This window comes from Nicotiana sylvestris, chromosome 3 (assembly GCF_000393655.2).
Source record: "Nicotiana sylvestris chromosome 3, ASM39365v2, whole genome shotgun sequence".
Classification (NCBI taxonomy): Eukaryota; Viridiplantae; Streptophyta; class Magnoliopsida; order Solanales; family Solanaceae; genus Nicotiana; species Nicotiana sylvestris.
In genome coordinates, this window is record NC_091059.1 from 91,286,452 (window position 1) to 91,358,540 (window position 72,089).

At 38.5% G+C, this 72,089-nt stretch overlaps 4 protein-coding genes across 4 annotated transcripts; 1 reads left to right on the forward strand and 3 right to left on the reverse strand.

Annotated features, from left to right (window-relative positions):
- Positions 1 to 14,048: 14,048 nt before the first annotated feature.
- LOC138887667 (uncharacterized) lies at positions 14,049 to 30,979 on the reverse strand. The gene is made up of 3 exons (XM_070169443.1): positions 30,822 to 30,979; positions 14,657 to 14,774; positions 14,049 to 14,384 (listed from the first exon to the last, which is right to left on the reverse strand). The coding sequence occupies exons 1-3, from the start codon at positions 30,977 to 30,979 to the stop codon at positions 14,049 to 14,051; spliced, it is 612 nt and encodes a 203-aa protein (XP_070025544.1).
- A 9,360-nt stretch (positions 30,980 to 40,339) lies between these two features.
- Positions 40,340 to 41,763, reverse strand: LOC104242796 (BOI-related E3 ubiquitin-protein ligase 1-like). The gene is made up of 2 exons (XM_009797877.2): positions 41,180 to 41,763; positions 40,340 to 41,062 (listed from the first exon to the last, which is right to left on the reverse strand). The coding sequence occupies exons 1-2, from the start codon at positions 41,486 to 41,488 to the stop codon at positions 40,553 to 40,555; spliced, it is 819 nt and encodes a 272-aa protein (XP_009796179.1). The 5' UTR covers positions 41,489 to 41,763; the 3' UTR covers positions 40,340 to 40,552.
- Positions 41,764 to 43,495: 1,732 nt separating this feature from the next.
- LOC104246223 (uncharacterized) lies at positions 43,496 to 46,352 on the forward strand. The gene is made up of 5 exons (XM_009801986.2): positions 43,496 to 43,841; positions 44,014 to 44,218; positions 44,368 to 44,918; positions 45,094 to 45,704; positions 45,909 to 46,352. The coding sequence occupies exons 1-5, from the start codon at positions 43,496 to 43,498 to the stop codon at positions 46,350 to 46,352; spliced, it is 2,157 nt and encodes a 718-aa protein (XP_009800288.2).
- A 687-nt stretch (positions 46,353 to 47,039) lies between these two features.
- On the reverse strand, positions 47,040 to 52,702 carry LOC138887668 (uncharacterized). The gene is made up of 10 exons (XM_070169444.1): positions 52,385 to 52,702; positions 50,466 to 51,293; positions 50,158 to 50,361; positions 49,837 to 49,968; positions 49,649 to 49,754; positions 49,480 to 49,560; positions 48,813 to 49,209; positions 48,579 to 48,705; positions 47,372 to 47,910; positions 47,040 to 47,286 (listed from the first exon to the last, which is right to left on the reverse strand). Exons 1-10 carry the CDS (start codon positions 52,700 to 52,702, stop codon positions 47,040 to 47,042), a joined length of 2,979 nt encoding a protein of 992 aa, XP_070025545.1.
- Positions 52,703 to 72,089: the final 19,387 nt, after the last annotated feature.

Here is a 72,089-nt window from a genome sequence, read left to right on the forward strand (position 1 = left end):
ATCGGTGACCCTTCTCATTTATGTCTCCTTAATTGTTGTTTAATATTATGAAAATCACCATCCTCTTCTTATATAATTGGATTCAATCAGTGTTATAGTTAAATCTTATGTGTGCTATGCTTGCTTACTCTTATCTTCTTTCTTAGATCTAGGGTAAATTATCTTTGTCTAAGATATACCTAAAATCTTCTTATTAATTAATTAGTTTAACAAAAAGCTTAACACTTTTTTTGTCAAGTAGTAATGTCATTTAAGACTTGCACGCAAAATTTGGTATCAATCCGAGTAGTCTAAGTACGTTTTGGCGCATTTTGAGCGAATAGAAGAACTTGAAGTTCATAAGTTTGAACCAATTAGTTTTGCGGTGTGATTCTTAATTTTAATGTTGTTTCGAGAATTTCGATAGTTTGAGCGTGTCTGGTTTACGATTTCAAACTTCCGGGTATGTTCAGGTGGGTCCCTGGGGCCCTGAGTGTCGATCGGACGCGGATCGGATTAAGTTAGAAGTTGGGAGTAGCTGCTGAAGCTTCAGTTCTATCATAACAGTACCAACTCTTGGCCAACCGCAGGTGCGAGCCATGAGCCGCAGAAGCAGAAATGCGAAGGAAGCCCAGGACCTTCAAGTGCAGAGGAAATTACGAACTTGCGAGACCACATGTGCGAGCACAGTGGTTGCAGGAGGGGAAAGGGCTCGCAGATGCAGCTCCTTGTGTCCGCAGATGCGGAGCCCAGCCAGGTGAGGAAAAGGCGCAGCTGCAAAGGTCTTGCTGCAGGTGCAGGACAACAGATGCGGCCAATGCACTGCAGCTGCGAAAGTCGCTGGGCAGTGGAGGTTCATTTAATACGAACTTAGGCCATTTTTATCACATTTTCTTCCACACTTGGGTGTTGGAGAGCTTTTAAGGAGGGGCTTTCGACCTAGCTTTGTGAGGTAGGTAATTTCTACTTAATGTGAGTTTAATAAATAGATTATGGGTAGATTTTAACATGAAAATTGGTAAAAATCATGGGTTTAGATAAATAAAACCTAGTGTTTAATAAAAATGGAATTTCACCACGAAAATGGTTATGGAACTTTGTAAAAATCATATATTTATGTTCCTTAGGGTATGGGTAACAACTTTGTTTGAAAATTTTCGGAATCCGGGCACGTGGGCCTGGGATGAATTTTAGTAATCTTGCAATTTGGGTTGGGTAATCACTTTAATAGTGGAGATATGAAGTTTTGAGCATAGATTGATTGATTTATGTAAGGTTTGACTAGTTTCGAGTCGTTGCATCAAATTTGGAGGTTTGAGCACATTCTTGAATTGGAAAGTAGGCTATGGGACGAGGTAAGTCTCTTTTCTAACATTGAAAGAGGGAATTTACCCCTTATGTGAACTTAATTAATATGTGTTGTTATTTGTGGGGGGCTACGTGCGCATGAGGTGATGAGAGCCCATACATAGCTACTATTCCTGTTTATGTCAGGGTAATTTTAGGTTTACACCATGCTTTGTGGACACCGTTACTTGATTATATTTGTTAATTATATCAAATGGAACTACGTTGAGGATTTTTCAAGGATTTAAAAGTTTCAAGTTGAATTGTCTTTATTGTGAAAAGAATCAAGAAAAGGGTTATGATTTATTGATAAATTTATATTTGACCGCGTCACAAGTATGATCCGGGAGCAGGGTAATTCCTTCTACTACTCTTGTAGGAGCGGGCCGATCACCTCGGCAGGATAAGAGATGTATCTATGGTTTGAGTCGTTCGACCCTCGGCAGTGCACAATTTACGTTTATGTTGGATCGGGCCGAACATCCTCGCTGGAGTTTTGTATGTGATAATAGAACTGAAAGCCCTTTTTTATAATTGGTATAGCATCATTGTTTGAGTGATCATTTGTTTTAAATGAGGAAAATAATTTGGGTTCTTAAATGTGGTGAAGCATTGTTCAGTTATTTCCTATTATGAGTTTTATTGTTATCTCAACATATCATGTTTAATTAGAACCTCATACTATTATATTATTGGCCCTAGTAAGTGTCAGAGTCGATCCATCGTCACTACTTCTTCGAGGTTAGACTAGATACTTACTGGGTACATATTATTTATGTATCTACGCTACACTTCTATACTTAATCGTACAAGATCTGAGGCAGGTGCATCTGGTTACCAGTCTGGTGCGCAGATCTGATCCCTATCTCGAGACTTCACGGTGAGCTGCCCTTCCAAGCCATTCTGTAGCAGCTGGAGTCTCTCTTATGCCTTATTATTTTTCTGTCTATTTCCTTTCAGATAATATGCTAGCATTCTTTTGTATATTCTACTAGATTGCCCACATAATTGTGACACCAGGTCTTGGCACATATATTAGTAGACTTATGATTTTTGATTTGTTTATATGATTACGATTCGTACTCATCTGCTTCCATTTACTTATGTTCCATTAGCAAATTTCTAAATATTTTTAATAAATGAGAAAGTAATATCCACTTAGTAATTTATTTAAATGGAAAACCACTAGTTTGATCAGTGTTGGCTTTCCTAACAACGGTATTGGGCTTCACCACGGCCTGTAATGGAATTTGGGTCGTGATATCAAGTATGCGTGCCGGACTGATATCCAGATGCACCTGCCTCAGATCCTGCATATTCAAGTGTAGAAGTGTAGCGTGAGTATATAACAATATGTACCCAGTAAGCATCTAGTCTAACCACGAAGAAGTAGTGATGAGGGGTCGACTCCGACACTTACTAAGGGCCAACAATATAATAATATGAAATTCCAATTAAACATAATATATGGAGATGACAATAAAACTCAGAATAAGAAATAACCAAACAATCATGTCATCATCTTTAAGAAACGAATCATTTCCTTCATTATGAACAAATAGTCCCTCAAACAAAAGAATTAATACTAAATATGAAAGGGGCTTCCAGTTCTATTATCACACACGAATTCTGCTAAGGACGTACGACCCGATCAAAATATACATATACATAACTGTGTGCATTGCCGAGGGTCGAATGGAGTAAACCATAGATGCATCTATTAACTTGTTGAGGCGAACGGCCCGCTCCCATATGAGTAGTGGAAAAGTCACCCCGCTCGCGGAATATACTTGCGATGCGGTTAAATATAATTTATCAAGTTAATCATAACATCCCTCAATTCTTTTCAAAATAAAGAAATTTAACTTGAAACCTTTGAAATCTCAAATTCCTTAACTTAGCCTCATTCGATACAATTAACAAATAAAATCATATAACGATGTCCACAAAATATGGTGTAACCCTAAAACTACCGTACATAAACATGAATAGTAGCTACGTACGGACTCTCATCACTTCGTGTGTACGTATCCCCTACAATTAACAACACATATTAATTAAGTTCACCTATGGGATAAATCCCCTCTTACAAGATTAGAAAAGAGACTTACCTCGTCTCAAGGCCTACTTTTCGGTCCAAGATTATGCTCAAACCCTCGAATCGGTGTCGAACAATCAAAAAATATCTAAATAGTGTAAAAACTAATCATTATATGTTCAAAAGTTCATATTCTAACTATTTAAGTGATTATCCAACCCTAAATGTAAGGTTCCTAAAATTCACCCTCAGGCCCACGTACCCCGATTCCAAAAATTTTCAAAGAAAGTTGTTATCCATAACCTAATGAACTCAAATATATGATTTTTACCAAATTTCATAACACATTTTGTGGTTAGATCTCATTTTCATCAAAACCCTAGGTTTTCCATCTAACCCATAAATTTCACAAATTTACATGTTAAAATCTACCCTAATCTATGTATTAAACTCACATTAGGTAGAAATTACTTACCCTCAATAGCTAGGTTGAAATCTCCCTTTTTGAAGCTCTAAAGTCTCCCAAGTGTGTGAAAAATGTGAGAAAAATGCCTAAGTTCCGTATTAAATGAACATTACTGCCTCCAGCAATTTCGTATCTGCGGTCACAGGGCCGTACCTGCGCCCTCGCTTTTGCGGACAAATGTCCGCTTCTGCGGAAGTTCCCTGGGCAGCTGGCTTCGCTTCTGCGGATGGGGTCCCGCTTCTGCGGAGGTTGGGCCGCACCTGCGGATCCTGGGCTGCCCTTCCTTGGACGCTTTTGCGAGCTCACACTTGTGGCTTGCCAAGCGCAGGTGTGATTATGATGGCAGTTGGAGCTTCAGCTGTTGCTCCAAGTTTTCAACTTGGTCCGAGCCTCGTCCGATTGGCCTTCGGGGCGCCCGGGGCCCCACCCAAACATACCAACAAGTTTGGAATCATAAAACGGACTCGCTCGAACTCTTGGAATGCCCGAAACAACATTAAAACTAAGAATCACACCCAAAAACCAATTGAATCAAACTTATGAACTTCAAGTTCTTCAATTTACTTCCAATTCACCGAAACGTACTTAAAATACTCAGAATGACGCCAAATTTTTTGTGCAAGTCTTAAGTGACATTTTGAAATTACTCCTGGTCTCGAAATTTTGTTAGGACCTCAATATTAGAAAAACCTGCTCCAAACCAAATTTAAAGAACTTTTAAACCTTCAAAGAACCAACTTTTACAATTAGGCGCCAAAATGCTCCCAGGTCATTCAAAATCCGATCCGAACATATGCCCAAGTCCGAAATTACCATACAAACCTTCGAAACCGTCAAATCCCGATTCCGAGGTCATTTACTGTAAGGCCCCAAAATATTTCGCTAAGTAATTTAGGATTTCGTGGTGTAGGGTAGGCTAATTATAATATTTTACGTGCTATTAACATGATGGACATCAATTGGATTTGGTAAATAAGTGTATAAGTCTTATAATAAGTAATTTGGGGTCCAAGGAAAGTCCTAAGTCTAAGTCAAATTGGAAAATTCCATAATAGGCTGAAATTCCAAATGAGTTCACACAAGTCCACACTTTAGACGAGCATATCTAAATATATATGAGGTTTTATGTAATGAACAAGCTATCAAATGAAAGGTCTTCAGGTCTAGTTTCTAACTCTTCAAATTGTTCATCATTTGGACATTGCTACACAAAGTTATGATCAAATTACCAAAGGCTAGAAAAATGTGATCCTATGGCAGTTCTACGATCGCAAAAACCATTATGCGGTCCGCATAATTGATATGCGACCGCAAATATGGTCACAAATGGACCAGTGTAGCCCAATTTTGGGCACCAGTTCCACGATGCATTTTGCGACCCACATTCCTATTTTGCGGTCCATTATGCTACCGCAGACCCGATTTCGGAGGCTTATTTTTCCTATTTCTATAACCCGACCCCATTTTGATAAATAGGCTTAAGGGCTTCATTTGGGGTCATTTTTCTACTAATTTTAGAGAGATTTGAAATAATATAGAGAGAGCAAGAAGGAGCCCAGCTTCATAATCACCCAAATCTTGCTCAAGTTTTCAAGAATCAAGGAAGATAACCACTTGATTGTCCTCCATCTGGGTAAGTCCTTCTTCCAAGATTTCATGTAAGAGGTTAAGGGTTCAAATATGTTGTGGGAATTAGAAATAGGCCATGTATGTGGGACTAAGTTGTAGTATGTGATATTAAAGAACTAATTTGGGTAGTTCCTATTAAAATTGGTTGGGGGAAGAAGGAATTTCCATTTTCAGACCGTGTAGACTACTTCACATGTTAGGTGTTTGATGAAATCCCTAAGAAAGTTACACCATGGGTAATATTCCTAATTATTAATTGATTTCTGCTATCTCCTTATAGATTGTTATTGCTAGAGGTGTTGGTGGATTGTAGAAACTTAAGGAAAAGCTCTTTGAGGTATGTATGGCTAAAAATCCCTCTTCTTAGAAATTGAGCTCCTATGGTATCCATGCAAATATTGTAAGTCTGAAATTTGATTTATGTAGTACTTGTTATTACAAAGGTGTATCTCAATATATTCAATATGCTATTCTTGGTAAATTAAGGATATGTGAAGGATGTGAACTATGTGCTAAAATGCCTAGATTTCAAGTCAAGTTTAAATTGAGATTGTTATGCCAAACTATGTGAAATCCTCTATGTATAAAGATGTTTGAAATAAATCAAATGAATTTGGGAACTAGAATGTGGCCAACGTGTCGAGAACTTAAGTTATAATTGTGCCTCGTGATGCCTATGACATGAGAAAATATGAAACAGATTATGAAATGAGCCTTGACTCTACTTTCCATCAATGACTTCAATAATAAAGTGCCCTAAAGGTTTTGTACACAATTTATGCCCATAAGTGGTTGTTCGAGATAATGTTTTACCTTATAAGTACATCCAATGTGATTCGAGTTGTTACATACTTTGATGTTGAAATTGTATATTGTCGTGATTAGAAAAGAGTAATTCAAGAATAATTTGTGTAATTGCTTGTTTATGACTTTGATGTGTGTTTCTATTGTGATTTGGTGTGTCCCCTCCTTTTTGGAAGAATCCTTTGTGTTAAAGTTCCATTGCTAATGAACTTGAGGTGTACGATTTCTAAAATATTATATATGCTCATGATTCATGATTTTCTCTCATGTGTACTTGACATCTTGGATTGAATGGCTCGTTGTTGAAATTGATATTGATGTGAAATGTGGGGGAAAAGAGCTCGAATTATGAAATGTGGCCTAGTGCCAAGTATGATGTGATAATTGTGGCCTCGAGTGCCGATTAATTGATATGTGTGATATAAACTTGAAGGGAGATGATTGATGGAAAAATGGAAACATCTTGGTAAGACGACTTAGCCGATCGGGCCGTGATCGGATGCCATGCCGCACACATGGTGGTATTGTGCTGATATTGAAACCGGAAAGTGAAAATGAAATTGTGATTGAGGTATACGTCTCAAATGAGACGGCTTAGCCGATCGGACCGAGATCGGACTCCGCGCAAGAAGGCGGTGGTATTGTGAATGATGGTGCAACAATATGAAATGTCCCAACCTAAAGCTATGGAAATTATGTGAAAGCTATGTGATTCCTTTTATTTGATAATGTGGTGATTGTTTAAAGCTTTTATTGAATCCTTATGATTTCTTTGTTCTTGTATGGTTGTTCTTTCTAATGAGATGGTGTTTAACTGTACATACTAGTGTTGTTCGATGGCACTAGCGTCTCTTTTGCCGGGGTCGCTACGTCTTTAAATGGATGTAGGTGGTTCCATAGCAGGCAATGTTGGTCGCAGCTAGTGATGCATCTTCCTTTCAACTGACTTGGTGAGCCCCACTTTATTTCGAGGTCATGTACCATTGTTTATCATGTACTTTGTATTTTGAGGTATAGCCGGAGCTTTGTTGTCGGCATTTTCATATTACTCTTCAGTTGTATTTTGAAGCTCCATAGACAGGTTGTGGGTGGTGTTTGGTATTGGAAATTAAATTAGAAATATTGGTATTTGGCAAATATGTTTTCCTTCATATCTGTAATAATTTTCATATTTTGGATATTATGGTTGAAATGGCTAATGAAAATAAAATGGAAGTTGTTAATGAAATATTTACAAAGTATGATTAATGGAGTTCATCTCCTCTTTATTCATGAATTAGTTCGGGTAGAATGAAACCTAACAGGCTTGCTCAGTCGGGTTTACTCGGTTGAGCGCTGGTCTCGCTCTTCGATTTTTGGGGCGTGACATTTACTCAAAATGTTGACCGAAGTCAAACTTAGCCTTTCAAGCCAACTTTAAGGAGCCAAGTGTTCTGATTTCAACCTGAACCCTTCCAAATCCCGAACTAATCATCCCCGCAAGTCATAAAATAATAAAAGCACTTACGGGAAGTCCTAATTAGCGAAACAAGATTCTAGAAAGCAAAACGACTGGTTGGATCGTTACAGAAATATTTTTCAAAACTCTTTTTCAACCTACCAAAACTAACTATATAACAGTCATTCACTATAAAAGTAAATTTTCTTAAAATAAAAGAAAATACTTTTTCTACGACAAGAAAGAAAATATTCTTTTGTTGAAATAAAAGAAAATACTTTTTCTACAATAGGAAAAGAAAGTACTCATTTTGTGAAAAAGGAAATATTTTTTCTACAGCATGAAAAGAAAATACTCTTTTTGGTGAAACAAAAGAAAATACGTTTTCTACAACATGAAAAGAGAGTACTTATGGTGTGAAAAGAATTTTTCTACATCATGAAAAGAAAGTACTTATTTTATTAAAATGAAAGAAAATACTCTTTCTATATCACAAAAAAAAATATTCATTTTGTTAAAAATATTCGGCAAAATACTATATTTACAAAATAAAAAGAAAATACTTTTTTTACAACAGGAAAAGAACGTATGCATTTTGTGAGAAAAAAACTATTTCTACATCATGAAAAGAAAGTACTCTTTTTGTTGAAAAAAATAAAGAAAATACTTTTTCCACAACATGAAAAGAAAGAATTCAATTTGTGAAAAAAAATATTTGTTCTATATCATGAAAAGAAAGTACTTATTTTATTGAAACGAAAGAAAATATTTTTTTCTATACCATAAAAAAATATTCATTTCGTTAAACTAAAAAAGAAAATAATCTATCTACAACATTAAAAGAAAGTACTCCAAATAATATTTCTATTAAGGGGTGGGATGGGGTTCGGGGATAGGGTGGGGGTTAAAGTGATGTGAGGTGGGTTGGGGTGGCTGAGAAGTTCAATTTTACTACTTTTCAATTATTTTCACCCTTGTTAGTATTATAAGATGAAGATCTATCAAATAAAATTCTAAATCCAAATTGAGGAAAGAAATCATTTGGCATGAATTGATATTTATTCTAAAATATAAGATATTTCTTAGTATGCTTGTTTAAAAGTTGAGAATATTGTAAAGATTTGGGTCAATTTGGATGGGTTACGTTGGGTTACAACCCATTGTTCAGTTCATCTTGACTCAGCCCATCTTAATCCAAGTAAACTTTGGGCAGGGTTGGGCAATGACCCATTTAACGAGTCAACCCATCTTGACAAGTCCAAATATAGCCCAAACAGCCCATTTGTTACCCCTACATGATACTTAAGCAACTTAATATGTAAGAGATTGCAATGCATCCCAACCCATACTTTGAATAATATCAGGATATGACACATTTTTTAAAATTTTTGCAAGCATAAAAAATATGTATGATTTATATTGGTACTTTCTTCATCGTTAGAATCCTTTGTTTATTACAAATAGTAGGTTGTTTTATGGAAACATTGACCTTGAATTAGAACTCCGATATTACGACTCCTCTAGAATGTAAATTTTAGATTGAACACTTAGATGTTGACAATGAACATAACCCTATTGGATCACATCATCCATGGTTACAGATTCACCTCTGGCTTTTTAGAAAATGACTAGAGTGCCTAATTAAACAAGTAAGCGAATCAGAAGAACTTGGTAAGGACGTTGTTGGACAGGTTTTACAGTATTTGAATTACCAACAAGTTAAGTATGAACATAAAAACCCAGGTGGTTTGATTCAAAAGATGGTTATATTGGAGTAAAAATGAGAACGTATTACTATGTACTTTGTGGTAGGATTACCACGTGTCTTGAGGAAGTTTAATGCTATTTGTGTTATTGTGGATAGGTTGACCAAGTGTGTACATTTTACACCAGTGTTGACACTTATACTTCAGAGAAGTTGGCCTAGATATACAACCGGGAGATAGTTCATCTGCATGGCATGCATGTTTCTATCATTCCAGATCGTGACTCTCAATTCACATCTCACTTTTCGAGAGTTGATCAGCGAGAGTTGGATATGGAAGTTGATCTAGCACGACTTTTCACTCACAGACAGATGGTTAGCCCGAGCGAACTATTGAGATTCTTGAGGACATGTTAAGAGTTTCTGTGATTGACTTTGGAGGTCATTGGGATTAGTTTTTACCTTTGGCAGAGTTTTCTTACAACAATTATCAGTCATGCATTCAGATGATTACTTATGAGGCTTTGTATTTTAGACATTGTTGTTCTCCTATTGGTTGGTTTGAGCGTGATGAGGCTAAGTTGTTGGGAACATATTTGGTACGTGATGCTTTGGAGAAGGTGAAATTGATTAAAAAATGACTTCGAATAACGCAGAGTAGATAGAAGCACTATGCGGACAAGAAGGTTCTTATGTGGCATTTATGGTGGGTGAGAAGGTATTTTTGAAAGTTTCTCCCATGAAGGATGTGATAAGATTTGAAAGGAAGTACAAGTTGAGTCCGAGGTTTAGTGGATCATTTGAGGTGCTTCAAACATTTGGTAAGGTTGCTTATAAGCTTGTTTTGCCTCCTATCTTATTGGTGGTACATTCGGTATTTTCGTGTTTCTATGCTCCGAAAGTATAATAAAGATAAGTTCTATGTTTTGGACTTCGGGGCAGTGCATCTAAATGAGAATTTGGCCTATGAAGAAGGTAGTAGCTATTATTTATAGGCAAGTTTGGAAGTTGATGTCACACGAAATCATTTTGGTGAGGGTTATTTGGAAAACGCAATCAAACGAGGACGCTACTTGGAAGGCCGAGTCAGACATGCATAGCAGATATCCACACTTTTTCATCAGTTCAAGTACACTTCTAAATACAAACTTTTGTTTAAAAAAGTGGAGAATATAATGATTCGACCGGTTGATTTGAGTTCTAGAATCCTATTTTCATGTTTGACGATTTCCGTAGACTGCTTCGATTTCTTATGACTTGCGAGAATGAATAGTTTGGTTCCCGAGGTGTTCGAGAGTGATTTAGAACACTTAATTCCTAACTAGAAGCTTAAGATTGGAAGAGTTTACCAAAGTCAATATTGTGGGTAAACGATCCCCTATTGGTGATTTGAAAGTTTCGTATGATGATTTTTGACTTGTACATATGTTCGGTTCGGGTCTCGCCGGGAGTTGATTCGACACATCTAGTTGAAAGTTAGAATTTGAACTTAAGAAAATTTCAGATTTTTGTTTCATGTTTGGTTCTTAGTTTTGATGTTATTTTTATCATTTTGATCCTTTTGGCAAATTTGTATAGGGTATACGGATTCGTTAGGATAATTGGACAGGTCTCAAGAGGGCTCAGGTGAGTTTCGGGATGGTTTCAGAGCATTTTGGAATATGTTGGAATTATTGGTTTACTAGTGCATTTTTGTGTAGTAATTACGGAGTCGTGCCTCGCGATCACATTGAAGGATTTGGCCAACGGAGATTTTCTGCTTCGCGATCATGTGGAGGGGTTCAAGATCATGTAAGGTTGTCGGGCAATGCATTGCGATCACGTGAGGGAACATCGCAATCGCATAGGAGCCAGGCTAGTTGGCCTACACGATTGCGTGGGCCAGTCACGATCGCATAGAAGAAATTGGCTCCAAGGGTATATTTTGTCTAGATTTCTGGACTTGGCTCAATTTTACCATTTTAGTTTTAGAGAATAGAAAGAGGAGATTTCAAAGAGGAATTTCACCCCAATCTTGAGGATGAGTAGTTCTTACTTGGATTTGATCATATATATTGATTCTCCATAAATTTCTACACCTAAAATGTGGAATCAAAGAGTGAAATTTGAGATTTTGACTAAAACATAAAAGAGTGTATTTTGAGCTTTTAAATACCGACGTAGATTCAAACTTCAAATCTAATCAAATGTTTGGACTCGTGGGTTTATGAGTAAATGAGATCCGATCTTAGACTCGGGCTTCAACCACGTGGATTCGGATTGACTTTTTATTGAATTTTGATATTTGATTTCAAGATTGAAGCTTTATTATTTGGAATTGATTTATATAACTTCATTCGATCTTTTTAAGTATAGTTTAGCTAGATTAGGAGCGTTCAAAGGTCACATATAGAGGGAAAGGCATTTTGGAAGGTTGAACCTTGTTCCAGGTAAGGTAAGTAGCTTGGCTAACCTTGATTTCAAAGAATTATTTTGTAAAATGAATTTATTTCAATGTGCTACATGTTTGAGGGTGTTGTTAATGCAAGGTGACGAGCGTACATATGGACGCTAAGATTATACCATGCTTGGGGTAGAACTTAGGCTTATTTATATTTTGTTTACGATATATTTCTTCTTGTCTATTTGAGCAACCTTAGCCATGCTAGATATTATCTTTAGGCTTTTGGTGCTATATTTTGACATAAAGGGCTATTCAGTAGTTTGGATTATACGTTGTAGTCGTAGTCATACTTGTACACATGTATACGTCTATGCATGATGATATTCTCTGTTCTTATGTATTTTATATGCTTATTTCTTGTTCATACACATACATCCCGACATATGTAGTCTACTATAGATTGAGGTTGGCATGATGTGACATTCTGTGTGGCCATTATGATTGGGCGCGATGGTACATTTCGTGAGGTTTGATGACTGATTTATGAGATATTGATATATTATGGATCTATGACACTCGGTGTATGGATTTGGATCCATTCCTCCGGAGTCTCGTAATCGCCTATTTACCGTTGTCCATGTGTGCTCAGTTGACACTAGGGCTGTCAAGCAAAGTTGCTATAATGTTTGAGTCTTTATCATGCATTGATAATGTAGACTCATTTAGAGACATGCATATACGTGCTACTTGATGCATATCATCCATATATGCTGATACGGTGCCTTGTGTTCTAGATCAACTTACTTAAAAAGCGTGCTTAATAGCTAATTCTTCGCTGCGTACCTTACTACTAAATCTATAATGTTTTGGTTGTTACTTCATTTATTGTACACTGTTATGAACTTATCAGGTTTTAGAATTGTATCACCTTTGTCTAAACCTAGACACTATTTCATCGGGGTTAGACTTGATACTTAATGGGTGCACATTGTATTTGTACTCATACTATACTTTTACAATTTGTTGTGAATATCTTGATATTGGATCTAGCGACATTCAGGAGGGTGCTTAGCAGCTGATTGAAGACTTTGTGGTGAGCTGTTTTACTTAATTCACAACTTATGAAGTCTCGTTCTTATCCATTCTACCGTTATTTGATTAAGACAATGTTTTTATGTTTAAAACTTAGTTGTACTCTATTTTGTTGCTCGTGACTTTGTACTATCGAGTTTTGGGAGATTGTTGTCACATTTCCATATTTGGTAAACGGTTTGAGACTTATTTATATTTTATCTACATAATAACAAAAATAACAACAACAACAACAACAACAATAACAAACCCAGCTTAGTCTCTACGTGGGGTCTGGGGAGGGTAATGTGTATGCAGCCTTATCCCTATCCTATTAAGGTAGAGAGGTTGTTTTCAATAAACCCTCGGCTTAAGGATTGGTAAAAATAAAGCAACAAGTAATAACATCAGTAATGTAATAACTAATGGAAGTGAGTGACATAAAGAGTAATAAAGAACTAAGAATAAAAGAATACAAGAATAGTACTAGTATTACTGGTAAACCCAGGAGAAACTAAGAACTACCTGTCACCCCACCACCTTAATCCTTGACCTTTACACCTTCCTATCGCTAGTCATGTCCTCGGTTAGGTGAAGCAATGACATGTCCTGTCTAATCACCTATACCCAATACTTCTTTGGCCTACCCCTGCCCTTTCTCAAGCCCGCCATGGTCAACCTCTCAAACCTCTTGACCAAGGCATTGATGTCCCTCCTTTTCACATGCCCAAACCATCGCAGCCTTGATTTCCGCAACTTGTCTTCTACAGATGTCACTCCCACCTTGTCCCTATTAACTTCATTCCTAATCTTGTTTTTTCTGATATGCACACACATCCATCTCAACATCCTCATTTCAGCTACTTTCATCTTCTGGACATAGGACTTCTTGATGGGCCAATACTTAGCTCTATACAACATAGCCTGTCTAACCACCACCCTATAGAATTTTCCGTTAAGTCTAGGTGGCACATTCTTATCACAAAAAACCCCCGAATCTAGCCTCCATATCATCCACTACGCTCTAATGCGGTAAGTAACATCCTCGTCAATCTCCCTGTTGCCTTTTATTATAGACCCAAGATACTTGAAACTATCCTCCTCCTGTGATCCTCAACGAGTCTTAGCACCTTCGTACATGTCCTTAATCATCCTAATGTACGTTTCCTGGACTCCGATAACCTCCAATTATCTCCATAACACCTCCCTCGGGACTTTGTCATAAGCATTCTTAAGGTCAATGAACACCATGTGCGAGTCCTTTTTCTTCTCCCTATACTGCTCCACCAATCGTCTCACCAGGTGAATGGCTTCTATAGTTGACCGTCCCAACATAAATCCGAACTGGTTCTCAAAGATAGATACACTTGTCCTCACTCTCCTCTCCACCACCCTCTCCCAAACTTTTATAGTGTGACTCAACAGCTTGATACCCCTATAGTTGTTGCAATTCTGGATATCACCTTTGTTTTTGTACAATGGAATCATCAACTCCACCACCAATCTTTGGGTATCTTCTTCGTCCTGAAAATGGAGTTAAACAAGTTAGTAAGCTACTCCAAGTCTACATTGCTCCAAGCTTCTTCCAAAATTCCACTGGGATCTCGTCAGGCCTAGTTGCTTTACCCCTGCTCATCTTCCTTATTGCCACATCAACCTCCTCACACTTAATACACCTACAAAACACAAAATCTCTCCGACTCTCTGAGTTCCCCAACTCACCCAGCACAACGTTCCTATCCTCTTCCTCGTTCAAGAGTCTGTGGAAGTACTCCTGCCTTATGCCTGATACACACCTCTTCCACCAATTTTTTACCATTTTCATCTTTGATGCACCTCACTTGATCCAAGTCCCTAGCCTTCCTCTCCCTAATCTTGGCTAACTTGTACAACTTCCTATCCCCTTCTTTACCCCTAAGATCCCCATATAATCATTCAAAAGCTGCAGTCTTTGCCGCTATGGCCGCGATCTTCACCTCTCTCCTTGCCTTCTTATAACGCTGCCTACACGTCTTCTACTCTTACTCGTATGTTCTCCCCACTAGCTTCATGTATGCCGCTTTCTTAGCTTCCACATTTTCGACCACCCCATTCTATCACTAGTCTCCTTTGTGTTAACCCGATTAACTCTTCGAGACCTCTAACACCTCCCAGTAGCTTCCCTAATGCATTTTGCTGTCGTGGTCCACATACTATTCGCATCCCCACTACTCCTCTAGGCCTCAATAGCAAGCAGTTTGTCCCTCAACCCCTGAGCCTTTCCCTTAGTCAAGGCTCCCTACTTGATCTTAGGTTGGCCGTACCCCGCTCTCTTCTTCCTTGCTCCCTTGACCTACAAGTCCATGACCAAGAGCATATGCTGCATAAACAGACACTCACTCGGAATAACCTCGCAGTCAGTGCAAAGACCCTTATCACCTCTCTTGAGGAGAAGATAATCAATCTGAGTCTTGGCAACCCTACTCCAAAAAGTGATCAAATGGTCCTCCCTCTTATGAATACCCGTGTTAGCTAGTACTAAGTCAAAAACTTTAGCAAAATCCAAAAACAAAGTACCGCCCTCATTCCTAACCCCGATATTGTACCCGCCATACACCTCATCATAACCTCTCACCGTCTCCTCAACATGGCCGTTAAAATCACCTCTATGAAAATCTTCTCGAACTGCGGGATAGAATGCATAACCTCATCCAAATCTTCCCAAAAGCGCCTTTTGAACTCCTCGCTCAGTCACGGTTGAGACGCGTAAGCACTAATCACGTTAAAAGTGAATCCATTAACAAGTAGGTTAATAATCAATAGCCTATCATTCACACTCAAAACATCTACCACTAACTCCTTGAGATTCCTATCAACCAAAATACCTACCCCGATCTTGCCCCCAACACCCCTCAAATACCATAATTTATACCCATTAACATATCGAGCCTTCATACCTCCCATCTGGTTTCCTGGACACATGCTATATTAATCTTCCTCTTTTGAAGAATCTTCCCCAACTCTATCGACTTACCCGTCAATGTCCCTATGTAACAGGATGCAACTCTCAACCTTGTGCATGCCTTACCCCCTTGCCACACTCGCTCCCCGCCCCCTAACTCACCCGAGGACATAACCTTACACTACCATCGCTCAGAATAGCCACTACACCAGAAAATACCAAGGGATATACACTAAACCTTAACTACTACAAATGTAGACAAGCAGGCAAAGCTTGAATATAGGCTGAAATATAATGTAACTTAAGCATGCAAGAGACACCAGTGATACAACTAATGGCAGATAAATGCAAAAAAAGCCAAAGGAATTACAATAATCAAGGATAAAAGGAAGCGACAAAATATTAGCTCGCGAAATAGAAAATTTCAAGTAAGAGCGGTAGAACCTGGAGTCTCAACGGGTGCCGAGAAAGGTATTGTCCATAACAGCTATAATCTGGAAAAGATGAAGTTCCAATTCCCAGCTCCCCTTTGCGAATGTGACTGCCCCATCACAAACACGAGAAAAAAATCCTCCCCGGCTCCAAATACTTCATCGTTTACGCGAGTCTTCCTTCGTGAACACGATGAACACCAGACACTAGCACATCAACCAACTCCAAACATGCTCCAGGTGGTCTGAAACTCACTCGAGCCACCCTGGACCCAGTACAATTATACCAACAAGTCCATAAACACAATGCGGACCTATCCAAATTTTCCAACATATAAAATAAAATCACATCTATACAGCGAAGATCACATCACAAGTTGAACTTCTCTTTAGTTCAAGAACTTCCAAACATCCAACCAGGCATCTGATTCAAGATTAAACAATTTGGATCACATCCAAACTTTGCACACAATTTCCATACAACAAAATGAACCTATTCCAAGTTTCGAAACAACAATTGGAGTTTGATAACACTAAAAGTCAACTCCTAGTCAAACCTATGAGCTTTCCAGACCTTCAAATTGCCAAATTTCAGCAAATAGATCCAAAATCCTCTAGAAACCTCCAAATCCAATTCGAACAAATGACTAAGTTCAGATTCACCATACAAATCTATTAGAATCATCAAATCACTAATCTGTAACCATCTAGTCAAAAGTCAAACCTTGGTCAACTCTTAACAAGGTAAGCTTTTAAAATAAGATGAAGTATCTCCAATCACACTCAAACCTTTCCAAAGCCAAACTAAACAATCCTGCAAGTCAAAAAACAACAAACATATATATGAGAAGCATCAAATAGAAGAACAGAGCTCAAATACACAATATGACCAGCCGTGTCGCTATATTCTTCCCCTCTTAAAACAAACATTCGTCCTCGAACAGGTTTAGAGTCATATCTAAAATTCCAAAAAGATGAGGATATCTCTCTGCATATCGAGTTTGGTGTCCCAAGTCACCTCCCTGATCGGTCGACCTCTCCACTGAACTTTCGCTGATGTAATATCTTTTGACCTCAGCTTCTGAACCTAGTTTCTAGACTAGCCACGGGCTCTTCTTCGTAAGTGAAATTTTCATGACCCGGATTTCCCCACCATCGGGAGTCAGGATGGCGCCTACTAGTATGAGCTAGGCAAGCTAATTATTTGAACAATATACCTTTTTACCCATTTTATATCCTTTAAGAATTAAGAAGAAATAATATTTATACAACAGAATTTAACATAAACGGAAGAGAAACAATAAGATTATCTGAACATGAATATCTAATATAACTCTTTGAGTCTCGACTACCCAGAACTGGTGTCACAGTTTCACAGACGATCTAAGAATAGTACAAACAAAGGTCTGAAAGAAATAAATACAACACTGTCTCTGGAAATGCATGAAAGAAACAAGAATAGTATATAAAAGAAGACGTCAATGCCTGCGGACGCCTGTAGGACTACCTCGGGTCGCCTGATAAGCAAGAATCAGTAATCCGACCGCGGTCCGGAGTCTACAACACTGGGGTCTACACAAAAGAGTGTAGAACGTAGTATCAGCACAACCGACCCAATGTGCTGGTAAGTGCCTAGCCTAACCTCGGCAAAGTAGTGACGAGGCTAGGACCAGACTACCAAATAAACCTGTGCAATTTAACTATATACAGCAAAGAGGAAGTACAAAAAGAAACAGTCATATATAGTCAAGTATGGGAGGGGAAAAACATGTTGCGGGGAAACATCAAATAGTAATAGAAGAGCAACAAATAAGTATGAGGATCACCACAGTTCAATTGAAAATAGGAAGGGGAAATCATGTTACGGGGTACAACAAGTATCAACAGGAAGCCAACAATTTAGTGTAGAGAAATCGTAACACAGTTATCAATAAAAATTAGGAAATCAAAGACAAGTGCACGGCATCACCCTTCGTGTTTTTACTCTCTCTCACCAAAAAATACACGGCATCACCCTTCGTGCTTTAACACTCTCTCACCAAAACAATACACGGCATCATCCTTCATACTTTATGATCTTCCTCACCCAAGCACAATCACAAGGCAAATAGGGTAAGGGAAACTATAATGTCGAGATTAAAATCAAGTAACAACAAGAAATCAATAAATAAATGTAAAGGACAACATAACTCAATCATCAGCAAGAATCAGGAAAATCAAGGACAAGTGCACGGCATCACCCTTCGTGCTTTTACTCTCGTCCTCACCATAAGAATCAATATAAATTGCACGGCATCACCCTTCATGCTTTTACTCTCATCCTCACCATGAAATCAATATAATAGGCACGAAATGGTACATCGTGCAGCACGACATCACCCTTCATGCTTTACACTCTTTCCTCATAAAACAAACAATGCACGACATCACCCTTCGTGGTTTAACTCTCTTCCTCATCCAAACAATAATCACAAACAATAGGGCAAGAAATAAGGAAATTTGCAATAAGAATCCCGGCAAGGGAACAACAAGTCAACAATTTAAATCCCGGCAAGGGAACAACATCAATAACATCAACATCCCGGCAGAGAGATAACAATTAAATCAACAATAGCCCGGTAAGGGTGACAACATAATGATCTTTTCTCTTTCTCACTTTTTAATTCACAATTCACTTCACAACTCGAACCAATGCTCTAGAGGTTCAATTATCACTTATACCTTCTCAACTAGTTTCACAACTCGAGCCAATGCTCTAAAAGTTCAATTGTCACTTATACTTTCACAATTCGTTATACAACTTGAGCCAACGCTCCTCAATGTGCATAGGTCCCAATTCTTTCCACAAAATTTATACAACAATTAGAAATCTTCACCAAGGCATGAATAATACAACAAAATCATGAAAATCACAATATAAGACTCACGGTCATGCTTGACACCAACGTATAGATACTCGTCACCATGCTTATACGTCGTACTCAATAATTATCACATAGAAAATAGGACTCAACTCCCAATCCCCCAAGCTAAGGTTAGACCAAACACTTACCTCGATGCCACGAACACAATTCACGATTCAATTATAGCTTTACCCCTTGATTCCACTACCAATTCGCTCGTATCTAGTCACAAGTTACTTACTACATAAATAAACGCTAAATGAATCAATTTGAATGCATGAAAATGAGTTTTCTAAAGTTTTACCCAAAAAGTCAAAAATCGCCCCCGGGCCCACATGGTCAAAACCCGAGGTTCGAACCAAAACCCGATTACCCATTCCCCCACAAACTCAAATATATAATTTGTTTTGAAATCAGACCTCAAATCAAGGTCCAAATCCCCAATTTTTGAAAACCCTAGGTTCTACCCAAAACACCCAATTTTCTCCATGAAAATCATTGATTTTGAGTTGAAATCATGTTAAAAGATGTTAAGGAGTGAAGAAAATGAGTTAGAAATCACTTACCGACATTTTAGAGATGAAAGGTTGTTTAAAAAATCGCCTCTTATGTTTTTGGGGTTTTGAAAAATGAAAAATAACTAAAAATCCTGTCTAAATATACCCCTCTCAGAACCCCTGTGTGGACCGCACAAAATCGACTGCGGCCGCACAGCTCACCAGGTTGACTGCAGGGACATGTTATAGTGTTTTGGACATAACTTTCCATACCAATGTCCAAATTGTGATTTCTTTATCTTTCTGGAAACTAGACACGAAGGGATACAACTTTCGTTTTTAAATCATCTCAAAATTCCTTGTAGATCAATAGATATGGGCTTCCGAAGTCGAACCAGTGAAACATTCTACACCGCGGACCGCACAGAATCTAGTGCGGCCGCACAGGCCCTCACCACGGTCCGCACAAAATCCAGTGCGGCCGCACAAGCCCCTCCGTGGTAGCATTCCTTTTTGTGCGGACCGCACTAGTCGGTTCAGAGGCCTTCCACCTCTCTGAACCTGCAACACCTATGTTTTTAAGCCTAAGACTTCCCAGAACCTACCCGAAACTCATCCGAGCCCTCAGAACTCCAAACCAAGTGTGCATACTAACTCAAAAACATCATATGGACCTACTCGTGTGATCACATCATCAAAATAACATGTAAAATCATGAATTAAATGTCAAAACTCAACATTTTCCTCAAGAACTCTCAAAGTTCATAACTCTTCAACCGGAAGTCCAACTCACGTCAAATAAACTTTGTTTTTCACCAAATTTCACAGTTATCTTTCAAATACTATAACAAGTTTGTACCGGGATCCGGAACCAAAATACGGGCTCGATAACAATGGTTTCAAACATTAATTCCTTTCTTTATTCCTTAGATAATTCAGTAAACAATTTCTTTCAAAAATTGATTTCTAAGGCTTGAAACCTTGGAATTCATTTTCGGGCATAGGCCCAAGTCCCATATTTTACTGCGGACCTCCCGGGATCGTCAGAACACGGATCCAGGTCCGTTTGCTAAAGATTTTGACCAAGGTCAACCATAATCAAAGTTTTAACTCTAAAATTTCTATTTCTCATATTTTCACATAGAAGGCTTTCCGAATATAGGTCCGGACCACGCACATAAATCAAGGTAGGGTAAAAAAGAAGGTTTTTAGGCCTCGAAACACTGAATGCACTTGCAACACAAGTGATGACCTTTTGGGTCATCACATTCTCCACCTCTAAAACAACCATTCGTCCTCGAACAGACATAAGAAGGAAGTACGTGAGTCGAGAAAAAGATGGGGATAACGGCTCCGCATATCAGACTCGGACTCCCAAGTCGATGCCTCAGCGGGCTGACCTCTCCACTGAACACGAACAAAAGGAAAACTCTTCGACCTCAATTAACGAACCTGCCGGTCTAGAATAGCTACCGGCTCCTCCTCATAAGACAAATCCTTGTCCAACTAGACAGTGCTGAAATCTAACACATGGGATGGATCGTCGTGATACTTCCCAAGCATGGACACATGAAACACAGGATGCACGACTGATAAGCTCCGCGGCAACGCAAGTCTATAAGCCACCTCTCCCACTCGATCAAGAATCTCAAGCGGGCCAATGAACCTAGGGCTAAGCTTGCCCTTCTTCCTATATCTCATCACGCCCTTCATAGGCGACACTCGAAGAAATACCCACTCACCGACCATGAATGCCAAATCTCAAACCTTACGGTCGGCATAACCCTTTTGCATGGACTGAGCTGTACGAAGCCTATCCTGAATAATCCCGACCTTGTCCAAGGCATCCTAAACCATATCTGTACCCAACAACCGAGCCTCTCCCGACTCAAACCATCCAATTGGAGACCGACACCGCCTACCATATAAAGCTTCATAAGGAGCCATCTGGATACTCAACTAGTAACTGTTGTTGTAGGCAAACTCTGCTAAGGGCAAAAACTAATCCCACGAGCCTCCAAAGTCAATGACACAAGCTTGGAGCATATCCTCTTAAATCTGAATGGTCCACTCGGGCTGCCTATCCGTCTGAGGATGAAATGTTGTGCTCAACTCAACCCGCATGCCCAACTCTCGCTGAACTGCTTTCCAGAAGCGTGAGGTAAACTGCGTACCTCGGTGCGAAATGATAGACACAGTCACACCATGAAGACGAACAATCTCCCGGATATAGATCTCAACTAACTTCTCGGAAGAACAGGAGACTACCACAGGAATGAAATGCACTTTCTTGATTAGCCTATCAACAATGACCCATACTGCGTCGAACTTCCTCCGAGTCTGCGGGAGTCCAACAACAAAATCCATAGTGATCCGCTCCTACTTCCACTAGGGAAGCTCAATCCTCTAAGTTAAACCACTAGGCCTCTGATGCTCGTACTTAACCTGCTGACAATTCAAACGCCGAGCCACATATGCGACGATATCCTTCTTCATTCTCCACCACCAATAATGCTGCCGCAAATCCTAATACATCTTAGCGGCGCCCGGATAAATAGAGTACCTGGAACTATGGGCCTCCTCTAAAATCATCTCTCGGAGCCCATCCACATTAGGCATACAAACACGTCCCTGCAATCACAAAACTCCATCATCACCTAAGGTAACCTGCTTGGCACCTCCGTGTTGCACCGTGTCTCTAAGGACACACAAATGGGGATCATCATACTGCCGATCACGGATACGCTCCAATAAAGAAGAACGAGAGACCATGCAAGCTAACACCCGACTGGGCTCAAAAACATCCAACCTCATGAACTGATTGGCCAAAGCCTGAACATCCAAAGCAAGCGGCCTCTCACCGACCGGAATATAAGCAAGACTGCCCATACTGTTGACTTCCTACTCAAAGCACCGGCCACCACATTGGCCTTTCTCGGATGATATAAGATGGTGATATCATAATTTTTCAACAACTCTAACCACCTCCTCTGCCTCAAATTCAACTTCTTTTGCTTGAAAAAATACTGAAGACTCTTGTGATCCGTGAACACCTCACATGCCATGCCATACAGATAATGCCTCCAAATCTTCAATGCGTGAACAATGACTGCCAACTTCAAATCATGAACTGGGTAGTTCTTCTCATGAATCTTCAACTGCCGTGAAGCATAGGCAATGACTTTGCCATCCTGCATCAACACTACACCGAGTCCAATATGAGATGCATCACAATAGACTGTATAAGGCCCTGAACCTATGGGTAAAACCAACACAGGTGTCGTAGTCAGAGCTGTCTTGAGCTTCTGAAAGCTTGCCTCACACTCCTCCGACCATCTGAACTGGGCACCCTTCTGGGTCAACCTGGTCATCGGGGCTGCAATAGATGAAAACCCCTCCACGAACCGACGATAGTAGCCTGCCAATCCCAAGAAACTCCGAATCTCCGTAGCTGATGTTGGTCTAGGCCAGTCCTTGACTGCCTCAATCTTCTTCGGATCAACCTGAATACCCTCCGCTAATACAACATGACCTAGGAATGCAACTGAACTCAACCAGAACTCACACTTCGAGAACTTGGCATATAATTGACTATCCCTAAACGTTTGAAGAACTACTCTAAGATGCTGCTCGTGCTCCTCCCGGCTGCGGGAATATATCAAAATGTCATCAATGAAGACTATCACGAACGAATCCAAGTAAGGCCTGAACACTTGGTTCATCAAATCCATAAAAGCTACTGGGGCATTTGTCAACTCGAATGACATCACCAAGAACTTATAATGCTCGTACCGAGTGCGGAAAGTTGTCTTAGGGACATCGGATGCCCTAATCCTCAATTGATGATAACTAGATCTCAAGTCAATCTTCAAAAATACCTTGACACCTTGAAGCTGATCAAACAAATCATCAATCCTCGGCAATGGATACTTATTCTTGATTGTAATCTTGTTCAACTGCTGGTAATCGATACACATTATCATCGACCCATCCTTCTTCTTAACAAACAACACCGGCGCACCCCAAGGCAAAACACTGGGTCTAATGAAACCCTTCTCAGGCAAGTCTTGCAACTGTTCCTTCAACTCCGGTGGGACCATACGATATGGCGGAATAAAAATGGGCTGAGTGCCCGGAGCCAAATCAATGCAAAAGTAAATGTCCCTATTGGGTGGCATACCCGGCAGGTCTGAAAGGAAAACCTCATAAAACTTATAAATAACGGGCACAGAATCAATAGAAGGGACCTCAGCACTAGAATCACGAACATATGCCAGATAGGCCAAACACCCTTTTTCGACCATATGTCGAGCCTTCATATACAAGATAACACTACGGGTGGAATGACCAGGAGTCCCTGTCCACTCTAAACGAGGTAAACCTGGAAAGCTAAGGTCACAGTCTTGGCATGACAGTCCAAGATAGCGTGGTAAGGTGATAACCAGTCCATCCCCAATATAACATCGAAATTAACCATGTCTGGAAGAAGCAAATCTACACGAGTCTCAAGACCTCCAATCACAACTATACATGATCAATGAACACGATCCACAATAATAGAATCACCCACCAGCATAGACACATAAATAGGGGCACTCAAGGAACCACTATGCATGACCAGATGCGGCATAAAATAAACCGAAGCTTCTCTGCTACAAACCAGAACAGTACATGCATCTCCACCTCTAATACCTCTACCTCCACCTCCAGCTAACTGAGCGGGCTGGACGAGTACCTCAATGAACCTGCTCACTCTCTCTCACAGTGGGAAATATGATAAGAGCATGACGAGCCAAGTCGATGAATCTGATCTCGTACTGAGTAACAGTCATAGAACCCTGGTGGAGATGCTCAAACTACCTCTGATAGGCCTCTCTCTAGGTGATGGGGAGAAACTTCTCTAGAAATAACTGCATGAACTTCTCCCAAGTCAAAGTTGGTGACCCAACTGGTATAGCCAAACAATAATCTCTCCAACAAGTATTGGCGGATCTAGTCAAGTGAAAAGTAGCAAAGTTGACCCCATTGGTCTCCACTATCCCCATATTCCCGAGAACCTCGTAACAGCTGTCTAGATAATCCTGGGGATCCTTAGTAGATGCAGCGCTGAAAGTAGTGAAGAGCTTAGTGAAACCTATCCAACCTGCACAAAGCTTCTGAAGACATATCTGATCTATCACCGGTCTGTGTTGTTGTTCGGTTGAAGAAGTGATACGTGACCTCGCCATTCGTGAAAGGACAAGAGTAGGGGTTTCAGTTTAGCACTGAGAGAACAAAATCGCATGATAGGAAAGAATAAATGTGAAGTTTTTCCTAACTTTGTAGCCTCTAGGGGATAACTACAGACGTCTTAGTACCGATCCCTCAGACTCTACTAAGCTTTTATGTGAACTGTGAGACCCATGTAACCTAGAGCTCTGATACCAACTTGTCACGAGACGGATTTTCCCACTATCGGGAGTCGTGATGGCGCCTACTAATGTGAGCTAGGCAAGCCAATTATTTGAACAATATACCTTTTTACCCATTTTATATCCTTTAACAATTAAGAAGAAATAATATTTAAACAGCGGAATTTAACATAAATGGAAGAGAAACAATAAGCTTATCTGAACATGAATATTTAATACAACTGTTTGAGTCTCGACTACCTAGAACTGGTGTCAAAGTATCACAGACGGTCTAAAAATAGTACAAACAAAGGTCTGAAAGAAATAAATACAATACTGTCTCTGGAAATGCATGAAAGAAATAGGAATAGTAGATAAAATATAGGCCCAATACATTCGGACGCGGTCTGGAACCCTCAGCCCTTCCCAATTTGGTAATACATGCCACCCTTCATAAGCCAATGGCAGTGCGCCACATCACCTCTCTCCACCACTCACACAAGAAGCACAAATGAACTGTACCGTTGATCCAATCCATCAACGGTCCATAATTAATTCCCATTTTCCTCTTATTTTTACTCTTATTCTGGATCTCATCTCAACCGTTGGATCACAAGGATCCAGCGACCATTATTTTTTCCCATAATTAACTCATTATTCATTTTTATCCGCAAAATCCAGAGTTGTTGATCAAATGGTCCGACGTCTCATATCATTTATCAACTAAAACCAACAAAAACCCTACTAACCCTAATCATTCTCCACATGACCCGCCGCCCATCTTTCCCCTTCCTTTCCCTTTTCTCTCAAACTCACAAACCTAACAATTCCCAAAACCTTGCACGAATTCGTGCAAGGTCACCCGACTCAAACCAAATAATCCTTTTTGTCTGGATTCCTTCCATTTTCATCATTCAAATTCAAATCACAAACCTCAAAAACCCTAGACCTAAGAGTGCGACCTAGAATTTAAGTACTCATTTCTCCGTTCTTTCAAATCAGAGCTCCGACTCCGAACGGCTCAAATCTATCCAAAGATAATTACATACGATAAATATAACTATAAAAAACTAATCTAAATAATAAAATTATGACTTCAACAAAGAATTGAAAAATCGACCCGAAAAGTGAATCCAAACCCGCGTCTCGCAACCCGACCAAAATTACAAAAATCATACACCCATTCGAAATGGAGTCCAACCATACAAGAATTATCTAAATCCGGCCTCATTAATCTTTCAAAACCCAAAAATTTGGTCTAAGAACTTTATACCTTTTTCCCAATTTCTCAACCCAAATCCGTAATTAAATAAAGAAATTAATGATAGATTAGTGAAAATTAATCAAAAATGAGTCAAGAATCATTACCCAAATGTGTTCCTTGCAAAACTCTCGAAAAATTGCCACAAACCGAGCTCTCTAGGTCCCAAAATGGATATTGAATCAAACCCTCGAACTTAGGCCTTTTCTGCCCAGCGATTTCGCATCTGCGAGCTCTCAGTCGCACCTACGACGCTGCACTCGCGGAAAATGCATCGCAGGTACGGTTCCCACATAAATCAGAGAATTTCACTTCTGCAGACCAAATTGCGCACCTGCGCTTCTGCTCCTGTGAAACCTGAGCGCATCTGCGCTCTCGCACCTGCAGAAGGGCCTCCGCTTCTACGTACCCAGGCCTGGATAGCCTTTTCCCCTTATGCACTTCCTCACACGCACGAGTGTCTCCTCTTCTGCGGAACACTGACTGCAGCTGCTGTCCCAATTGGGCAGGTCCAATTTTGTTTCTACGGTTCGAGGGTCGCTTCTGCGGTGCCGCACTTGCGGCCCAAAGTGCACAGGTGCAATTGCACCAGACACATAAATGCTTCAGCAATCACACAAGTCCAATATTGTTCCGGATTCAATCCGGATCACACCCGTGGCCCTCGGGACCCCGTCAGAATATACTAACAAGTGCTAAAACATCATACGAACTTAGTCGAGCCTTCAAATCACATAAAACAACGCTAATGTCATGACCCAATTTCTCCTATAAGTCGTGATGGCGTCCAACATCGCCGTTAGGCAAGCCAACGGTGAACTAACCATGTAATTGTTCTTTTTAATAAATTTCCAAGTAGTTGAATTTCATTTATTAAGAAAATAAGGAGTAGAAAATTTAATAAAATAAAGCGATAGCTAATGAGTGAGCAAACACAGTGAAATAAATGCTCCAAAACCATAAAGTTTACTAGCATGTATTCCAAGACCTGGTATCACAAGTGTTGAAAAACTAGTAGAATATACAAAATACTAAGCTACTGTCTGAAATAGAGTAGACAGATAAAATGCAAAAGAGAGACTTCCGTGCTGCAGAACGGACTCGGAAAGTAGCTCACCACTAAGCCTCGGGGTATTGGGGGTGTGCACCGAAATGACAGCCAGATGCACCTGCCTCATATCCTGCACGATTAGTGCAGAAGTGTAGCGTGAGTACATAAAAAATATGTACCCAGTAAGTATCCGGTCTAACCTCGAAGAAGTAGTGATGAGGGGTCGACATCAAAACTTACTATGGGCTAACAATAAATATAGGAAAGCTAAATAGGCATAGAATATGCGAACAATAATATTAACACAGTAGCAACAGTGATTAAATGATCTTTAACAAATAGTAAATTTCGAAATTCCTCCACTAAAACATACTAATTCCAAATAAATCTTAGTAAATAAATAAATTATAACATCTCAATTCATGAAAATAATATCAAGTGTATGCGGGCTCCAAGCACTAACACGCATGATTTATGTCAAGGTCGTATAGCCCGATCCAGAATAATATGTACACTGCCAAGGGTCGAGAGGCACGAACCATTGATGCATCTATTATACTACCGAGGCGTTCGGCCTGCTCCACAAGAAGAGAGAATACTTTGTGAAAATTTGATTTAAAAGCTATTATAAGGCTAATACATAAAGAAGCACAATTTCTATTAATGGTCAAGTAACCCGCCAAAACTCAAGTAAGTGAAATTCGGTCTTTAAAAATCCTTTATCAAGTTTAAATATAATTTAGGCACTTTAATTAACAAGTAGGGTACGAAAATTATAAGTATTTCATGATTTGGGTCCTAAATTATCCATACTTGAGCATAATAAGTAGCTACACACGGACTCTCGTCACCCCGTTCGTATATAACCCCCACAATTTGAAGCAAATAGTAATTTAAATCACCTATAGGTAAGTTCACTCTTAAAAATTTAGGCAAGAGACTTACCTCATCTCAAAGCTCATTTTTCGGCCACAAATTCACTTTGAGGACCCAACTTGGAGCCGAACAAATCCGAAGCTAGCCAAATATTATATAAATTAATCAATATGCGCTCAAAAGTTAATAATTCAACTATTAGAGTAATTACCCAACCCAAATTGGAAGATTCCTAAAATTCACCCCCAGTCCCACGTGCCCGGATTACGGAAATTTTGGAAGATAATTGTTACCCACAACCTCACGAACTCAAACATATAATTTTCACCTAATTCCATATTTATTTTCGTGGTTAAATCCCGTTTTTATCAAAACCTGGATTTTTCAACTAAACCCACAATTTCTACACTTTATATGCTAAGAATTTACCCAAAATGTATGTATTAAACTCATCTCATATAGAAATTACTTGCCTCAAAGTGCTAGGTGACAACCTCTCTTCAAAGAGCTCCAAAATTGCCCAAGAAATGAAAGAATGAGCTAAAATTGCTTAAATCTCGACATTAAAAGCCCTCACTGCCCCTAGCTATTCCGCTTCTGCAGACCTTGGGTTATACCCGTGACGCCGCTTATGCAAGCAAAGGTCCGCTTCTGCAGAACACACAGAGCCTAGAACTGGGCGCACCTGCGGAAGGGCACTGCACCTGCGAGCCCACTTCTATGGCTTGCCTTTCGCACCTGTGACCTTGCCCACACTGGCCTCCTCTGCTCCTATGATCCTCTCATCGCAAAAGCAAGTATGCTTCTACGGAAGAAGCTTCGCTTCTGTAGACATGCTGACCCCTTCCCCTTCCTGTTTATACAAACAAGACGTCGTACTTGCGATGCCTCTCCTACGGCCATTCCCACCGCAGGTGCAAACACACCAGATGCCAGCCACCATCAGCTCTTCGCCAAAGAGCAATCAAGCTTCGTTGACCCTCCGAATCCCATACAGGGGGGCCCGAGGCCTCGACCAAACATACCAAAAAGTTCATAAACATAAAACGGACTCACTCGCACCCTCGGAATGCAAAAACAACATCAAAACTAAGAATCACAACCTAAAACCAAATAGAATCAACTTATGAACTTCAAGTTCTTCCAACTTGCTTCGAATGCGCTGAATCATACCAAACTACTCGGAATGACACCAAATTTTACGTGCAAGACTTAAATCACCATACATAACTATTCCCAGGCTCGAAATTCCAAACGGACCTTGATAATACCAAAACCTACTCCAAACCAAAATTTAAAGAACTTGAAAAACCTTCAATGTGCCAACCTTCAATATTAAGCGCCGAAACGCTCCCGGGTCATCCAAGACCCGATCGAACATACGCCCAAGTCTAAAATCATCACTCAAACCTATTGGGACCATCAAATCTCGGTTCGAAGGTCGTTTACTACAAAAGATGACCCAAGTCAAACTTAACCCTTTTAAGCCAATATTAAGGAACTAAGTGTTCTAATTTCAACCCGAACCCTTCCAAACATAAACTAACTATACCCGTAAGTCATAAAATAGTAGAAGAACATATAGGGAGTCTTATTTAAGGGAACATGGTTCTATAAATCAAAACGACCGGTCGAGTCATTACATTCTCCACCTCTTAAACAAACGTCATCCTCGAACGGGTCTAGAATCGTACCTAGAGTGCCGAATAACTATGGATATCTGCTCCGCATGTCCTCCTCGGTCTCAAAGGTTTCCTCCTCGACTAGTTGACCCCTCCACTAAAACTTTACCACGGAAATCTTCTTGGACCTCAATTGGTGAACCTGCCTACCAACAATGGCAACTCGCTCCTCCTCATAACCCAGGCTCTCATCTAGCTGAACTGTGCTATATTCTAACAAATGCGACCTATCGGCATGATTCTTTCGACGCATAGACACATGGAAAATCGGATGAACCCCCCATATTGGGAGGCAAAGCAAGCTCGTAACAACCTCCCAACTAACCTCAACACCTCAAATGGGCCTATAAACCTTGGGCTCAACTTGCCCTTCTGCCCGAACCTCATGATTCCCTTCATCGGCGAGATCTTCAAGAGGACCTTCTCGCCCACCATAAATGATAAATCACGCACCTTCTAATACACGTAACTCTTTTGTCTGGATTGTGCTGTGCAAAGTCACTCCTGAATCAACTTTACCTTTTCCAAGGCATCCTTCGCCAAATCAATACCATATAACTTAGCCTCTCCGGGCTCAAACCATCTGATGGGCGAATGACATCGCGGTCATATAAAGCCTCAAATGGAGTCATCTCGATGCTGGAATGCTAATTGTTGTTGTAAGCAAACTTTGTCAAAGGCAAGAATCGATCCCACTGCCCTCCGAAGTCAATAACACATGCTCTGGCATATCCTCCAAGATCTGAACTGTCCGCTCCGACTGCCCATCGGTCTATGGATGAAAAGTTGTGCTGAGCTCTACCTGAGTCCCTAACTCACACTATACTGCTCTCCAGAAATGTGAAGTAAACTGAGCGCCTCTATGTGAAATGATGGAAGCAGGCACACAATGCAACCAAAAATTCTCCCGAATGTAAATCTGGGCCAACCTCTCTGAAGAATATGTAGTCACAACCGAAATGAAGTGTGCCGACTTGGTCAACCTGTCGATAATGACCCAAACTGCATCAAACTTTCGCAAGGTCCATGGCAACCCAACTATGAAGTCCATAGTAACGCGCTTCCACTTCCACTCAGGTATAGCCATCTACTAGAGTAGGCCACCTAGCTTATGGTGCTCAAACTTAACCTGCTAGCAATTTAGACACCTCGACGCATACTCGACTAAGTCCTTGTTAATCTGCCGCCACCAATAATCTACCTCGGGTCCTGATACATCTTCATAGCACTTGGATGAATAGCATATCGAGAACTGTGGCCTCCTCTAGAATCTTTTCTCTCAGTCCATCAACATTAGGAACACATAGACGGCCTTGGAGTCGCAGAACACGATCCTCACCAATAATAACCTCCTTGGCACCACCCTATAGTATCATCTATCTGAGAACTAACAAGTGAAGATCATCAAACTAGCGAGCCTTGATCTGCTCGAATAGTGAAGACTTAGCAATGATGCATGCAAGAACTCGGCTGGGCTCTGAAATATCCAAACTCACAAGTCTGTCAGCCAAGGACTAAATGTCAAAAGCTAATGGACTCTCCTCTGCTGAAATTAATGCCAAACTACCCATACTCTCTACCTTTTTATTCAAGGGATCCGCAACTACATTCGCTTTGCCCAGATGACAAAGGATGGTAATATCATAATCTTGTAGGAACTCAAGCCACATGCGCTGCCTCAAATTAAGATCCCTCTGCTTGAACAAATGTTGCAAGCTAAGATCATCGGTGTAAACCTCATATGACATCCCATAAAGATAATGCCTCCAGATCTTAAGAGCATGAACTATCACAGCCAACTCCAAATCATGTATGTGGTAATTCTTCTTGTGTGCTTTAGCTAATGTGAAGCATATGTAATAACTTGCTCTTCCTGCATCAATACAAAACCCAAACCAACACGTGTAGCATCGTAGTACATGCAATACATCCCCGAACTGGAAGGAAACACTAACATCGGTGCAGAAGTCAATGCGGCCTTGAGATTTTGAAAGCTCGCCTTGCAATCATCAGACCATCGGAACGGAGCACCCTTTTGAGTTAATCTAGTCAAAAGTGTTGTAATAGATGAGAAGCCCTCCACAAACTGTCGATAATAACCTACTAGCCCTAGGAAGCTTCTGATCTCGGTCGCTGTGGTAGGACGAGGCCAACTCTGAACTGCCTCGATCTTCTTGGGATCTACCTTAATACTCTCGCCTGATACAACATGCCCTAAGAATGCCACAAAATCTAACCAAAACTCACACTTGGAGAATTTAGCATATAGCTTCTGTTCCTACAAGGTCTAAACCACCACTCTCAAATGCTACTCGTGCTCCTCCATGCTACACGAGTAGATCAAAATGTCATTAATGAAGCCAACGAGAAACGAATCAATATATGGCTGGAACACTCGGTTCATCAAATCCATAAACGCGGCCAAGGCATTAGTCAAACCGAAGGACATCACTAGAAAGTCATAGTGGCCATATCTAGTCCGAAAAGCCGTATTCGGAACATACAAATCATGAATCTTCAACTGATGGTACCCCGATATCAAGTCGATCTAGCACCCTGCAACTGGTCAAACAAATCATCACTATGCGGCAATGGGTACTTGATCTTAATGTTAACTTTGTTAAACTGGTGTAACCAATGCACATTCGCATAGTCCCATCTTTCTTCTTTATGAATGATATCGGTGCACCCTAAGGCAACACACTCGGTCTGACGAACCCTTTCGCTAGCAACTCCTCAACTTGTTCTTTCAACTCCTTTAACTCTTTCGAAGCGATGCGGTATGGTGGAATAGAGATAGGTTGGGTACTTAGGGCCAAATAAATACAGAAATGGATATCATGATCTGGTGGCATGCTTGGAAGATAAGAAGGAAATATATCAGAGAACTCCCGGACCACGAGCAATGAATCAATCACCGGAGTCCCTATGGTAGTATACCAAACGTAAGCTAGATAAGCCAAACATCCCTTCTCGGCCCTGTGTCAATCCTTCAGAAAAAAGATAACCTGACTAGATTCGCTGACAGACGAACCATTCCACTCCAATCTAGGCAACTCTAGAATTGTCAAGGTAACAGTCTTGGCATGTCAATCAAGAATTGCGTGATATGGAGACAACCAGTCCATACCCAGGATGATCTCAAAGTCGGTCATATCGAGCAACAGAAGATCCACTCTAGTCTCATAACTATAGAAAGTCACAATATAGGACTGGTAAATCCAATCCACAATAACAGAATCGCCCACTGGTATGGACATATAAACAAGAGTACCCAAGGACTCATAAAGAACACCTAGGAAATGAGCAAACAAAGATGAAACATATGAATATGTAAACCCTGGATCAAATAGTACCGAAGTATTCCTAACGCAGACAGAAATAATACCTGTGACCACGGCATCTGAGGCCACTGCATCTACTCTGGCTAGAAAAGCATAGAACCTGACTGGAGTGCCACCTGATTGGCCTCCACCTCTAGGACGGCCCGTACCCACCTGCCCTCCGCCTCTGGGTGGCTGGACGACTGGTGTAGTAGTTGGTTCTGTAATCATAGGTTGCTGACCCTGCTGCACTGCCTTGCCCCAAAGCCTGGGGCAGACCTCCTCACATGAACAAGATCCTTACACTCGAAATAACCTCTCGGTATGGTGGACTGCTGACATAAAATCTGACCCCGATGGCTTGAAGGCCCACTAAAAGAACCCTGAATAGCTGGTGGACGGTAGGAGTTATATGGAATGGCACTGAAATAGGCCACATTAGAGAACCCCGAGGAGATGCCGGTACTAGATATGTGGGCCTGCTAGACTAACCCCTGACAAACTGACCTCTACCCCCAGCCAGAGAACCACTAAACCCTCCAGAATATCGAAGTCGCTTATCCTTCATCACCTTCTCTAGGCTCCGCTGATGAACACCCTCGATCCTTCGAGCTATCTCCATAACTAGCTCGTACGAGGTCCCCATCTCAACATCTAGGGATATAGTGGCTTGGATACCAGTGTGCAAACCTACAAAAAACCTCTGCACTCTCTTTACATCAGTAGGAAGTATCATAAATGCATGGTGAGACAACTCGGAGAATCTCGCCTCATAGTCGGTCACCGACATCTGGCCCTACTGGAATTGCTCGAACTGACATCGAAACTTTTACCTTTAAGAAGGTGGAATATATCTATCCAAGAAGAGGTGTGTGAACTAGTGCCAAGTCATGGGAGGAGAACCTACTAGTCTGCCGAGAAGATAGGACTGCCACCATCTACGGGCCCTGTCCTATAGTTGAAAGGTGGTAAAGTCCACCCCATGGAACTCCAATATCCTCATGTTGTGCAGTCTGTCCCTGCAACGATCAATAAGTCTTGGGGGTCCTCATGTCACTCACCTCCAAAGATAGGAGGATGTAGCTTGTTCCATCTGTAGCTTCTACGGCTTGCCAGCCGTAGCTGGTCTGGACTCAGGTATAGCTGCTACAATTGGCTGAGGTAGTGCGCCTGGTGTCTGATATATGACAGTTGCATGTTTGGGAGTTTGAGCGATAGGGGTTTGTGCTCTCCCTCCCACCCAAAATGTGTTTGGGTCCACTGAAAATAAACCAGCCTAAGTTATAGAATCCATGAATTGCAGTATACAACTAATGACCTCCTGGAATCCCATTGCGGACATGAAATCCACTGAGGTTTTCTCCGCTGCAGGCACCTCGCCCTGCTCCTCAATAGCAGAATCCTCCATAGGATCCACTAGTGGCAACTGGAGCAACTCTATGACGTCCTCGTCCTCTACCACGAGCTAGAGCCCTCCTTTCATAGCTAAGAAAACATCTACTTTCAGTATTTTTAAATATCAAGGAAGGTTGATAAATTTATTTTCTAATAGTTAGAACTCACAGGACGGTGATTGGAAGTCGTGAGTTCAAGTTATTCAACTTGTAGTGGACTGTTTTGTGGGTTCTTTCGTGGTGCTTTTGTGCTATCTATTTTGTTGTTGTTTAATGGAGTTTTAGAGGAGAAATAGTGTAGAGAAACACTACATAATGGAGAAATGGTGGATTAATTGTTCTTTGTAACATTTTCGGGGTGTTTGACACTACTATAGTTATCGTTTTGGGTATGAAGTGATTGGAGTGTGTTGGGCTGTTGTAAGATAAAATAATATGGATTTTGACTTACATCCTCTGTAGGAGGTAATTATATTGTGTTCTTTCATGTGCTTAAAGTTATCTTGACATTGATTAAGTTAAATGGATGGACTAGATATGAACTAGTGAATAAAGTTGCTAATTGAGGATAGTTGGAGTTGTGGATTATTTTCTTTGTTATAAACATATGATATAAGGCTGGAGTCATTCATCCTCCTCCATGGTCGGGTACATCTGTCGCACACGTTGTCACCATCTATAAGAGAATAAGAGAAAGGCACGTAGCACAATATCAACTACACGATAGAAGATGAAGAAAGAGTAATTTCCTAAAACCCTATAGACTCTCGAAGATAAGTACGGACGTCTTCGCACCAATCCCCAAGACTCTATTAGGCCTACTCATAACTCGTGAGACCTACGTGAACCTAGTGCCCTAATACCATGTTGTCATGATCAAATTTCTCCTATGGGCCGTGACGGCGCCTAACATCGCTGCTAGGCAAGCCAACGATGAACTAACTATGTAATTGTTCTTTTTAATAAAATTCCAAGTAGTTGAATTTCATTTATTTAGAAAATGAGGAGTAGATAATTTTTTAATAAAATAAAGCGATAGCTGATGAGTGAGCAAATGCAATGAAATAAATGCTCCAAAAGCATAAAGTCTACTAGCTTGTATTCCAAGACCTGGTGTCATAAGTGTATGAACAAGTAGTAGAATATAAAAAATACTAAGCTACAGTCTGAAATAGAGTAGCAGAAAATAGAATGCAAAGGAGATACTCTGGGTTCTGCAGAACGAACTCGGAAATCAGCTCATTACTAAGCCTCGGGGTTTCGGGGGTGCGCGACTGCCAGATGCACCTGCCTCAGATCATGCACGATTAGTGTAGAAGTTTAGCATGAGTACGTAAACAACATGTACCCAATAAGTATCTAGTCTAACCTCGAAGAAGTAGTTACAGGGGTCGACATCGACACTTGCTATGGGCTAACAACAAAATACAAGATTGCTAAATAGGCATAAAATATGTGAACAATAATATTAACAGAGTAGCAACAGTGATTAAATGATTCTTTAATAAATAGTAAATTCCAAAAGTCTTCCACTAACACATACTAATTCCAAATAAATCTCGAGCAAACAAATACTTTATAACCTCTCAATTCATGAAAATAATATCAAGTGTATTCGGCTCTAAGCATTAACACGCATGATTTATGCTGAGGTCGTACGGCCTGATCCAGAATAATGTGTACACTGCCGAGGGTCGAGCGGCACGAACCATAGATGCATCTATTATACTGCCGAGACGTTCAGCCCACTCCACAAGAAGAGAGAATACTTTACAAACATCTGATTTAAAAGCTATTATCAGGCTAATACACAAAGAAGCGCAATTTTTATTGACGGTCAAGTAACCCGCCAAAACTCAAATAAGTGAAATTCGGTCTTTACAAATCCTTTATCAAGTTTTAATATAATTTATGCACTTTAATTAACAAGTAGGGTGCAAACATTACAAGTATTTTATGATATGGGTCATAAACTACCCGGACTTAAGCATAATTAGTAGCTACGCATAGACTCACATCACTTCGTGCATACGTAGCACCCACAATTAGAAGCAAATAGTAATTTAAATCAACTATGGGGTAAGTTCCCTCTTACAAGGTTAGGCAAGAGACTTACCTCATCTCAAAGCTCACTTTCCGGCCACAAATTCACTCTAAGGACCCAACTTGGTGCCAAACAAATTCAAAGCTAGCCAAATATTTTATAAATTAATCAATATGCGCTCAAAGGTTAATAATTCAACTATTAGAGTAATTACCTAACCCAAATTGAAAGATTCCTAAAATTTATCCCTAGGCCCACGTGCCCGAATTCTGGAAATTTTCGAAGATAATTGTTAACCATAACCTCGCGAATCCAAATATATAATGTTCACCCAATTCCATAATCATTTTTATGGTTAAATCTCATTTTTATCAAAACTTAGGTTTTTCAACTGAACCCACAATTTCTACATTTTATATGCTAAGAATCTACCCAAAATACATGTATTAAACTCATCTCATATAGAAATTACTAACCTCAAAGTGCTAGGTGAAAACCCCTTTTCAAAGAGCTCCAAAAATCGCCCAAGAGATGAATGAAATGAGCTAAAATTGTCTAAGTCCCAACATTAAAAGCCCTCACTTCCTCCAACAATTTCGCTTCTGCGGACCTTGGGTCACACCTGTGATGCTGCTTCTGCGGGCAAAGGTCTGATTTTGCGGAACACATACAGCCCAGAACTGGGAGCACCTGCGGAAGGGCACCGCACCTGTAAGCCTGCTTCTGCGGCTCGCCTCTCGCACCTGCAACCTTGCCCACACTAGCTTCCTCCGCTCCTGCGATCCCCTCATCAAAGAAGCAAGTTCACTTCTGCAGAAGAAGATTCGCTTATGCGGGCACGCTAAACCCTCTCCCCTTTCCACTTCTGAGAACGAGACGTCGCACCTACGGTGCCGCTCCTATAGCCATTCCCCCGCAGGTGCGAACACACCAGATGCCAGCCACCATCAGCTCTTCTCCAAAGAGCAATCAAGCTCTATCGACCCTACGAATCCCATACAGAGGCCCCAAGGCCTCGACCAAACATATCAACAAGTTAGTAAACATAAAACGGACTCGCTTGCATCCTCAGAAAGTGGAAAAGAACATCAAAACTAAGAATTACAAGCCAAAACCAAATTGAATCAACTTACGAACTTCAAGTTCTTCCTACTTACTCTGAACGCGCCGAATCATACTTAAACTAATCAGAATGACACCAAATTTTGTGTGCAAGTCTTAAATCACCATACAGAACTATTCTCGGGCTCAGAATTTCGAACGGACCTCGATAACACCAAAACCTACTCCAAACCAAATTTAAAGAACTTAAAAAACCTTCAACGTGCCAACCTTCAATATTAAGCGTTGAAACGCTCCCGAGTCATCCAAAACCCAATCCGAATATACACCCAAGTCCAAAATCATCATACGAACCTATTGGGACTGTCAAGTCCTGGTTCTGAGGTCGTTTACTATGAATGTTGACCCAAGTCAAGCTTAGCCCTTTTGAGCCAATATTAAGGAACTAAGTGTTCCGATTTCAACCCGAACCGTTCCAAACCCGAACTAACCATCCCCGCAATTGAAATCCGACCCGATATCAAAAAGTTCACTCCCGGTCAAACTTTTCGAAGATCTTCCAACTTTCCAACTTTCGCCAATTAATGTCGGTGACCTACGAACCTCCAAATTAATGCTTCTAAGACCAAAATGACCATACAAAGCTATTGGAACCAACGAACTCCATTCTAAAGTCGTCTTCACACAAGTCAACCTATACTCAACTCTTATAACTTAAACTTCAAACTTAGGGACTATGTGTCTCATTTCACTCCGAAGCTCTTCCGAACTCGACACCAAGCACCCCGGCAAGTCAAGTAACCACAAAATGAGGCAGAGGGAGAAATAAATAGGGATTGGGGATAATACTCTCAAAATGACCCGGCGGGTCGTTACAAAAACTTTAAAGAAAAAGCATAAAATATAGTGTATTATGGAAATTTGTATCAAATCACCACTATTATCCTTAGCCCCATGGTGGGTGTCAAGCTGTTTACCCTTAAAATGGATAATAATTAAATTTGTACACGATTTTAAGGATATGTGGATTGATTCAACACAATAATCAAGAATATTAGATAAATAAATTAAAGACAAAATGAATAATCAAACCAATTGTAGTGTTTACGGCCTGGATCGAACTTAGGTTGAACAATAATTTTTCCCTCGATCGGACCCTTGGTTCGAAGCCAATTGTGAATGAAGAACAACAACAAAATAACAACTTTGCAATAGCTAGAAAGCAAAAAAAAATTGTATTGTCTTGGTTTGCGGGTTACAATGTGTGTTATCAAAAAAAAAACTTTTACTTTATATAGTCGGATAGTTTTATTCCTAGTACAATTCTAAAGAAGGTAAAAATTATTCTTTTTCATTAATTACTTATCTGTAACCGATATCGGGCGAGATATGCATCGTGATATCCGGTTGGATACGGATATCACGGCCCTCTGTTAGTCGTGCACAACCATTTGCCATATTTTCCAAGGTCCTAGAGCTCGTTTTGGGTCGGGGAAGTGTTGCTTCATCGCCCGACGATGAACACATCGTTCACCTTTTATAGGCCTCGGCACGAAATACTCCCAGCCTCGAATTCAACTTCGTATTTCCGTACCCTTGCTCCGTCTTCTTCACCGGGAAGTTGGATAAGTATTGTTTTCGATTTTGCCCGTATACCCAACTGTACAACCTTTAACAACATGCCTTATGCATTGCCAAATTATTATTATTAGTATTAGTATTATGGGTTGGGGAGCGGGGGCCTAAGGAAAGGCATTTTATGGAAAGCATGTAAACTATGTGAACCTGAAAAATTTTATTTTGTATCTCATATAACTGACACTAGTTGTATGAGGTAATTTTTTTGTCTCACAATTTTTTGGACCCAGTTTTCTGTGGACCCATAAGTGTAGGGGTCCACAAATTTGTGAAACAAAAAAGAACCTCATACAACTAGTGTGAGTTGTATAAGACACAAAATAAAACTTCACTGTGAACCTAGGTTTTATAACGATGGACCATAATCCTCAAGGTTGTCTGAGTTTGATGGCGTGACGGATGGGAATTCGGACTTCCCATTCTCATCTCTTGCCTGAGTTTGATGATGGCGTGATGGATGGGAATTAGTACTTCCCATTCTCATCTCTTTACTCTTATAAGGCGTCGTAATTTACTAATTACAACAAAGAGGACAGAACCTAGAAAAAGAAAAAAGAAAAACAAAGGACAAAAAGGAAACATTTAGAATTTGATATATTCTCTGTTCAAAAAGAAGAAAAAATCGTTTAAAACGTATGATAACACATTTAATATTCCGTATTAAATAAAAAATCAACCTCTTAATATTTGAAAATACTATTAAAAATTCATAATGATAAGAATGGGTTGTTTGAATAAAAACCCTAAATAGTGGTACTCACTAGAGTTTTCTTTGGACCATTACCTTCATTACCTTCAAAATGAGAAAAACAAAAGAAAAAGAATGTGCTCGGGCCCTCGTTCCATTCTAATTTCTGACATATTGCTTTTAACCTTTCCGTCACGATTCAACTAAATTACAGTAAGAAGTAAGAAGGATTGCTAGAGAATCAGATTCGAATAATCAAATCAACCTAAAAGTGAAAGAATAATATCCCCAATGCGAGTAAAAGTAATGTCTCCAACAAAGGAAAAAGATGCTAGTGCCATGTCGCACTGCTAATTGTAAATCTGTTCAAGTCGTCAAAAAGTAGACAGAGAAAAACAAGATGGTCAAGAAATTAATGAATACATATAGAATGACTAATCTATCCACGAACTACCATAAATTTACTGTGATTTTTCTTGGAAACAAGAAAACAAGTCATTTTCACAGCAGATCAAATCAATGCTTCAATGCTAGCTTTCTTCAACATATTACAGACAGGACATGAGTGGAGAAAAGTGTCACAATATTTGCATGAACATAGGTGTCTGCAAGGCAGGAAAATCATGCACGATATCCTAGAATTGCAGCTTTTGCACATCATCATCTCATGTCCACACTGTTGTTCTGTTTTATCTTCTTCTGCTACATGACAAGAAGACTCTGCATCTTCAGCAGTACCTCTGTTGTTTGGTGATGAACAAGCAGTCTCTTTTAACTGTTCAATCGTGTTGTTAAGTGACATCACCATTGCTTCTTTCTCTTTGGCCATTCTCTGCCATGTTTGCTTCTCTATTTCCATTCTTTTCAACAAAACTTGTAGCTCTGTTGTCCTGTTTGCTGCCTTTGCAATTTCTTCGTCTTTCTGTTTTAGCAAATACTGTGCCTTTGACTCGTATTTTCTCAAGATTAATGCCACTTGTTTCTTTCTCTGCTCCTGTAGTGTCAATCTCAATCTCTCGTTCTGTTTTCAAAGCAAAATCAATTATATTTAATTCAAACATGTACTCCCTATTGAAGATTATATTGATACAAAAACACGTTGAGATAGAAGAAGCATATACTATACAAGATTAATTACCTGTAAACTGATGAACCGATTGATCTCAATATTCTGTTTCTCTAACTGGGAAGTTAGACTCTGGGAAAACGTTGGCATTGTTTGTGCAGAACTACTGTTATATTTTGGGACGAATTGCATCGAATTCTGATTGTCTTTTTGGTAAAGATTTTGCAACTGCTGATGCTGTTGTGGGTACTCGTAATATTGCTGCTGTTGAGGGTTAAAAGAAAACTGATTGAATCCACTAGAATTATTCTCCATCAAATCCTGCGAAACTCCTAAAGGAAAACCAAGATTCTCCGAATACAACTGCGCTTGAATGGCCATATCAAAAAGTTTTTCACCACAGCAAAAAAATGAAAGAAGTGACTTTTTGTACCCAAAACAATGACTTGATTTGTTCTATAGAGAGAAGAGAGGGAGGGTCACTCCTCTCTATATTGTAGTCTAGTCTGTTGGCAAACCTATGCCTATAACTCTGTGATATGTTTCTTGGTTTAGGTCAGGCCAAAGTTAACCAAACATGAAGGTGGGGTTTCACTTTTTTCTGTATTTATAGTATGTAAAATAAAATAATAAATTTAAAGAAACTGAAAAGGGGCAGAGCTAAAGGGGATTGATTCTCTCTATTTATTCTTGTGATTTGTGTAGTAGTAGTAGTAGTAATAAAGAGAGAGGTGGTAATTAAGCAAACAACGTAGACATGCAGGTTTTGTGACTTTATAGTTTATACTATGTCGGAGGAGATTTCTTAGGCGCGTTTTTCAAGCTCAAGTATGCTAAGAAAATTCAGTTCAATTCCATTCCTTATTTGGAGGCTAAAAGTGGAATAAAAATTGTTCATTTTTTACTTGTAATATAGTACAAGTAAGATCTTTGAATCATTTACGAGTTATACTTGTGTCCATACTCCATATCGTTTATACATGAAAGTCATTCATTAAGTAGGTGTTTGGACGTAAGTAGGGGTGTTCATAAAAATCCGAAAACCCGAACCAAACCGAAAACCAAACTAAACCGATCAAAAAAATCGATATTTTTTTGTTTGGTTTAATTTTGGTTTTAAAATTTAAAAATCGATCAAATTTGGTTTGGTTTTGGTTTTAATAAAAAAAAACTGAACCAAACCGAATATAGGAGTAGCTATTTTAAATTTATTATTACACCTATATATATGTATACTTTATACAAAGTTTCAAAAAAATTTATAACAAATGTTAATCGTTTGCACTTTTAGTACAAGTCTTTACCTTTACATTCTAATTTGATTGGTAGTTTTCTTTTGTTAAGTGTAAGAATCGATTTCATGTTAAAAATAATATATTTTTAATTGAGTCCTTAAATTATTCATCACTATTTGATTCAATTATCATCAATATATCTTGAAAAATAATAGATTTCTCAAAGGGCAATTGATTTGATAGTGTTACGTTGAAAATGTGGTCGCCGAAATATGTGTTTGGTAGTGTATGTCTTATATTTAAGAAAAAACCGACAAATATCCGAAAAAATCGAAAAACTGACATAAACCGAACCAAGAAAAAACCGACTTAATTGGTTTGGTTTGGTTCTAATATTTGAAAAATTGACTTACGTGGTTTGGTTTCTTTTTACGGGAAAACTGATCCAAACCGAACCATGAACACCCCTAAACGTAAGAATTTTAAAATTTTGAAAAAAAAAGTGAAAAAAAAATTCAAACGAAAATGTTATTTGAAAATTAGAGTTATGTCTGGACATAAATATAATTTTGGGTTATTTTTAAAGTTTTGTGAGTGAAAATTTTAAAAAGCAGCTTTTTGGAGTTTTTCAAATTTTCGAAAAAAATCGAGAATTCATCTTCAAGTAAAAATTAAAAATTTTATGGCCAAGCACTGATTTTGAAAAAAGGGATTTTTACCTATCTATACCATATATCAAATCTTATTACCAAAAATATTCATAATTTGTTATTTACCCATGTAGTCCACACTTTTACTACAAATTATATACCAATCCAAAAATAGGTAGATTTTGCCATTAAAAAGGCCCTAAAATGAAGGCACCAAATCTGATGTGATTATGTCAAGGATTTTATTCGAATTTTGAAACTGAAGGAGATCTCTCTTCCTGATGAAGGCACCAGTTGCGTAATTCTCTCCTTCCTCAACAGAAAGAGATCTCTGTTGATATCAGCTACAACATAAAACGCAATCAAATTGTACAATTACTGAAGAGAGATTATATCTGTTCTTCGCCTCAAATTGTACAAAATTGCTCTTCGTCGATATCAGTACTCAAATTGTAGAAACTATATCTGTTCTTCGTCTTTTTTCCGATCAACTACAGGAAATCATGTCAAAAATCCCAATAATGCTGAAATCGAATGGTAATTGGGATAACTATGGCAGATTTAGAGATTTTGAAGTTGATGTCATTGTGGTAGATGATAATGCAAACTACGGAATTCTCAGTTCTCCAATTGCAGAACAATTATCGATTGATACATCGGATAAAATTATAGAAATCAAATACATTGTGAACGAGAATTGTCCTCCAATGGAGATTAGGAATGATATGGGGGTTCGTGCTTACATGGAAACCAAAAAGGAGAATAAAAACTTAGGTTCGTATCCTTTATGTATAAGCGTAAGAGATTTCAATATGGAATTGGCAATCAACAATGAAAGCACCAGTGCAGGTATGTTTGATTCGACATTGCAGAGAGTTATGGTGTTACTATGTTATCTACAATATTACTACAATTACCTACAATTAAACTACAAAGCTCACATAGTACTGAAAAGGATAAAGCAATGTTGCTTTCAAAATTATCTACATAGAAACTACATTTATGAATTTATTGTTTGCAGGTTCGTCTGGATCCCTAAACTTACTTGAATTTCCATCCTCACCAGCTATAGAGGAATATCAAAGTGAAATAATAACTGAATCTACGCAAACATATATTGAAGAAGGACAAGTTTATCAGGACAAGCAAACAGTAGCTGCTGCAATGAAGAATTATTCAGTGATGCACAAGTTCCAGTTCAGAGTAAAAAGATCTAGTCATAGAAGGTATATAGTTATTTGTGGATAATATATCAGCAAAATCAGTGTATGATTGAAGATAGGTGGGTTTTATAAATTGTAGTTAAATTGTAGTCAGTTTATAGTTAATTGTAGTTTTTTCATAAATTTGTGTAAATATTGTATTTCTTTTGTAGCTACTGGCTTATATGTGTTGCTGAAAGCTGTAAATGGCATTTCAAGGCAACGTCAATTAATGATTCGGCAATGTTCAAGATAAGAAGTTTCAGCCGTCAACACACATGCTGCCTAATGGACGAAACATTCATACAACGCAAACGTACTGCAGCAGTACTTGGTAGCATGGTCGTTCCAAAGTATTGTGATCCTAAGACTGTTTACACACCAAAGGACATACAAACTGACATGTTATCCGAACATGGACTGAACCTAAGCTACATGCAAGCATGGAGAGCAAAGGAAAAAGCTTTACAGTTTTTGAGAGGGAATCCGTGTGACTCCTACAACAAATTACCCAAATATTTTTATATTCTTGAGAAGAATTATCCTGGTTCTGTTGTTAAATTGAAGAAGGCAGCAGATGATTGCTTCTTATACGCATTTGTTGCTCTTTGTACATCAATAAATGGTTGGCAACATTGTAGGCCGGTAGTAGTGGTTGATGGGACATTCTTAAAGTCAGCCTACAGGGGGATTATGCTGACAGCAAGCACCATGGATGCAGCAGGTAAATAATGGAATAATTTTGTACTTATTTTGTAGACAGTCTTTAAAATGCAGTTAAATTGTAGTTATGTTGTAGTTATTTTGTAGTTATATAAAAGAATGTAGTTAACATGTCTATATTTCTCAATATATATTGTAGTTGTTATTTAATCATATTTTATGTCTTAAAAATGTAGGTACTATTTTTCCCTTGGCATATGCTGTGGTTGATTCTGAAAACGACGCGTCTTGGAAGTGGTTCTTTGAGCAATTCAAGGAGGCATATGGTGAAAGACCTTCAATGTGTGTTGTTTCAGATAGGCATGAGAGTATACTGAAGGCAACATCAGTTGTCTATCCGGGATTGGCACACTACTCTTGCATGTGGCATATATGGACAAATATAAGGTCAAAATTCAAGAAGGGACATCTACAATTACATGAATTGTACTTTGCTACAGCACGGTCATACACTATGGATGAATTTAATGAAAGGATGTTGAAGATTGAAGAGGTAGACCTGCGTGTAAAGTCTTACCTATATGATATTGGCTATCATAGATGGTCAAGAGTACATGCAACGGTGAATAGAACTTTTACTATGACGTCAAACATTGCCGAGTCGTTGAATGCTGTAACAAAAGATGCAAGAGAGCTTCCAATATTTGATCTATTTGAGTATATGAGGACTCTTCTTGAACGTTGGACAAAAGAAAAGTTATCGAAGGCAAAGGGTACTTTCACATACCTTGGTCACAAATACAACAAAGAATTGGAAGACAACAGTACATTATCTCAGAAACTAAGGGTAAGATATTTTTTTTTGGTGCAGTAGAATCAAAAAAGTACTAGCTGCAGTTTTTCCAGATTGTAGTTAAACTGTAGTCAAATTGTCGGTAATAATAGTTTGTAGATGAGCTGTAATATATTTGTTGCTGATTTGTAGGTAAATTGTTGATAATCCATTTTAATGATTGATGTATTATTATTTCTGTTTGGTCTTCAATTGTAGGTGAGGGCTTCAACAGATCATATACATACTGTGTTAGATGGTGTGAAGCGGTACATTGTGTGTCTAGAAAACAAGAAATGTAGCTGTGGACAATTCCAACTTGATGAACTTCCATGTGCGCATGCTTTGGCAGCATTAAGGCATAGGAATGAAACATACGAAAACTATTGCTCTCCGTATTACACAAGGAAGAGCCTTCTGCTTACCTATGAAATGCCAGTAAATCCTCTTCCTGATGAAGGCAAATGGGATGTGCCACAACATATTTTGGATGAGGTAGTAAAGCCACCGGCGGGAGATAAAAGGCAGCCAGGGAGACCTCACAAGGAAAGATATAAAACATTTGATGAAATAAAGTCAAAGAAATACAAGGTGTCATGTGGCAATTGTGGAGGTGAAGGGCATAACAAAAGAACTTGCAAGAATGCGCCGAAAAAGAAATGAATATCATGTAGTTAGAATAGTTATTCAAAATAAATGTTAGTGAGCTCAAATTATCGGATTTTCTTGTGTAATTGTTTAAGTTTTTGAAGATGAATAAGAAGTATAAACATCAATTTGTGTATCTGCACTATTTATGTTTTTATGTATTCTGTCAAGCATCTAAAGTTGTCTTTTTTTTATAGAATAGTTAAACTTTAATATTTACTGTATACAAAAAAACTGATATTAATAAAGAATGCATTCAACGTAAATTGTATCCAGATTGTAGTGAATATGTAGTTTAACTGTGTTAGAACTGTAGTCCTGTTATTCATATGTAGAGGAGTTGTAGTTAAAATGTAGTTTGACGTAGTTTAAATGTAGATAAATTGAATTTTTTTGATAAACCTTGTTGATAAAAGATGGCTAAATTATTTATATGATTCCTGTATTTATTTTATCTTTCTGCTGTGTAACAAATGACAGTTATATACAGATATTACTTGGCACTTGAAGGTATTTATAAAAATAACTTGAAGATTAAAGTCAAATTGTAAGACAAAGCTGTTGCTGTAAAAATGTAATCAGAGTACTCGAGTATAATGTAATCAACAAAAAGTGTTGTAGAAAACCAAAACGACATATTTCCTACATTGTTTTCCAATTCAACTACCAAATTTCACAAGACCAAACTAGGAACACAATAGTCTATTTCTTCTTTCGTTGCACTCTAGTCCTCTCGTTTTTTGCCGGAGCACCCTTCCTCCTTGCTAGCCTGCCAGTAACCTCACTCTCACTGATTGACCCATCTTCTTGCTTCTTTGTTGCATAGTCCCACAGTAGAGCTCCATAGCGTCTACGGTGTTGGTCAATATCAGAAAGATCTTCCTTTGGGATTGCCAAATCTCCAAGGCTAACATACTCCGCAAATGCAGCCACAAATACACCACAATCGCTGCATAAGATGAGAATTTTTCATTATATAACAAATGATTAAAATAAAAAAATTAAACATATAGAAAGGGAGATTATTTTTTTACACTGAGCCTTCCTTTTGTTGTGGAATCTCAGCAACCATCCATTGTATGTCGAGAGGGTCCGTAACTGGTTTTTCGATGTATGCCTTTGTGCTCTTGAAGTTAATGTCTTTACGTTTACCATAGAAACCAGTGCATGACAAATACAGAGGGATAATGATTGAAAACTTGTCAACCAATGTCTCAACTGTTTTATGACGGTTTGCTCTCACCATGGAATCATAAACATAAAGTTGTCTGTCCTTTATGTCAAAAACTAGCAACAACCAATGGAAGTTCTCTACAAGGTTCACAGGTATGAGCACATAGTCAACAAGATCCCAGGCAACATTAGCAAGAATTCTGTACCCAAGAATATATTCTCCAACATCATCCTCGGGTTTAACAACCGAATACCTTTGTTCCGGTGGAGAACTTATGAACTTGTCATAGATTCTTTCAATCTTTGTCTTGAACAAGCAATCCGTGGTTGTGAACCTAGTATTATTGTTGGGGCCATATTTGCCTCTTTTTCGCAGATAATACATAATAACATCAATGTGCTGCCAAAATAGAATAAACATATACAATAAGGTACGGTGTAACCACACTTGTCTACAAGACAGCTACAGATTAACTACAATTTGAATTTATTAAAAACTCTAACAGATTGCTGTAAATTAGCTACACTATAACTACAAAAATATAACAGTTAGTCCAAGTACCTCACAAAATGTAATTTAATTGTAGTTTGTATGAACCATAGTGAACAAGTACTATATGTACAATTGACCCATCAGACTACAAAACAACTACACATTAACTATATTTATGCACTGTCTACATTTATTCACTATACAGAGGAACAAATGAAACATACCACCTAACTTAAGGTCCCAATAATCAGCAAGTTCAACCTACAGTTAATATTAATAGGCACAATCACAAGCTCTACAATATTACTACAAGGTAACTACAGTTGTGGTACACGGAGATTCCAAGTCAGTCAAAAGTACCAAAATTCCAGTTTGTACATACAATCATCATCACATATGATACATAAGGTCCATAAAAAGCAAAATTTCACAGCTGAGACATAAATATAGTAACATATATATGTTGTCTACAATATTACTACAATTACACATCATAGCTGAAAAATAAACTACAATTACACTACACAGCTGAAGACAAAACAGATATTGTGAATGATTATGTTCTTTATACTTACTGTGTTATTGATGACTTGTCCGGGGTGAGCAAGGTCATAAAACCAGTCCTTCTTATCAATCTTTTCACAACCAAAATCCAACCAAGGCTTGATTTGGTTATCCTTCTTGGAAAAGTAATATTTCCTCCTGTAATAACAAAAAAAAGATGATCAAATACAAAAAATTGACAAAATGAATTACAATTTTAAAGTATAAAAATGGTGAACAGACAGTGTAAAATGAAGCATTCATACCTCCTAGATACTTTATCACTACGAATGTATAACCAGTTGGTGAACCTTTCTGTCAATTCAGGATCTACATTTTCACCTATGACACTTGTGAAGGGGTGCTTGAGGTAAAAAAATTTAGGTCCAACAGATGTGCTGCCTCCAGAACTATACAAAGATGTGAAAGGTGATCGTGCATGTTTTCCCGGTTGCCTGGTTCTACCGGGATGAACAGGGGTTGATTCATCTCGTATGGGCTCGCCATACATGACCAACTGTGATAAGTTTTCTGGCAGCTCAAAGTCATCCAATGTCAAACCTTTGTTTTCAATGCCTTCAGGAACAACTTTTTTATCAATGCCTTCAGGAACAACTTCAGTCACAGTCACACCGTGAATTGGCGACTGTGGAACTTCACCTTCTGTAGATAAGTGTAGATCTATGTAGATATGAACAGTATTATGGAGTTATAGAGAATATAGAGAATATATTACCTGCTTGTTGTGCCTCAGCCACTTCATCAATTAATGGTTCTTCCTCAATATTTCCTTGTAGATGTTCTGCTGAAACATCAGCTTGAATGAATAATTGGGAATGAGAATTGTAGATATATGTAGGAATATGTAGTTAAGGTGTAAATTATTAAAATTTTGCATAAAAACCTTATTGTAATGAAGGAATGGTTCTGTACCTGCTTTATATGCCTCAGCTGCTTCTTGGAAGTCAGGATATAAGTCAACATGTGGTTGAAAATGTTCTGGAGAAATTGTAGCTGCAACACATAGTAAAAAAATGATTAGTATAATTAAATAATGCTGTCTTGAAATTTGTAGATATGTATGTAGGAATTTTGTAGATACCTGTATTGCTTGTGCTTCCATGCAGTTGATCACCAGCATTGAACTGGAATTGCTGGTTGTTCTCTCCTTGATGTTGGTAATTATTTTTTGTTGAACTACCAGCAAACTACAATTTTGGGGAATATTTGAGACTACTTTATTCATATGTCTTAATTAGTCTTAGTACAAAATTATATGTAAATTCTTACCTTTGACTCATCCAAATCAAACCTCTTGTTTATCACATTCATAACACCCTTCAAAGATTGATCTATGAACTCTCGAAGGCTTGAGAGTTCCTCAAAAACATCCTTCCTATAGGCATCTAACTTTACATCAACCTAAAAATTAAATATATAATTAGTTGGTAATCTTATTCTAACTTCTACAGTTACACTACAATTCAACAAACTATAATTGTTATAGATTTATACCACAAATTAACTACAATGTATAACATACTATAATTGTTATGTAATGAAGTCAAAATATAGCAAATTATGTCAATATATTGTAGTTATTCATAATACCTGCACAATCCCCTTTTCCAACTTCATGAGCTTGCTACTGACAGATTCAATGTCCTCTTGACAATCTGTATATTTGGGTTCAAATGATGGAGAAGCAGCAGTTGGAACATGTGATGGTTGAGCACCATGTTCATCTTCATATTGAATCTTGTCTGGCAGATTAAGCACTCCAAGCTCTTCTCCAGATTCAATCATGTTTGTGAACTGAATGATGAAAATAACAGTTAATTCAAGTGACAAAAAAATGTAGATTCAATGTAGTTATTATGAATGTAATTGTAGCATCATACAAAAGTGGAAAAAAATACCTTGATCCACTCAGGCTTGATCATCTTCTCTTCAATTGCAGTTAACCAAATCTGCCCCTTTGTAGCTGACCATCTTAAAATGCGAGGTATAGATTCAGAACATCTCGTAGCAAGCTCGGTGCTGACGGACGAGCAACACTCATATAGCCACACTTGCAAGGCTAATGAGCATCCCCGTATCAGATAAGAATGTACATGGGGATTAAGACGATGTCGGACAGATTCAATAACCTGCTTGAAGGATTTGATACCCCATGGGTATGACTCAAAATTACCAGACTCTATTAGAAAGAACATAAACTTGTCTATGAAAGTCACATGGTCTTTATCAGAAGGACAAACAAAAAATTCCAACATATAAAGAATGCACAACTTCACCGCATCCACATCGTTTGCCCATGCTTTATTAGTCACTACATTTTTCAAATGCCATTTCTCAACCCTTTCTTTGTTCGGAAAATATGTATTCATTAAAGGGCTAACATAGGTGGAAGTGTAACCATAGTCTGAAAACTTATTCACACAATTAAGACCAGTTATCAACCCAAATTCTCTCAAGGAAAAATTCAATTTTTCACCCTTAAATAGTACTGAAAAATATGAGTCAGTAGACTTTGTCAATTCATACTTCATCAGAAGATGAAGTGATTGGTTTTGCATACAGATTGTGGGGAGACCTAATAAGTAACCAAAACAAGTTTTTCTGAAAACCCTTAAAGCATTCGGAGAGAGTAAAGCTTGTATCTGGCTAGGTATGCTAGGATCACACAAACTGTGGAATCTAAGCACACCATAATCAACATTTTGTTGTGCAAAGTAAGGTCCATTCTGTAGAAAATATAAAATTAATGAACATTAAGTAGTTTGCATAAAAAGGAAGCAGTAATCTACATATAACTACATGACAAATACAAAATATAACTAGAAGAAGAATAGCCTACCCACACCTATAACTACAAAACAATAACAGAAGAACAATGCACGTGTAAACATTATCTACAGGATGTAACAGTTACTTCAAGTATCTCACATAAATGTAGATTAACTGTAGTTAGAATGAAGTTAAATATATGAGCTATACAGGCTACAATAAAAAATAACATATCTACAATTTAACCATCAGACTACACATCAACTACAAACTAACTACATTTATACACTGTCTAAGAGTCACAGTTCCAATTAAACTACAAAATTGAGACAAAGAATCTACAAAACAGTTACTTCAAGTATCTCACATAAATGTAGATTAACTGTAGTTAGAATGAAGTTAAATATATGAGCTATACAGGCTACAATAAAAAATATCATATCTACAATTTAACCATCAGACTACACATCAACTACAAACTAACTACATTTATACACTGTCTAAGAGTCACAGTTCCAATTAAACTACAAAATTGAGACAAAGAATCTACAAAATTAGGACAACACCACATTTTACCAAAATACACTTGAACAATCAAAGAAGAACAATGCACGTGTAAACATTATCTACAGAATGTAACAGTTACTTCAAGTAACTCACAAAATGTAGATTAATTGTATTTAGAATGAAGTTAAATGTAGCAGCAATACAGGTTGCAATGAAAAATACCATCTCTACAATTTAACGATCAGACTACAAATCAACTACAAACTAACTACAGTTATACACTGTCTAATAATCACAGTTCCATTAAACCTACAAAATTGCGAAAAATAATCTACAAAATTAGGACAATACCACATTTGGCCAAAACACACTTGAACACTAAATTAACACTTGAACAACAGATTTTTACAACCAAAATCAAACTACAAAACAGTGAGGAAACATAAATAGTGTTTACCTTTATTGAAATTTTTTCCTTAACCAATTTTGGTACTTTTTTTTAGGGTTTCTTCTTCTTTGGTTTTGATGAAGAAGGAGAGACCTTGTGTTTTTTCACAGATGGAACTTTGGGAGAATCATCTACAAAATCGTCATCTACACTCAACTCTTTCCCCTTGCGTTTCAGTTGATTCTCGACTAGTTTATCAACTCCACCAACATCAACATCGTGCAAATGCTTGCTTCTCATTTCCGCACGAATTTGTCTAGGAGATGGAATACCAGTAGTTTGTTCACTTGCATGCGTCGATTGTGGTTTTTTTGGTGGTGATTTTGGTGTTAAAACACCCAAATCAAAAGTTGGAATATCAGCTAATATAGCTTTTGATGATTTTTTTTGGGGAGTGTTGGTTTTTTTCATGATTTAGGAGTTGAAGACAAAGATGGAAGTGAATTCAAATCGTGGGAGATACTATCAACTGAAGGTAATTAAGTGGAGAAGAAAATGATGGTAATTGTGGGTGAGAAGAGATTGTACGAGAATGGAGGAAAAACTGAAGGTAAATCGTGGGGGTGGGGGGAATTAACTGAAGGTAAATCGTAGGGGGTGTGGTAGGGGGGGTGGGAGGAGAGAGAGGCGGGTAAACCAAATAACGTGAAAATACAGTCCTAAAATCACGCCTAAAATAAATGAAGGAATAATTATACCCTTAATTTGAATTATGGTATAGAAATGGTAATTTGGTATGCTTAAATGTAATAAACACAAACATTAAACATTGAGGGTAATAAGGTTTGATATATGGTATAGATATGTAAAAATCCCTTGAAAAAATGGAAAAAATTCTTATATCCTCTAATTGGGTACAAAATAGAAATATTGAATGAGTTTCTTTTTATATCGTAGTTCTGAAGACTTTTTTCTTTCCCCCTCTAAGTTCTGAGGTTGAAAGTGGCAAAAATTTACCCGGATTTATATATGCACGTCACACATTTATTGTTTTAGTTCAAATATTAGGTTAAAATAAACTCTCTTCCGTCAACATATGTTTTAAGGAAAGTTTATTTGCATTCAATATTGTATTAGATTTGGTTAATTAATACTACCATAAATTTTCACCACATTTTATCACTTAACTATGGAAATTTAGTAGGAGTATAATTTATTGTAACATCACGTAAGAGTGAGTATTTTCGTATACTTAAGGATGGATTATAAAGAAAGGGTTTCTCTATTTTTGGTCTGAAAAGAGGGAGAGATAACAGGGAATCAAAGATTTTGTCATTTTTTTAATCCTAAAGAACAGGATTCACACTCCGAAATGCAATCAATTGGATTAAAGACAATTTCTGATACGTGAATTAATAAAATAATACATTAATTAGAGACTTATTTGCAAGAAGAAGTAATTGGTGATGACTGGTAACTGCAAATATTTATCAAATTAATAAGTTCCCAATTTGTTTCCCATTTTCCTAAACAGTTTGCATTTTGCTAGGTAATTAACTTCACCGGCTAAGCATAAAAAGTTTTATAGAAAATCTTTGAGCGATGGCTTCTTCATCTCTCACAACTCCTTTTTTTCTATTCTTTTCAAAAAATAATAAACAATATAAAATTATTAACCACTTCTGGAAATTGGAAGAATAATTAGCAGGCAATAGACCACACTTAATTAATGACATTAATTTATTTTAATAATGTGCAGTCATGCCGGATATATTTTATCTAGACACTTTTTTTAATCAAGACTTCTTACTATACCCATTTAAAACTCGTCAAAGTTATTTTTTGGGTTAAAAAGCAAATATTTTGATCTTTATTTATATGACAAATTACGTTACATTGAGGAAATATTTTGGCCGATTATGATACAATTTGTCTTTCAGACTCTTAATTGGCAAGGATAAGAATTTTCTCCTCCAACTATACCAGATGTTTCTAAATTTAAACAATCTAGAAGTACAGATGAAACAAATTTAATCCCCATACCCAAATATAAGACTTTTCATCTGGTAATGAGGGTGGGAAAAATTTAAGATGATAGGCACAATAAAAAGCGTGTAAATCAATGTAAGGTTTTTTCCCCTCTATATGGTTCTTTTTTTTTTTTTTTGGTTTCCTCAATCCATTAACTAAAACAATTTTTTTAAAATAATTAATATCCAAATGCTAAATCAAAAATGATATGGCTCCTCCTTTTAGGAAAAACATGAGAAGCAACGTAATTTTCTCTTTTTCTTGTTTTGTGTTTGGGTTAGGTGGAAGTGCTTTCATCCATTTCTTGCTTCTTAGTTTAATGCAGCAAGACAATTTGTAGGCTAAAGTCTCATCTCCTTTCATTTTCTATCAAAATCACTTCAATTAGTTGAATTGACAATTTAAGGTGGAAAAGTACATATTCCCACCTATATCTCGCCAGTTGCCCATCTTAATTTAATTTAATTTAATTTAGTGGTGAGAGGTCAGTTGCCATTTTACTTGGAATTTAAAATAATAGTAACGAACAGAAGCATTAGTTTTGCTGACTACTTAATGCTCTCTCTATCTTACTTCATGTGACATAATTCAGTGTACGAGAGTTAAACTAAAGCATTCATATTTTCTAAACTAAAATTTACAGATTTAGAAACTATATAGATATTAGTGTTTGCAATAAATTACTTGTGATACAAAAATAAATTGCAACGACAATATAAATATGAAGAAACATAATTTTATCGATAAAATGGTATAGGCACAATTCTGTTTGTTCCTTTGATTCTTCTCTCTAGATCTTTCTCCGTGATTCGAGGGCTTAACCAGCGTATTTCTCGAACGTAGGATTATGCGAACTTTCTTAGGATATATTTGATCTCCAAAAAAAAGGAAGAACATCTGTTGATCACTTCGGTAGCTTTGAGAAAGACAATATTTGATGTCTTTGATCTCTTTATGAATATTCCATGAATTTGCTCTCAAAGGGAATATGTGGCCCCCTTTTATAGGTGTAGCTAGGGTTTTGGATAGAGTACCCTCCAAGCTAGGGTTCAGTTAGAGTACCCTCCAAGTTAGGGTTTCAGATAGAGTAGCCTCCAAGAAACCTCAATGGACTCTACTTGTAGTATCTTAAATTTAGGATCAAATCCAAATTTCATATGGATTTTATCCGATAAAATTTTGATGTCTACAAATGCCCCTACTTCAAGGCTTGTTGGGGCGTAGACTTACAAGATCGTCGTAGACGAGGCTTGAAGTACTAGTAAAGAAGACACCACATTTTTTTTACCGTGCGAGAAGAGATGAAGGGCAGATTTAGTCCCACTGGGTGTGCCAATTTGTTTGCAATAAAATTTTGTAGACAATAAATTGCGTCTAGAAAATAAAATCAAGGCCGAAAAATATTGCAACAGTCGTATTTATTTCGAATATTTGAGTATACAATCTCTATGAATCCTTTGATTCTTCCTTCCAATAGTAAATAAATTCAAGGGCTTTTGAGCTTGATCTTGAATCTATATTTGTCGTCACGAACGATGATCTTGAATTCAACTAGCACGAACTTTGATTTGAACTCGTACTCCTTGAATGTTGATTTGTTCTACGTTCTTAAGCTTGAACTTGATTTGTTCTTCGTTCTTGCGCTTGAACTTGATTTCTTGAACTTGAACTTGATTGCTTGAAGCTTGAAACTTGTAGAGAAATTTGCAGCGTTTGATCCACGAGCTTTTTCTTGCTTCTTGTTATAACTTCTGGTGTCTTTTCTGGGTTATGAAGATCCCTATTTATAGTTGTGGAAGGGGGAGTTGTGATAAGAACAAACTCTTTCCGACCAATCAAATTGAGTGTGACATGGCCACATTTGATTGGCCAGAACATGTCACTTGCACACGTAGTACGGTTTCGTTGTCCCTTTAATTTGACTTGGCATGTCTTGTCATTTTGACACGTGGCACGATCTCATTGGCTCTTCCGTCTGACTTAGCGTGCCACGTCATTAATCACGCGTGGCACTAAATTGGGTCTCTAGAAATATGATATCTTGGGCCTAATAAAATGGGCTCATCATTTGTAGCGCAATTAAATGGGTTAGCCCAATAGATTAAAATTTATTTATTTAATTAATATATATTAGACTTATGTAATTAATTTAATTATATTAGCCCATAATATTTATTTGGACTAATATATTTAAAATGGTTCAAATAATTTTATTGAATTTATATTCAATAAAATTTGCATGCCTACGAATACCCCGTGTTTCAAGACTTGTTGAGTTATAGACTTGTCGTAACCGAAAACGGGTCACGAAGTATTGCTAACTTGTCAAATTTGTCGCATGCCAGAGTAGAATTCAGAGTACTACCCATGTAATTTGTTACATATATACCCAATCAATTACCTCAGTAGAAAACTAAAATCAAGACTTATTGTAATGATTGGATCACTTTTTTTTTATTGCAATGATTAGAAAACCTCACACAATTTGAATAGATTTCAATTGTAAGCTTCACATTCAAAACCATTACGTATTATTTGAATACCAAGCTTCCCACGATTTGAATACAAGTCCTAGCCGCCAGTGATCTCAATTCCAAATAGCAATTTCAATTGCTTTTGGATTCCCGCGAAGACCAATCCTATTACGAAGTAACACTACAGTAGTCGAATTTTACCCGGAGTGCAAAATACGCAATCCCACATCCACAATTCACCTTCAAGATCTGCCTTATGACTTCTATAAATACAATACTCTTTATTCTATTAGTTTCACTTTCAGCATTTGCAAATTACTTAGGGGTCGTTTGGTTTGAATATAGTTTATGCCGGTATAAGTTATGATAGAATAAGTTATGCTGAGATTAGTTATGCTAGGATTGTTGTTTATCCACTGTTTGGTATGTTGTACAAAAAATAACAATTGCATAATTTCTAAGAAGAAGGTATAAGTTATACCGGTGCTAATTACCCCATCCTCTATAAGGTATAAGTTATCCCAGTGTTAAAATTAATACCGGAATAACTTATAACCGGTTTGCTAACCAAACAGAATATTAAGGTGGTATTAAATTTTTATACCACCCTTATACCTTCTTACACCCCATACCAGATGACCCCTTTGAGTCTACTTTTGCTTGAGTCTTCTTCATGATCATCTCGTTAAACAAGAACACATCCTTCTTGTTTGACCTACCCAAAAAAAGGGACTCATATGTCCCCCTTAAGATTGGAAGTTATAGTTCTTTTTAAGGACAGACCCACGAAGAGACCAAATTAAAGTGCAAAGGGACTTATACATCCATCTTAAGATTGGAAAGTTATAGTTTTCTTTTAAGGACAGACCCACCAAGAGGCCAACTTAAGGTGCAAAGGGACTTATATGTCAACCTGAAGACCGACAAACTTGAAGATTCAATTGACTTTGACGTTTCAACCTGAAAATCGACAAACATAAAGTTTCGATAGACTTTGACGTTTCAACCTGAAAAATTTGAGGGCTCAAATATTTCCATGTGAAGACCGATAAGTTTGAGGACCTCAACTTGAAGACTTCAACTTGAATATTTGGAGGTTTAAATATTTCGACTTTAAGACCGACGAATTTGAAGACTGAAACTTGAAGACCGACGGACTTGAAGACTTCAACTTGGAGACTTGGAGGGCTTAAATATTTCAACTTGAAGGGTGGTGAACGTGAAGAATTCAACTTGAAGACCAACGAGTTTGAGGACCTCAACTTGAAGACCAACGAGTTTGAGGACCTCAACTTGAAGATTTGGAGGTTTAAATATTTCGACTTTAAGACCGACGAAATTGAAGACTTCAATTTGAAGACCAACGAGCTTGAAGATTTCAACTTGAAAACTTCGAGGGCTTAAATGTTTCAGCTTCTCTTTTGCTTTACATTGTCCAATTTTTATCTTAGGCATAATTTTCAGCTTTAAGCGCTTGTAACAAAAGATTCATATTTTGTCGTGGGAGAGTCCAAATAATGAACCGTTTGATTTCTCGAAAATTAGACTTCAATATCTAAAATATATTCAAAATCTAGAATGAAACACCTTCAGAATCGCCCCAGATAATATTTTTGAATCCAACTTTAGATTCTACCATGTTGAAAATTTCAGATTTGCGCAGTCTCTCCGATAAAATCATATCTTGGTGTGGAAAAGTCAAAATCACAAACCGTTTGATTTTTTGAAAACTTAACTTGCAAATCTATAACATATCCAAAATAAAAAATTTAATGCCTTAAGGATAGTTTCAGATAATAGTTCGAAATTAATATTAAATTCTAACGCACCGACAATTTCGGATTTGCGCAACTTTGCCAAATGTTTTGTATCTTGAAGTAGGAATGTCGAAATCTTGAACCCTTTGATCTATTGGAAACTTACTTACAAATTTATAACATATACAAAATGCAAAAATTTAATTCCTTGAGGATAGTTTTAGATAACATTTCGAAGTCAATACAAAATTCTTACACGGTGATAATTTCAGATTTGCACGACTTCACCAAAACCTTTGTATCTTGATGTAGGAACGTCAAAATTATGAACCACTTGATTTCTTGGAAACTAAACTTAAAAATCTAAAACATATCCAACACGTAAAATTTAATGCCTTAAGGATAGTTTCAGATAATTGTTCGGAATTGATATTAAATTATGATATGCCGACAGTTCCAAATTAGCGTGACTTCACCAAATTTTTTGTATCTTGGTGTGGAAGCCTCGAGATTGTAAGACCTTTTAAATTGACAGAAATTGAAATTTAAGAGCTTCATTCTCGCCAAATATCTTGGACTCAAGTCTCACTGAATTTGAAATGTCGTGAAGGTACACCAAAAACTTGAAGGTTTGACGAACATGAAGACATAGAGAATCCCTAGACTTCAATGCAAATGCTTGGAAATATCCTAAAAGATATTAATCATTTTATTGAAGACACCAATTTGCCATAGCGGCTTGCTCCCTTTAAATCAAATGGGATCCAAAGTTTAACAAAGAATGGTATCTCAGCTTGATTTTCAAATGTTGATTGAATGGATTACATTCCATCGTACTTCATTCGGACAACGATTGGGGGATTATATATCTTTTGAACTTATGCGACTGAACTTAGAATGAAACTCTAAGCTGCCTACATACCTCGGTGAAGAGGATCAAGTCATACCGACGTTCAGAATGGGTAGAATTTTTTTTATGCCTAACTTTTGCCTGGGCCGCCTCTTTCGAGATTTTCAACCTAGCGGACTCTTTTTTGGGCCGTATAGAGTTTATACTCTTACGGTCCAGGAGTATAGGAACATGCAGTTTAGGCTTATGTGTCAAGGAGCTTTGCAACTTCAAGGATAATACTTCTTCAAAAACTTGTCATTGATAGGACCGATTCTCATGCCATCTGCATCAACCAGCTTGTAAGTTCCACTTGAATAAGCTTCTTGCATGACATATGGCCCATCCCATTTTGAAGTGAACTTCCCTATAGGTTTACGACATATAATAATGGATCTTCTTATGGCAAGGACTTGATCTCCTACTTGAAAGGATCTTGGGCAAACTTTTTATTGAAGGCGCGAGACAATCTATATTGATAACATTCAAGACTCTGTTGAGCTTCCAATCTTTTCTCATCAAGAGCCTCTAACTTTGTTAATCGAGGTCGAGCATTTTCTTCATCAGTGGTGCCTTCTTGCATAGCTAATCGTAATGAAGGTATTTGACGCTCGAGTGGCAAGACGACTTCAACTCCATAAACGAGTGCATAAGGGGTCGCTTGTGTTGGTATGCGGTGAGTTTTACTACATGCCCATAGAGCTTCTTCCATACAATCATGCCAATCACGTTTGGATTTGGAGATGACTTTCTTTAACAAGTTGCATAGAGTCTTATTGAATGCCTCGGCTAGACCATTGGCAGCAACAATGTACATAGAAGAGTTGTGTTGCTTGAAGCCAAAGAGTTCACAAATCTTGTTCATCAACCTATTGTCGAACGACTTACCATTATCCGTTATTATGTAACGAGGAATGCCAAATCGATAGATAATATTTACTCGGATGAAACTTGCAACATTTTCTTTATTTACCTCCTTAAGAGCAACAACTTCAACCCATTTTGAGAAGTAGTTAGTTGCAGCCAAGATGTATAGGTGCCCACCAGAGGACTTTGGCAGTGGTCCAATAACATCCAATCCCCAATCGTCAAACGGCTATGATGCAACAGTCGGGTGCAACACTTCAAGAGGTTGATGAATAAAATTCACATGAAATTTACAAGCCTTGCATCTTCGAGCGTAGTCCAAGCAATATTTTACCATCGTTGGCCAATAATATCCCATCCTTTTTATATGGAAGTGGAGCTTTGGTCCATACTGGTGTGACCCACATACCCTAGAATGTGTCTCTTGCAAAGCTTGGAGTGCTTCTTCTTCCCCTAAGCATCGCAAGAGCACTCCCTCGAATGACCTTCTGTATAGAGTATCTTTGTAGTAAAGGAAGCGAGGTGCACGATGACGGATTTCAGTCCTTCTCCTTCTCCTGTATAGAGTATCTTTTCTGATAATGGGTTGTCGCCATTCTTCTTTCTCCACTTCAGAACAACGACAAGATGCTTGAGTTTATTTTCTTCACCTTCAACCTCATTTGGAGGTGGTACTATCCATTTTTGGCAGATAGTAACTTGCGTTTGATCATGCAGGATTAACTATGAAGCTAGGGCAGCTAAAACATCATCCTTCTTATTTTCTTTCCTTAGCACATGCTGAATAGTAATATCGTCGAGCCACCCCATTAATTTTTTAGCGTAATCATGATATGGGCGTAGTTCAGGCTTCTTGACCTGGTAACTACCTAAAAGCTGATTGAGCACTAACTGGGAGTCTCCAAAGACTTGCAATTGCAATTGCTTCATATCAACGGTCATTTCAAGCCTAAGTATTAATGCTTGATACTCAACAACATTGTTGGAACAGAGTTGTGTTAAGGTGAAGGAGTAGTGCAAGATTTCACCTTGGGAAGTGACAAATACTACACGAGCACCAGCTCCTCCACGATGCGCAGCACCATCAAAGTACATCTTCCATGAAGGTTGAACTTCAACGATCATTGCGTCCTCATCAGGTAGTCCGTCAGCTAGCTCCCAATCATCAGGTATAGGGTGATCTGCCAAGAAGTCCGCTAACGCTTGTCCTTTTATAGCCTTTTGAGGGATGTACACGATTTCAAATTGTTGAAACTGGAGGTACCAGCTTTCTAGTCGATCACTACAGACATGTTTTGACATCACGAACTTGATAGGATTTGCTTTAGAAACCAAATGAATGACATGAGTTTGAAAGTAGTGTTTCAACTTTTGGATTGAGAAGACTAGCGCCAAACATAACTTTTCAATTGGCGAATAATTCAGCTCATTCGGTGTCATCATCCTGCTTAAGTAGTAAAGAGAGTTTTCTTTCCCTTCACTATTTTCTTGGGACAACATCGCTCCAACAAACCTTTCTTGTACTGAAATGTATAGTATTAGTGGCTTTCCAAGTATGGGGTCTGCCAAAATCGGAGGCTTCATCAAGTAGGATTTAATGATCTCAAAGACATTGCTACACGCTTGGTCCTATTTGAAAGGGACACCTTTCTTCATAAGGCGACTGAATGGTTGGCACCTCCCAGCTAAGTTTAAGATGAATCTCCTAAGGTATGCTAGCTGTTGATACCCAATTTTTCCCTATATATTTCTAATATGCAAAATACTTTCAAAATAGCATATGTATACATATATAAGTATGTCCCAATGTTTTATTATTTTTCCTTAATTTTTAAAGATTTTAAAAATCAATTTATTGCCCTATTTTATCCATAAAAAATCCAATAATTATTCCCAAAATTATCATTTTTGGTGATTTATTTATTGGACTCTCATATTTATACTAAAATATATCTAATGTGATTTTTGCATATTTTTAAAAATTTATTTAGTATTTTTAAAGCTAAATTGCATATAATTGCAATATTAGCCTCTTTTAGATTTAATCACGTTTATGTCTATAAAAATCAGGTCCAATATTTTTAATTTGATAATTACGTACTATTAATCATTTTAGTATCTTTAATTTATTTCCAAAAATTATTTTATTATTTTTTATAAATCAAATAGGGAAAAGTGACTATTTAAATGTTAGCCTCATTTTGTTTCAATTATGGCCTGAATTGAACCCCAATTTGGAGCCCAATTACTAGGACCCAATCCCTATCTGAACCGACCTATTACCCCTTTTAAACGACCCATCCGGATTCCCATTTAATCCCAGCCGTTGATCGCTCAGATCAACGACTCACATTAAACCTTTCATTTTTTAATTCCCAACTACCCCTAACCCTAATCACTTTCCACCTGCAACTGCCTTTGAATTCCCCCTTCTCTCCCAGTTCTCTCTCAAACTCCCTCTCAAACCCTAGCCGCCACCTTCAACCACCACCCTAAAACCGCCTGAATCAATGACTTCCAAAGCCATTAAAGGCCTGTATCTACCTCTTATGACTTGTACCTGCCTGATTATCATGTTTTCAAGGCCGGACCTTGAATAAGTTTTGGTCCAGACCTGGGTTGATTTCAGTTCTATGGCTGTCTCCGACCTTGCTCCGGCCAGCCATGGCTATTCAAGCCTGATCTTGACTTCTCTTGCTTAGAACAATGACTTTCCAAGCCTTTCTCACCATCTGGGTTCTTCTGAAACCCTAAACCTTTGAGGTTCTTCCGATTCTTTTAGATCCATTATAGATCTATGTTTACTCTAAACTTCTAAATGTTTTCTCAAAGTTTCTTTCAAAACTTTACCTTCAGAACCTTTATCTTTTCCGATTTAGGATTTGGTTAAGTTATTTAGAAGCTTTCTCTAATCTTTAGCATGTTCTACTATGTTTCTTTATGTTGTTTTTCTACTGGAGTGTGCATGATTAAAAGTCTTAGTTCCTTCTTGAGTTTTCTGATTTTATTTTGTTGATGTTTTTGCCTGATTTACTTGTTTTTCATCTCTATACTCGAGTGTTGGTGAAAACCCTAAAATTTGGAGTTCATTTGAGTCCTGAAACTATTTGCTATGTGATTTACTTGTCATACTCTGAATACGATGGGTTTCAAAACCCTGATTCCTTTGAACCTATTCAAGTTTCTGAAGTTGCTTCACCTGTTGCTCGACTGAATTTCAAAATCTTTGTTTCTTTATATGATTCTGACTTCCTGCTAAACTCTATAAGGTCTTTTACTTGACCCCTTTAGTATGCTATTTGATACTCTCTCTTTTCTCTATTACTGAGTTACTAAGATTGACCTATGGGACTACTATGTTCATATAGTCCACTACTTACTGACTTTGTGACTGCATGACGCTTCTCTTTGTCCTAAATTCAGCCTTGCATGCCTAATACTTGTGTACTCTTTTATATGCTGAATTTCCCTCTGAAGTGACCTTCAATTTTGGGATTGATTTCAGAGCTCCTTGTGTAATTTTGATTGCATTCATGTGTTAAGTGATTGACTCTTTCCTTGTTTCGCCTTACTGATTTCCCTATTTTTTGGGTTGATTTGAAAACTTTCCTTAGACTTTCCATTCTCCTGTTTCTGATTTGGTTTATTTGTTTATTCATGGGAACCCATGTTATTCTCCCCAAATCCGTAATTTCAAATCCCCAACTCCTTGATTTACTATTTGCCTCTATATTCTGCAACTTTACTCTGTTTTTTACCTTATTTGGTTAACCGAGTATTTCAAAGATTCTTCCCTTAATTAAACCCCTATGTATTTACCTCTAATTTCCTACTTTGCACAAGATGCTTACTTGATTTCTTTCCTTAAAGGTTTTCTGTCCATTATCGTTTTAGTTTAAACTGCTTAATTAAAGGAAGCTCTTATACTGATTGATTTTAATTGGTACACAGTTCCATAATTATTTTCTTGCCTTATTTTTCTGCCTGTTTTCACACTATAAATACCTTGTTCTTTCATTAACACACACACACGAACACACTCAGTTCTAAAATCTCTTACACTATAAGCATTCTCTCCTGCTTTACTACTACTGTGACCCATTTAGCTGGCTAAAAGCCAAAGCTATTTTCAAAGTCTTGCTACCTGGTTTTACTGTATTTTTCTTCTTTGAACTGGTATGTTCCGATTAAAATTCCAGCATCACAACAATGTGTTTACTTAATACTTTTACCTTCTCGTTTGCCTACTACTTGTGTTCAGTCCAGTACTTATTTTAGCATGCTGTAATTTCCTTCTACCTATTTTGAATCTATTATGTGTCCTAAACCCCTACCCCAATGTGTTTGATATTGATGGTTTGTTTGAGGTATGACAGTATTAAGTAGTGCTGTCTATGACTCAAATGTGATTCCCTCAGGATCATAGCCTCTATGTTACCATTATATGGTTGTGTATTCTGGTTGATTTTGTAAGCATAACATCACTCCCTATTGATGTGCATGCCCAGAATTAACTAATGCCTAAGTGTATAGGCCTTTTGCAATCCCCAATCCCTGAACCCCTTTGTGTGAAGTCCTTAATTCTGTAACTGTTTCCCAGCACCTCTTTCCATCTTCTTTACTCTATTTCTTCACCTGCACTCTCTCTTAGACTTAAGTTCTGCCCCTCCTCTTGTGAGCCTTGCCTTGGGACCTATGAGCTCCCTCTGAACTTGGACACTTGAGGGCTGGCACATCTACACTGCACTGGTCCCTATTCTGGTAATACAATTTGGGTGTGAGCACTGCCCGGAGTCCCATTGAGGCTCTTAGGGAACTCTAACACACTCAAATTGGAGAAAGGCTTTGGATCAATAATCTTTGAGTTGGTTTATCTCGTAACTCAGAGAGGAAGTCGAGAATCATGCCTCCTCTGGTTGTAATTTCTTTGTAGTTTTTCTGTTCTGATGTAATTCGTTATTCTGGTTTGTAATTCGTTGTAATAAACATTTGGGGCTGGCTAGTGAAAAGGGTTGGGTAGCTATGCATGCAAGGGTAGAAGTCATGCTTATAGGAATACTTTAATTTTTGTGTATTCAGTCACATATAGAAATCATGCCTATAGGGTTGTTCTAATTCTACACATTCAACTCCATATAGAAACCATGCTTATAGGACTATTTAATCATGTATACTCAACTGCATTTAGATACATGCCTATAAAGTTTAAAACAAGCTTCTGCATTTAGATACCATGTCTATAAGGCTTAAACGAGTCCTGCATTATGTCTGAAATCAGTCACGCATAGAAATCATACCTATAGGGTTTCTCGAGTAATTCTGATCCGTTCTCATTCACAACCGACGTTAGATATAAAATCAGTAATAGTAGAACCTGTAATCAATTTGTTTAAATTCTGTATCTCTTTGAAAATCTAAGCCCCTCGCTTAATAAAGTTTAGCAAGCATGCTTATTGGGGTCAAACAATTCATTTCGAGTTTTACTGTCTTATCCCCTTCTGAATTCGGAAGATATCATGCCTATAGGACCCGTCTAACACTTAGGCAAGCCTTAGAGTAATAACTATAAACTGAACCTGCTCCTATTAATCATTACAACCAGCAGGTAGGCCTGATTCGGGCTTCTTATCTGAGTTATGTAATAAACTAAAACTGCTTCAACAGTCCCCTTTCCCTCATCTTTAACACCTTAAAATCAGACCTAAATAGTATGTGCAAGTCATGCTAATTATGTGCTTTCTTTGTTTAAGGAGGTATATATGAGCCTTGTTTGTGTATATGCTTTCCCCTTGATATGCAATATGTGTTTTGTATGTCGCCTTAGAATTTTTTTACCTTTAAAACTCCAAATAAGCCCAGCATCCCTCCCTTTTAGGATTAGTAATCCTAGGTGCCTCCGGGACTGATAGGAATGGGACGGATAATAGAATGCAATAAGTAATTGAGACCAATCTGCGCTTTAATACCTTAACGGGGTGGGAAAGGTAGATATGGATATGATGACCACGTGATAATGTCACGTGTAACCCCTCATTAAGGATTGATTACCAGACATTGTGTGGGGTGATCCATATTTTTTATAAATCTAGGACCCCCTTTTCTTTATTCTTTATTCTTTTAGCAATTTAACTCCTTATTCTAAAAAATCAGCTTTTCTAATTGTTCTTTCAAACTTTATTTATTTTCAAACCATCATGTGTTGAAATCCCCTCTTATTTGAGCCTTATTTGATTATATGGTAATTGCACTCCAAATTCACAATAATTGTTTGGTCGGGAACCACACTAGTGGATTCTGAGGGGTGCCTAACATTTCCCCTTTGAGTAATTTCTAGTCCTTACCCTATTTCTGGTCGTTCAAAACAAACCCTTTGGTGTCCTAATGCACCCTAATCATTAGGTGGCGACTCTTCAAATTCAAAGTCAATTCCCAAAAGGAATGAGTTGTCCTTCCAAATGTCATAAACCCGGACTCCGTGAGGAAAAAGGGCGCGCGACAGTGTGGCGACTCTGCTGGGGATCTTTAAGCATTCAATTCCCTTTTCGATTGCCAAACTGACTTGTCTTCTTGTTTCTTTCCTTTACTGCTTTCCTTTACTACTGCTTTAAATTATGAAACTGTTGTATTTACTGTTTTCTTAAACGTGCAAATACATGACAACATGCCTTTAATTGTTGCATAATCATGTTCAACATCATATTCTACTCATGCCAAAACAAATCATATAGCAACGCTTATAATGAGTGGTTGCGCTCTTCCGATATTATCACCTCCTAAATCCAGAAAAGGCGTATTTGCGGTAAAACCAGTCGATCAATGGTGTAGTCAACGATTCCATGCCTTTCCCCTTTGAGTTGTCCGCTCAAGAGTACCAGTCTAAAACCCCATAGAAACCTTACTCTCTTTAAATTGTGCATGCATCATGGTCAGCCTAGCCGAGTCAGTTATGTTATCCGCATAATGACTCCTTAAGATAGCCTTGTCCAAAGTCCACTAGGTTTCCCTAAACCCAAACGGACATTATCACGTTCTGTGCATTTATTTGGAGAACTAAATGCTTTATGCCAATTGTTGATATTAAATAGTCGAGTCCGGTGTGGGTAAGGGCCTAACCCTTTTGTCTTGCAGAAATATGAGGCACAAAGTCCCCAGATTCAGCATGGTCACCAACATCCACCCAAAATTGCTAAGCTGGTGGGGGGATCTTTATTCCAGTGATCAGACTCTTGTTCGAAAATATCTGGGAAATCTACCTTCCCTTCTGGAAATCTAACCTAACAACAAGATCATAGAAGCTGCTACTCTATTCTAGGATTGCGAGAGGTATGTGTTCCGCTTCGGGGATATTGAAATGACCCCTTGCTAGAAGAAATAAGAGGATTGGCTGGTATACCGTGGGAAACTCGGGGTCTGTTAATGCCCGAGAACCGCAAGGGCAGGGGTTTCCTCAAAATGATGGGTCTAAATAAGAATCCGGACCTGACATGTCTGAAAGAATCCTATATCCCTTTTGATTATTTGTACGAGAGGTACGGTCACAGCAAACCCTACCGTACCTATCCGGACGAGTTTGCTATCACCTCATTAGGGCATATTCTTTTAAGGGTCTTTGTATTCATGTTCTATTTCCTAGGTATGATCGCGTTTCCAATGAAGAAAGCAAGGATCCATACCAGGCTGGCTATGGTAACTAAAACTCTGATGGAGGGCATTGGTAGGCAGCCATTCAGTATTATGCCCATGATCATTGTGGAAATATATCGAGCCTTGGAAAAGTGTCAAGAGGAGCCAAACACTTCGAGGGCTGCAATTTGCTACTTCAGCTTTGGATTATGGAGCATCTTTAAAGAGGTAAATACCGACAAGAGATCCAACGAAGAGACTGGGATGATCATATCGCTTTCCATCATCCGAGGCGAATGAATTACATGCCCAACATGTTCGCCCAGCCAGAAGACGCCAAGGGATAGGTAGAGCTGTTTGAAAATCTAACTGAGGATCAGGTACAATTGATGTTCGAGTGGTTCCCTACCGAGGAATTCATCGCCCGGTCCAGGGATGCACCCTTTCTGATACTGAGAGGAACATACCCTTACATCCCTCACCGGGTTATGAGGCAAGCTGGTAGGAAGCAGGTTATACTCAGGGTCGACAAGATGAGTCATTTGTGGGCTGACTTCCAGGATGATGACAGCCCTTATAAGTGCTAAGCTCAGCATATATGGCACTACAAGATCATCATGGGAAGAGACACCATTGAGCCAGACAGATACCATGCTGGTTGCGCTCCCTACTATTCGGGCTGGTTGGAAGATAATCACGATGGTCTGGGCTAGCCAGGGTTTGCTAGGGATCACAGGATCATAGGTGAGAGGGCCGAGGCACAGGTTAAATACAATCAACTGCGCAAGGGGATACGGGAATGTGAAAGCGAGCACCGTGAGATACAGGAAGCCAACCAAAAGCTGATTGAGGAGTGGAAAAACATGGCTGTCAGTGCCAACAAGCGACTGGGATACTTGGAGTGAGGCATAATGGAGCTAGAAAGGAAGTTTCTTAAGAGGGTCAAGGACTACCAAAATGCTGAAGGAAACGAAGGCGGACATCTAGCCCGATCCTACCTATTGCTGGGACTTTGCGAGCTGGGAAAGCTGTTCGACAGAGCCAAGGATACCAAGTCTGGAGAGGGTCCTTCTGGGACCAAGTAGATAGGGATTTTTCTTTTGCTTTATGAAATGTAATAAGGCTAGTGGCCATTAGTGACTTTATTTCCTGTTATTTAGTGTCGATTTGGGATTCGTCTATTTTTTTTTTAATCAATGAAATGAGGCATTTAGCATTCTGAGTTCTCCAAATCAACTTGTCGCTAGGCCTACCTCGGGCACAAAGAGGTTCCCAAATTAGGACACGATTTACATTCTTGCATTATGTGTTTAAATATTGCAACATTTTCTTATAATCCTCACTAACTTGTTACCTTTTGTTTTTATTTTTTGTTTTATTCCCCTCCCCAAAGGTTAGTTCGTGCACTCTGGCAACATCATCTTATTCCACGAGATCTAGAGGCCCTCCACCCACTCCTCCTCTTAGTCCTGTTAGAAACAAGAACAAAGGAAAAATGGAAGATTTGAACAACGCCAGAAAGGAGAATTCAACTGAACTGTACTCTGGTTCCTAAGGAAAGTGCATCCCAACTTGAACAAAAGCTGCTGAAATTCCAAGAAGAACTTGATCAGGTTCGGAATTTGGCGAATCTGGCATTTTCCCTCACCACTCCAGATGTCAATTTCCCAAATGCTCAGAACCCTACACCTCTACAAAATATCCCAAAACCACAAAACCATCCCGCTCCTTACCACCACTGCAACACCTGCCATACTTCCAACAATACTCTACTGCTCATCCCAAAACACTTGAACTCCACAAATGACCACTTCCACACTCATCACAACACTCCCATCTATGTGGAGACCATGCCACACTCCACGCGACACATCTCAATCACACCCGAGTTTGATGATAAAGACTCGCTCATCAGGAACCTGGCGGAAGAACTTAAGAAATTGACTAGCTGAATTCAAGGCGTTGAAGGAAGTAAGGGAATTGAAAGGTTAAATTATGAGGATCTTTGCATACAACCCGATGTTGAACTGCTCGAGGGGTACAAACCTCCAAAGTTCGAAATGTTTGATGGTACAGGGGATCCAAGGGTCCATTTGAGAACTTACTGTGACAAGCTGGTCGGAGTAGGGAAAGACGAGAGAATCCGTATGAAGCCTTTCATGAGAAGTCTGAAAGGAGATAATCTATCTTGGTACATTAGCAAAGATCCGAAGAAATGGTCAAACTAGGTAGGCATGGAGTCCGACTTTATGGACAGGTTCAGGTTCAACACGGAGAATGCGCTGGATGCGTTCTACATTCTAAATCTAAAGAAGAAACCTACAGAAACATTCGGCGAGTATGCTACTCGCTGGAGGTCTGAAGTTGCTAAGGTCAGACCTGCCTTAGAAGAGGAACAAATGAACAAATTCTTCGTCCGGGCTCAAGACCCACAGTATTATGAAAGGCTGATGTTAATTGAGAGCCATAAATTTTCCGACATTATCAAGCTGGGTGAAAGGATTGAAGAGGGCATCAAAAGTGGTATGGTTACGAACTTCGAGGCTTTGCAAGCTACCAATAAGGCCTTACAGTCTGGTGGTATATCCAAAAAAGGAACATAGGGGTCGTAATGGTTGCAATATACACAACTATAATATAGCAAGGACAGCGGGTTAAGAGGGAATACAAAGCAAGACAATCAAAAGCTCAAAACTACGCAGACACTTCATGGCTAATTATTATATTTCATTTGTCTATTAGCTTACAAAATGTAATATCAGTGTTGAGATATCTACTCAATATTAATAATAGGTGCTATGTGATTCTCAAGTTTTATTTTTTCATTTTGTTAGATCTCAGGACAAATTGTTTTGTTTTTTGATTTTTCAATATATAAAAAAACTAGCCCTAGGCTATGCCTAGTGGATTGTTAAAAAAAAAGAACCGAATCTCCTATCAAATACTAAACCTATCCAATGCCTCCACTCACATATCAGCCTACTCCAAACTACCAAGCACCCTCACCCTCTTACCAAACTCCACCACCCACTTATCAATTACCTCCACCTCCCACATATCAGCCTACTTCACCTAGATATTCCCAACCAGCACATGTTTACCAAGCCTACAATGCTCAACCGTCCCACTATCAATCACCTCCTACACGCCAAAACTTCCCTATACTTCGACCAAATTTTGACCGCAGACCTCCAAAACAGTATACAGCCATTGCTGAACCCATTGACCAGTTGTACGAGAGACTCAAAGCTGCTGGTTATGTCACCCCTATCCATGCCGTAACCCCTGAGAACCCTTCTCAGTGGATTAATCTAAACAAATCATGTGCATACCATTCTGGTATGAAAGGGCACACCATCGACGAATGTCGTTCCTTGAAGGACAAGATCCAGGCTCTGATTCACAACAATATTATCGTGGCAAAGGAACCCGCTCCAAATGTCCGCAACAACCCTCTGCCAGACCATAAGGGTGGAGGCGTTCACATGATTGAAATAGAGGATGATTGGGATCCCGAGGGGTCTATCAGGTTGATCGCAGAAGGTGATGACCTAAAGAAGCCGATAATGACTATTAAACCGATCGAGGTCCAGATTCAGCCCTCGGGGAACACTGAGATAAATATGTCCGTGCCACTTGAGGTTGAAACCACATCATCTGCAAAGACACGAGCGCTAATTGAGGTCGAATTCATGTCTCCAGCGAACGCACCTACGCCATTCGAATTTGTAGTTCCAAAGCCCATGCTCCATTCAGAGTAAAGATAGAAGCGCCGATCCCAGTGGCGATGTCGACCATGACACCATTCCACACAAAGGCTATACCATGGGACTATACAGTTGAGGCAAGGAGGAAAGGCAAGGTTAGGTTCGAGAAAATTGTTGCCGCACATGGTATGACAAGAACTGGTAGAGTCTATACCCCGGAACATCTAGCTGAGTCAAGCAAGTAGGCCTCCAATAGGTCGCCCATCATTGAGACGGGTCCAGACGATCTTTGGAGAAAGATATAGGCCAAGGAATACTCGATCATCGACCAGTTGAACAAAACACCGGTGCAGATCTCCATACTTGCTTTGCTACAAAATTCTGAGGCATACAAGAATGCTCTGTTGAAGGTGCTGAGTGAAACATACGTGCCAAATAACATCACTGGCGGGGAAATGGCCAGTATGGTCGGACAGGTATTGGAAAGTCATAAAATTACTTTTCATGAGG

Coding starts and splice junctions, on each gene's coding strand:
- LOC138887667 (XM_070169443.1), bottom strand. CDS start 30,979: ATGGCTATACCTGAGTGGAAGTGGAAGCGCGTTACTATGGACTTCATA. Junction 14,775..30,821: donor ACTACATATTCTTCAGAGAG/GTTGGCCCAGAT, acceptor TGGGGATCTTAG/GGGTAAAGAAGGGGATAGGA. Junction 14,385..14,656: donor GTAAAAAATTGGTGGAAGAG/GTGTGTATCAGG, acceptor CTCCATTTTCAG/GACGAAGAAGATACCCAAAG.
- LOC104242796 (XM_009797877.2), bottom strand. CDS start 41,488: ATGGCCATTCAAGCGCAGTTGTATTCGGAGAATCTTGGTTTTCCTTTA. Junction 41,063..41,179: donor ATCGGTTCATCAGTTTACAG/GTAATTAATCTT, acceptor CTTTGAAAACAG/AACGAGAGATTGAGATTGAC.
- LOC104246223 (XM_009801986.2), top strand. CDS start 43,496: ATGTCAAAAATCCCAATAATGCTGAAATCGAATGGTAATTGGGATAAC. Junction 44,919..45,093: donor AAGCACCATGGATGCAGCAG/GTAAATAATGGA, acceptor TTAAAAATGTAG/GTACTATTTTTCCCTTGGCA. Junction 45,705..45,908: donor CATTATCTCAGAAACTAAGG/GTAAGATATTTT, acceptor CTTCAATTGTAG/GTGAGGGCTTCAACAGATCA.
- LOC138887668 (XM_070169444.1), bottom strand. CDS start 52,702: ATGAAAAAAACCAACACTCCCCAAAAAAAATCATCAAAAGCTATATTA. Junction 51,294..52,384: donor CATCTGTGAAAAAACACAAG/GTCTCTCCTTCT, acceptor TATTTTCTACAG/AATGGACCTTACTTTGCACA. Junction 48,706..48,812: donor AGTGATAAAGTATCTAGGAG/GTATGAATGCTT, acceptor TTGTTATTACAG/GAGGAAATATTACTTTTCCA.